At 43.1% G+C, this 72089-nt stretch overlaps 1 protein-coding gene across 2 annotated transcripts; it reads left to right on the forward strand.

Annotated features, from left to right (window-relative positions):
* Positions 1-1378: 1378 nt before the first annotated feature.
* LOC144668313 (AP-3 complex subunit sigma-2) lies at positions 1379-55812 on the forward strand. 2 transcript variants are annotated; one of them, XM_078530195.1, is made up of 6 exons: positions 1379-1576; positions 8957-9048; positions 13652-13763; positions 24313-24384; positions 52210-52317; positions 54793-55812. In XM_078530195.1, the coding sequence occupies exons 1-6, from the start codon at positions 1508-1510 to the stop codon at positions 54898-54900; spliced, it is 561 nt and encodes a 186-aa protein (XP_078386321.1). In that variant the 5' UTR covers positions 1379-1507; the 3' UTR covers positions 54901-55812. The 2 variants fall into 2 exon arrangements, with proteins under 2 accessions (XP_078386321.1, XP_078386322.1); XM_078530196.1 differs by lacking the exon at positions 52210-52317 and having other exon boundaries at positions 1472-1576; positions 54793-55581.
* Positions 55813-72089: the final 16277 nt, after the last annotated feature.

Below are 72089 nucleotides of genomic sequence, written 5' to 3' on the forward strand. Positions count from 1 at the left end.
ACAGATAGCCCTAGTGGGGGTGGAGTGGGGTGAAGGGATCAAAATAGGCTAAAAGGCAGAGATAAAACAATGGATGGAAATACATTTAAAAATAATGGAAATAGGTGGGAAAAGAAAAATCTATATAAATTATTGGAAAAAAGGGGGATCGGAAAGGGGGTGGGGATGGAGGAGAGAGTTCATGATCTAAAATTGTTGAACTCAATATTCAGTCCGGAAGGCTGTAAAGTGCCTAGTTGGAAGATGAGGTGCTGTTCCTCCAGTTTGCGTTGAGCTTCACTGGAACAATGCAGCAGGCCAAGGACGGACATGTGGGCATGAGAGCAGGGTGGAGTGTTGAAATGGCAAGCGACAGGGAGGTCTGGGTCATGCTTGCAGACAGACCGAAGGTGTTCCGCAAAGCGGTCACCCAGTCTGCGTTTTGTCTCTCCAATGTAGAGGAGACCACATTGGGAGCAGCGAATGCAGTAGACTAAATTGAGGGAAGTGCAAGTGAAATGCTGCTTCATTTGAAAGGAGTGTTTGGGCCCTTGGACGATGAGGAGAGGGGAAGTAAAGGGGCAGGTGTTGCACCTTCTGTGGTTGCATGGGAAGGTGCTGTGGGAGGGGGTTGAGGTGTAGGGGGTGATGGAGGAGTGGACCAGGGTGTCCCAGAGGGAACGATCCCTGCGGAATGCCGCCGGGGTGGGGGGGTGAAGGGAAGATGTGTTTGGTGGTGGCATCATGCTCGAGTTGGCTGGAGTGGCGGAGGATGATCCTTTGAATGCGGAGGCTGGTGGGGTGATAAGTGAGGACAAGGGGGACCCTATCATGGTTCTGGGAGGGAGAGGAAGGTGTGAGGGTGGATGCGCGGGAGATGGGCCAGACACGGTTGAGGGCCCTGTCAACGATCGTGGGTGGAAAACCTCGGTTAAGGAAGAAGGAGGACATATCAGAGGAACTGTTTTTGAAGGTGGCATCATCAGAACAGATGCGACGGAGGCGAAGGAACTGAGAGAATGGGATGGAGTCCTTACAGGAAGCGGGGTGTGAGGAGCTGTAGTCGAGGTGGCTGAGGGAGTCAGTAGCTTGTAATGGATATTGGTGGACAGTCTATCACCAGAAATTGAGGCAGAGAGGTCAAGGAAGGGAAGTGTCAGAGATGGACCACGTGAAAATGATGGAGGGGTGGAGATTGGAAGCAAAATTAATAATTTTTTCTGGGTCCAGACGAGTCATTCGGACTGGAATCAACTCAACTGTGTCCCTCTCCGCAGATGCTGTCAGACCTGCTGATTTTTTCTAGCTTTTTCTGTTTTTATTTCTGAATCAGTGTTGTTGTTCCACCGGAAGCAAAGCTGCACCGGGCGGGCGGGGGACCAGAAGCGGCGGTGCACCGGGCGGGGGACCGGAAGCGGAGGTGCACCGGGCGGGGGACCGGAAGCGGAGGTGCACCGGGCGGGGGACCGGAAGCGGAGGTGCACCGGGCGGGGGACCGGAAGCGGAGGTGCACAGGGCGGGCGGCAGGATGATTAAGGCGATCCTGGTCTTTAACAATCATGGGAAGCCGCGGCTTAGCCGCTTCTACCAGCATTTCGTGAGTACCCGAGCCCGGGGCCTGATTCCCGTCGACTCCTGGGAGAGAAATGTCAACAAAAACGGGTTTTTCCCAAAATGTCTTTACTTATAATTTGTTGAAAATCTCCAAATTCTTGCACCTGAAACATTGAATCAAACAGGAGGAGGCCATTCGGCCCCTCGTGCCTGTGCCAGCTCTTTCCCCATCGCCCTGCCAAATATATTCCCTTCAAGTATTTATCCAATTACCTTTGAAAGTTATTATTGAATCAATAAGGGTCACCGTGTAAAAAAACATTCTCCTCACCTCCCCCTCTGCTGCTTTTACCGATTCTCTTCAATCTGTCTCCCTCTGGTCACCGACTCTCCTGTCACCAGAAACAGAGTAAATCAGGAGAAACTATCAAAACCCCTCAGGACTTGAACATACTGATCAAAATTTCCTTTAATCTTTTCTGCTCTAAAGAAAACAAAACCAACTTTACCAGCCTCTCCACAGAATAAAATTCCCTCATCCCAGGTACCATTCTAGTAACAAAACAAAAACAAAAATACCTGGAGAAACTCAGCAGGTCTGACAGCATCTGTGGAGAGGAACACAGTTAACGTTTCGAGTCCGTATGACCCTTCAACAGAACTAAGGAAAAATAGAAAAGAGGTGAAATATAAGCTGGTTTAAGGGGCGGGGGGTGGGACAGGTAGAGCTGGATAGAGGGCCAGTGATAGGTGGAGATAACCAAAAGATGTCACAGACAAAAGGACAAAGAGGTGTTGAAGGTGGTGATATTATCTAAGGAATGTGATAATAAAGGTACAGATAGCCCTAGTGGGGGTGGGGTGGGGGGAAGGGATCAAAATAGGCTAAAAGGTAGAGATAAAACAATGGATGGAAATACATTCAAAAATAATGGAAATAGGTGGGAAAAGAAAAATCTATATAAATTATTGGAAAAAAGGGGGATTGGAAAGGGGGTGGGGATGGAGGAGAGAGTTCATGATCTAAAATTGTTGAACTCAATATTCAGTCCGGAAGGCTGTAAAGTGCCTAACGGGAAGATGAGGTGCTGTTCCTCCAGTTTGCGTTGAGCTTCACTGGAACAATGCAGCAGGCCAAGGACGGACATGTGGGCATGAGAGCAGGGTGGAGTGTTGAAATGGCAAGCGACAGGGGGATCTGGGTCATGCTTGCGTCATTCTAGTAAATCTTGGCACCCTCTTGATATTCTCCTGAAAGTGCGATGCCCAGAATCTAGCTAAGGTCCAACTACTGTTTTATAAATGTGCAACATAACTTCCTTTTATACTCTATTCCTCTATTAACAAAGCCGAGGATCACGTTTTATAGCAACCTTTTCAACTTGCCACCTTCAAAGATTGTGGACATGTATCCCCACCATGTAGCTTATGTTGCTTTTGTTTATTCTTCTTTCCAAAATGTAACCCTTCACACTTCTATGCATTAAATTTCATCTGCCAAGTGTCTGCCCATTTCACAAATCTGTCTGTGTCTTCCTGAAGTCTTTTACTATCATAGAATTATAGAAAGTTTACGGCACAGAAAGAGGCCACTCGGCCCATTGTGTTTGCACCGGTTGAAAAACGAGCCTCCCAGCCTAATCCCCTTTCCAGCATTTGGTCCATAGCCCTGCAGGTTATAGCATTTGAGGTACATGTCCAGACACCCTTTAAATGATTTGAGGGTTTCTGCCTCTATTACCCTTTCAGGCAGAGAGTTTCAGACTCTCTCAACCCTCTGGGTGAAAAATGTTTTCCTCACCTCCCCTCTTACCTTTCTACCAATCACTTTAAATCTATGACCCCTAATCACTGACCTCTCTGCTAAAGTAAATAGGCCCTTCCCATCCATTCTATCTAGGACCCTCACAATTTTGCACATCTCAATCAAATCTCCCCTCAGCCTCCTCTGTTCCAAGGAGAACAACCTCAGTCTATCCAATCTTTCCTCATAGCTGCAATTTTCCAGCCCTGGCAGCATCCTCGTAAATCTCCTCCAAACCCTCTCTAGTGCGATTCCATCCTTTCTGTAATGAGGTTACCAAAACTGCACACAGTACTCAAGTTATGGCCTAACTAATGTTTTATATAGTTCCAGCATAACCTCCCTGCTCTTATATCCTATACCTCAGCTAATAAAAGAAAGGATTCCATAGGTTTTCTTAACCACCTTATCACTTCAGGGATCTGTGGACATTTGCTCTGAGGTCCCTCACTTCCTCTACACCTCTCCGTATTCCCCCATTTATTGTGTAATCATTGCCTTGTTTGACCTCCCCAAATGTACCATTTCACATTTCTCTGGGTTGAATTCCATTTGTCATTTTTCTGCGCACCTGACCAGTCCATTGATATCTTCCTGCAGCCTACAGCAATCCTCCTCGTTTTCAACCACAGAGCCAAGTTTTGTCATCTGCAAACTTCTTGATCATCCCCCCCTACATTTACATCAAAATCATTAATATATACCAGAAAAAGCAGAGCACCCAGTGCTGAACCCTGCAGAATCCCACTGGAAACAGCCTTCCTGTCAGAAAAACCCCCGTCAAAAATTACCCTTTGTTTCTTGCCAGTGAGGTAATTTTGTATCCAACTTGCTACATTCCCTTGGATCCCATGGGCTTTTATTTTTTTATCAGTCTGCCATGTGGGACCTTGTTAAAAGCCTTGCTAAAATCCATGTAGACCACATCAACTGCACTACCCTCATCAATCCTCCTTGTTCTCAAAGAATTCAACCAAGTTAGTCAAACACAATCTTCCCTTAACAAATCCATGCTGACTGTACTTGATTAATCTGTGCCTTTCTAAGCAACAGTTTATTCTGTGTCTCAGAATTGATTCCAATAATTTGCCCACCACTGAGGTTAGACTGACTGGCCTGTAATTATTCGGTTTATCTCTTGCTCCCTTTTTAAACAAAAGTACAACGTTAGCAGACCTCCAATCCTCTGGCACCTCACCTGTATCCAGTGAGGATTGGAAAATGATGGCCAGACCCTCCGCAATTTCCTCCCTGGCTTAGTTTAACAGCCTGGGGCACATTTCTTCCAGCCCTGGTGATTTATCCACTTTCAAGGTTGCTAATACTTTCTCTCTCCCTATGTTTATCACATCCAATACTTCACACTCCTCCTTAACTACAATATCTGCATCGTCCCCCTCTTTTATGAAGACAGATACAAAGTATTCATTAAGAATCCACATCCCCCTCCTCCACACACAGGTTACCTTTTTGGTCTTTTATGGGCTTTGCTCTTAATTATTCTCTTACTCTTAATGTATTGATCAAACATCTTTGGGTTGTTCTTGATTTTGCTTTTTTTCATTCATTCACGGGATGTGGGCTTTGCTGGCTGGGCCAGCATTTATTGCCCATCCCTAATTTCCCTTGAGAAGATGCTGATGAGCTGCCTTCTTGAACCGCTGCAGTCCATGTGGTGTAGGTACACCCACAGTGCTGTTAGGAAGGAAGTTCCAGGATTTTGACCCAGCGACAGTGAAGGAACGGTGATATATTTCCAATCAGGATGGTGTGTAGCTTGGAGAGGAACTTCCAGGTCGCGCTGTTCCCATGTGTATGCTGCCCTTGTCCTTCTAGATGGTTGTGGGTTTGGAAGGTGCTGTCTAAGGAGCCTTGGTGAATTCCTGCAGTGCATCTTGTAGATGGTAACACTGCTGCTACTGTGCGTCGGTGGTGGAGGGAGTGAATGTTTGTGGATGGGGTGCCAGTCAAGTGGACTGCTTTGTCCTGGATGATGTCAAGCTTTTTGAGTTGCTGGAGCTGTACTCATCCAGGCAAGTGTGGAGTATTCCATGATACTCCTGACTTGTGCCTTGTAGATGGTGGACAGGCTTTGGGGGGTCAGGAGGTGAGTTACTCATCACAGGATTCCTAGCCTTTGACCTGCCCTTGTAGCCACAGCATCTATGTGGCTAGTCCAGTTCAGTTTCTGGTCAATGGTAACCCCCAGGGTGATGATAGTGGGGGATTCAGCGATGGTAATGCCATTGATATCAAGGGGCGATGGTTAGATTCTCTCTTGTTGGATATGGTCATTGCCTGGCACTTGTGTGGTGTGAACGTTACTTGCTACTTGTCAGCCCAAGCCAAGATATTGTCCAGGTCTTGCTGCATTTGGACATGGACTGCTTCACTACCTGAGGAGGCTCGAATGGTGCTGAACAATGTGTAATCATCAGTGAAACATCCTCACTTCTGACCTTATGATGGAAGTAAGGTCATTGATGAAACAGTTGAAGATGGTTGGGCCGAGGACACTACCCTGAGGAACTCCTGCAGTGATGTCCTGGAGCTCAGATGACTGATCTCCAACAAACAGAACCATCTTCCTTAGTGCTAGGTATGACTCCAACCAGTGGAGAGTTTTCCCCCTGATTCTCATTGACTCCAGTTTTGCTAGGGCTCCTTAATGCCACACTCAGTCAAATGCTGCCTTGATGTCAAGGGCAGTCACTCTCACCCCACCTCGGGAGTTCAGCTGTTTTGTCCATGGTTGAACCAAGGCTGTAATGAGGTCAGGAGCTGAGTGACCTTGGCGGAGCCCAAATTGAGCATCAGTGAGCAGGTTATTGCTAAGCAATTGCCGCTAGAAAGCACTGTTGATGACCCCTTCCATTACTTTACTGATGACCGAGAGTAGGCTGATGAGGCAGTAAATGGCCGGGTTGGATTTATCCTGCTTTTTGTGTAGAGGACATACCTGGGCAATTTCCCACATTGCGGAGTAGATGCCAGTGTTCTAGCTGTATTGGAACAGCTTGGCTAGGGGCACGGCAAGTTCTGGAGCACAAGTCTTCAGTACTATTGCTGGAATATTGTCAGGGCCCATAGCCTTTGCAATATCCAGTGCCTCCAGCCTTTTCTTGATATTACGAGGAGTGAATTGAATTGGCTGAAGACTGGCAACTGTAATGCTGGGGAGCTCTGGAGGAGGCTGAGATGGAACATCCACTTGGCACTTCTGGCTGAAGATTGTAGCAAATGCTTCAACCTTATCTTTTGCTGTAATGTGCTGGGCTCCTCCATCATTGAGGATGGGGATATTTGTGAAGACTCCTCCTCCAGTTAGTTGTTTAATTGTCCACTGCCATTCACGACTGGATGTGGCAGGACTGCAGAGCTCAGATCTGATCCGTTGGTTGTGGAATCGCTTAGCTCTATCTATCACTTGCTGCTTATGCTGTTTGGCATCCAAGTAGTCCTGTGTTATAGCTTCACTAGGTTGACACCCCATTTTTAGGTATGCCTGGTGCTGCTCCTGGCATGCCCTCCTGCACTCTTCATTGAGCCAGAGTTGATCCCCTGGCTTGATGGTGATGGTAGAGTGGGGGGATATGCTGGGCGATGAGGTTACAGAATGTGTTTGAGTACAATTCTGCTGCTGCTGGTGGCCCACAGCGCCTCATGGATGCCCAGTCTTGAGTTGCTAGATGTGTTCGAAACCTATCCCAGGACTCAGCCAGTTCGGCCTGTAGTGATGCTACCGAGCCACTCTTGGTGATGGACATTGAAGTCCCCCACCCAGAGTACATTCTATGCCCTTTCCACCCTCAGGGCTTCTTCCAAGTGATGTTCAACATGGAGGAGCTGATTCATCAATGGGATGGTGGGGATGGTGGGAGGACTGGTATGGCATGTGGCAGGAGGTTTCCTCGCCCATGTTTGACTTGATACCATGAGAGTTTGAGGGTTCTGGAGTTGATGTTGAGCATTCCCAAGGCAACTCCCTCCTGACTGTTTATCACTGCTTGGTCTGATGGTGATAATGGTATCTGGGACATTGTCACGGAATCATACCTTACAGACAATGACTTTGTTAGGCTGTTGCTTGACTAGTCTGTGAGATAGCTCTCCCAATTTTGACACAAGCCCCCAGACCAGATATTAGTAAGGAGGACTTTGCAGGATCGACAGGGCTGAGTTTGCCGTTGTCGTTTCTGGATTCATTTCCGGTTCCATTCCTTTTTGATACTTGCTAGGCCATTTAAGAGTCAACCACATTGCTGAGAGTCTGGAACCACATGTAGGTCAGACAGTAAGGACGGCAGATTTCCTAAAGGACATTAGTGAACCAGATGAGTTTTTATGACGACCGACAATGGTTTCATGATCATTGTTAGGCTTTTAATTTTGGATTTTTTATTGAATTCAAATTCCACTATCTGGCGTGGCTGGATTCGAACCCGGGGATCCCCGGGGCATTTCCCATGGTCTCTGGATTACTAGTCCAGTGACAATACCACTACGCCAACGCCTCCCCTCCAGTATTCTTTCATGCCCTCTCTTTGCTTTGCTAATTTGCTTTTTGATTTCACCTCTCCTCTTTCTGTACTCAGCTTCCTGTAGCATTGAGTTGTCGGTATCTGACATAAGCTTTCCTTTTCTGCCTTATCTTACCCTTGTAAGCTCCTTGACTTCCAGGGGACTCTGGATTTGGCCACCCCACCCTGACTATCCTCCTGACTTTTTTTCATTTCTGAGTTGCATGTCACCTGAAAGCTTTGGAACTGTGCCCGATATATCCAGGTTTCAGTCAGTAATATACATCAAAAAGAGCAGTGGTCCCAATACCGAGCCCTGGGGAACACCACGGTATACTCACCTCCAGTGTGTAAAATAACATTACCACTGCACACTGACCCTTGTCCAATTTTGTGTCTACATTGCTCTTTCCTCTCATTTTAATGCTGCTGAAGTTGATGCTGCATTACCTTATCAAAGCCCTAGTTCACATCAAACACACACCTCACCAACCGTCTCCATAATTCATCAAAAGTTTCAATCAAGTTAGTCAAACCTGATTTTGTGATTCACAAATCCTTAAAGAGTTTCAGTTATGAACTCATTTTTTTCTAACTGTCAGTAATCTTTGTTCCAAATTAATACTCTAATAAATTGAAAGAAAGGTTGAAATCGGGGATCCTGCAGCCTTTCATTCCAAGCTGGGTTCCCTGGAAACTTTCAGCTATGGAATCTGTCTTTATATTCCCTCTCTGATATTTATAACGTGTTTAAAGATCTCCCTGTATTTAGTAATTTATAATATCCCCCACCTCTAGGATGTACAAGAGACTGGTTGTTGGAGTCCCTCTCTGGGACTCTTAATAAAGTAACTTCAAAGCCAGTTCAGTCATCAATGTAATTGTATCCCTGACAATGTGAATTATTGTTTTGAGAAGCTGCATGGAGCATCTTCTGTTTATTTCTGGTCTTTTCACTTCTTGATTTTAAGACTTTACATGCTAGCTGCTGAATTGTAAGGATTGATGCTTTGTGTGTTGCATTGGGCACCTGTCGCAGCAGCTGCCACACCTCCAGCGTCACTCTGAAAACTGTTCTGTGTTTGTTTTGAAACTTCAGTCAGAGGACATGCAACAGCAGATCATCCGAGAGACTTTCCATCTGGTGTCCAGGCGAGATGAAAATGTCTGCAATTTTTTGGAAGGTGGCAGGTGAGTGGGCAGATTGTGGTGAGATTCCCAGATGGTGACAGTCTGGATATTATGTTGTAGCCCAGCTCCTGTGGATGAGGCTCAGCTTTAACAGTCTATTCGAAATGTTTGAGGATGTGGCTAGCAGGGTGGGTATCAGTGGATATAGTTCACTTGGATTTTCATAAAGTGCTCAGTAAGGTTCCACAAAGGTTGTTAAAACAAGATTAGAGCTCATGAGATTGGGACTAATATATTAGCTTGGATTGAGGATTGGTTAACAAACTGAGAACAGTAGGAATACATGGATCACATTTAGGTTGGCAGACTAATGTATCTTGACATTTATACCACTGATTGTCATGAAGCTGAATTAGTATCAGCTAAGTGTAGTCATTAATCTAGTTAACAATCATATAATTTGAACAGTAAGTGTTAATTCAACATCCAGATGTTGTTGTGGAAGTAAGCCTATGTAAGATGGTATTGAATTTACTAATTATTTTATTCAATAAAATCATCAAATCAAATCATGTGATTTGCCAGGAAATAATTGTATGATATTGCTGTTTGCAACATTTCCATATACAGTTATTGCCCCAAACCCCAAACCAGCCCACGTATAATTCATTCAATGAAATTAGGAAGGTTTATATAGACACAGTAGTAAAATCGAAAGAAGAAATTTAAGGCAGAGAAGTGTGAAGTGATGCATTTGGAAGGAGGAATTAAGAGAGGCAATATGAACTAATTGGTCCAGTTTTAAAGTGGATGCAGGAACAGAGACACCTGGAGGTGTACGATTAGAGACACCTTTGTTATGTGTATATTCATGGGCTGTGGGTGTCGCTGGCTAGGCCAGCATTTATTGCCCATCCTTAATTGCTCTTGAGAAGGTGATGGTGAGCTGCCTTCTGGAACTGCTCAATACATGTGCTGTAGGTGAACCCACAGTGCTGTTAGGGAGAGAGTTCTAGGATTTTGACCCAGCGACAGTGAGGAAACAGTGATATATTTCCAAGTCAGGATGGTGAGTGCCTTGGAGGGGAACTTGCAGGTGGTGGTGTTCCCATGTGTCAGCTGCCCTTGTCCTTCTAGATGGTAGTATTCATGGGTTTGGAAGGTGCTGCCTAAGGAGCCTTGGTGAGTTCCTGCAGTGCATCTTGTTGATGGTACACACTGCTGCTACTGTGCGTCGGTGGTGGAGGGAATGAATGTTTGTGGATGTGGTGTTAATCAACTGGGCTGCTTTGTCCTGGATGGTGTCAAGCTTCTTGAGTGTTGTTGGAGCTGTACTCATCTAGGCAAGTGGAGAGTATTCCATCACACTCCTGACTTGTGCCTTGTAGATAGTGGACAGGCTTTGGGGAGTCAGGAGGTGAATTACTCGCTGTAGGATTCCCAGCCTCTGACCTGCCCTTGTAGCCACAGTATTTATATGGCTAGTCCAGTGCAGTTCCTGATCAATGGTAACCCCTAGGATGTTGATAGTGGGGGATTCAATGATGGTAATGCCATTGAATATAAAGAGGCGATGGTTAGATTCTCTCATGTTGGAGATGGTCATTGCCTGGCATTTGTGTGGCCTGCATGTTACTTGCTACTTGTCAGCCCAAGCCTGGATATTGTCCAGGTCTTGCTGCATTTGGACATGGACTGCTTCAGTATCTGAGGAGCCACAAATGGTGCTGAACATTGTGCAATCATCAGCAAACATCCCCACTTCTGACCTTATGATGGAAGGAAGGTCATTGATGAAGCAGCTGAAGGTATTTGGGCCTAGGACACTAACCTGAGGAACTCCTGCAGTGATGTCCCGAAACTGAGATGATTGACCTCCGACAACCACAGTCATCTTCCTCTATGCTGGGGATGACTTCAACCAGCGGAGAGTTTTCCCCCTGATACCCATTGACACCAGTTTTGCTAGGGCTCCTTGATGCCATACTCGGTCAAACCATGCCTTGATGTCAAAGGAAGTCACTCTCACTTCACCTCACTTCTGGAGTTCAGCTCTTTTGTCCATGTTTGAACCAAGGCTGTAATGACCTATCTTTGTGTCGTCAGCAAATTTAGCAACCATTCTTTCAGTCCTTTCATCCAAGTCATTTATATAAATGGTAAAAAAGTTGAGGCCCCGGCACTGATCCCTGTGGTACACCACAGGTCACATCCTGTCAACCAGAAAAAGACCTATTTGTGATGTTATGTTAGCTAGCCAATCTTCTATTGATGCCAATATTTTATCCCTTATGCCATGAGCATTTATTTTCTGTAATAACCTTTGATGTGGCACTTTATCAAATGCCTTGTGGAAATCTAAGTTCAGCACATCCACCGAGTCCCCTTTATCCACAGTTTCCGGCCTGTGAGAAAAAACGTTTTCACGATGAGTGGCTTGGGTCTGGAATGCACTGCCTGGAAATGTGGTGGAGGCAGGTTCGATTGAGGCATTCAAGAGGGCATTAGATGATTATTTGAATAGAATCAATGTGCAAGGGTACGAGGAAAAGGCAGGGCAATGGCACTAGGTCATCATGCTCATTTGTAGAGCTGGTACAGACATGATGGGCGGAATGGCCTCCTGTGCTGTTAAGATTCTGTGATCCTAAGATTGTTGCTTCTTAGCTGCACCCAGAGCGATTCTACATCTAGATTTTCTGAGTCAATATCCTCTCTCATTATCGCACTGATTTCATCCTTAGCTAACAATGCCACCCCACCTCCTTTTTGCCTGTCCATCCTAAACATCGAGTACCCTTGGATATTCAGTTCCCAGCCTTGGTCATCCTGCAGCCATGTCTCCATAATTGCAATCATATCGTACCGATTTACATCTATTTGCGCTGTTAATTTGTCTACCTTTTGCAAATGCTCTGTGCATTCAGATACAGTGTCTTTCAATTTGTCTTTTTAACATTTTTACACTTTTTTTGTACTATGGCTCTATTTTCTGCTAGCCCTTGTTTCCTCTGCCTTCCACTTTTGCTTTCTACATTTCTGCCTTTCATTCCTATCTTTGTTTCCCTCTCTTGTGTTTCCCTGCTCAAGTTCCTGTTGCTCTGCCAATCTAGTTTAAATCCTCCCCACAGTACCAGCAAATACCCCTGTGAGGATATTGGTCCTGGTCCTGCTGGGGGGTGCAACCCATCCAGCTTGTACAGGTCCCGTCTTCCCCAGAATCAATCCCAATGCCTCAAGCAGAAATCCCTCCCTCCCACACCATCTGTCTAGCCAAACATTCATCTGGCCTAATCTCCTGTTCCTAATCTCACTAGCACGTGGCACTGGGACTGGGACTAATCCTGAGATTACTGCCTTTGAGGTCCTGCATTTTAATTTATTTCCTAGCTCCCTATATTCTGCTTTCAGGACCTCATTTCTCTTTTTAGCTATGTCGTTGGTATTGATATGCACCACAACCTCTGGATTATCACCCTCCCCCTTCAGAATATCCTGCAGCCAATCAGTGACATCCCTGATACCAGGGAGGCAACATACCATCCTGGTGTCATGTCTGTGGCTGCAGAAACGTCTATCTGTTCCACTTATGATAGAATCCCCTATCACTGTTGCTCTCCCACTCCATGCAGTTGAGCCACTCGTGATGCCATGGACTTGACTCTTGCTGCATTCCTATGAGAAACCATCTCCCCCAGTAGTATTCCACTTGGCCAAGCTGCCCTGCCATGACCCACCCTTAAATTACTCCCTTTACTTTTACTTCCTATAGTTTAGAGAATATTAAGGACAGAAGAAATACTTACCTGGCCCTACTTACCAAGGCCTCCACTCTTCTTACTGAGGAAAGGTAGAAAATGAAAGGATCACCTCCTTCCCTCTTCACTGAACTCCCTCACTCACCCAACTCCAACTGAAGCACTCAAGTGCAGACAAAAGCAGCACTGTGGATAGCTTGCTTTTATGCTGCCTGAATCTAGTTTCTGAAAACCTGTTTAAGCCAGTTAACTAATTTACAGCTGCAAGCAGAGCCTGTATAACCCCTATTTTAAAGCTGGACTAAGACTCACCTTCACCCAACCCAAAGAACAACTTTTAGTTAGTTGTTAAGTTAAAGAAAGATTAGACTTTAGATAGGAATGAACCCTTAAAAGCCCCTCTCTCACCAAACTCCAACCGAAGCACTAATGCAACCAAAAGTAGCACTCCAGTGCAGACAAAAGAAGGAATCTTGGGCTTCATCAGTGAACAAAAGCGAGAAAGTTATCCTAAACCTTTATAAAACACTGGTTAAGCTCAGCCGGAGAATCATATTGTGTACCTTTTCATTGGACTTCATTTTTAAGATATAACGGAGGACAGGAATAGATTGATTGGTCCATTGAGTTTGTCCTGTCAGGCGATGGTGTAAATCCTGCAGTAATCAGCCTCAAACACAAATCTCCCGCAGTTTCCAGAAGGCACAAAAACACACAGAATACCAAAGACCAATTTAGCAATGAACTTGGAGACATTCCTGTCTGATTCCCAAAGATAGTGAAACAAGTTTCAAGAGACCCTGTGACTGGGAAATATAGCCCTCTGCACACACAATTGTCATTCACGCTAAGGAATCTGTCCTGCTCCCTTTTGAATGTCTATAACTACTTATTATTTGTTCCAGTTTGATTGGCGGGTCAGACTACAAGCTGATATATCGACATTACGCTACCCTCTACTTCCTGTTCTGTGTTGACTCATCCGAGAGTGAATTGGGAATTCTGGATCTGATACAGGTTTGTGGGAAGATTCCATTCTCCCAGTATAAGTCGATTAGTCTTGTAGGATTGTTGGAGAATCTCAGCAGTAAGATCTAAATAAATGCTTGAAGGAGGCAGACTCACCTCTGTTTGGTTTTATGCCCTCTGCAGAGTAACTGCACCTAGGGCAAAGTGAAGTTTGAAAAGATAACTTGTGCTTTCTTAATGTTATTGGAAAGGCTTTGGATTAACTTATCTTAAAATGGAACCAATATTCTTAAAGAAATGGAGCTCTGAACTCCTTGGCCAGAGAATGAGATAGGGTCAACAGTATAACCTGGGCCTTCGAATCTGTGCTGTCAGTAGAGACTGGTCACAAACTGGTACCAAAAGCAAAATCATTTCACACATCTGCAGAAAGACAAGTTGCTTTTATATAACTGCTTTAACACAGAAACATGCCCCAAGCTGCTTCACTGAGGGCTGTGAGCATAGAGGGAGACATTAGGAGTGAGTGGTATCTGAAGTTTTGATCAAAGAGGTGGGATTTAAGGATGGTTTTAGAGTAGGAGAGAGAGGCAAAGGGCTTTAGGGAAGGAATTCTAGAGTGCAGGGTTTAGGCAGCTGAAGTCCTGGCTGCCAATAGTGGGATGAAGGGACGACGCCAGAGTCCGAGTGACAGAAAGAGCTCAGAAATGTGGATCAGGAGCTGTGTCAATGCCCTCTCGGTGATCTCCGAAAGGTGAACTTCACCTTATTGCAATTTGGCTTTCATTGATTATGCAAATGGCATTAAATAGAAGAGCAAGTTACAGAAAATAGTCTTGTGTGCTTAATTGCTTAGAAACTGGACCTTAAATATTAGCCTTTCTATGTAGCCAGGTATGTATTATATATCAGCTGTCCTTAGCTATATGTTGGAAGATGTATGCTGTTTTACATCTAATATTTGCAAGGAAACTACTGAATGCTGTTAAAAGATTCAACTTGTGATATATTCATGCCCTATATCACTTATGGTCAATAAAGATTTGCATATGAATCAGTCCCTTTTACTGTTTAAAGGATTCAACGGTCATTCTTTTAATTGTTCATTTTATGACTTTAATGATTAGTTTTGCCTGATCCAAGGGAACAGCTAGTCCTGATAGCAGTACTATTGGGTTAGTGTTTAATGCACTTTCAAACCTAGATTGATATAGCATTAATGAAGATAATAAGAATTGTTCTACAAAGGCCTTTATATGCAGTCAGCCCATTCGATTTTGGTAAATCTCACCTTCATCTTGTCCCCATATTCCTCAGCCTCACCTACCCTCCGTAGCTAACCTATCACAAGCATTCTCAAAGATGATGCTATTGTGAAGAATAACAGGCAGTTATTTCTTCAATATCCATTTCCGTATCCTTCTGTTGTCTCCATGGTCTTGTCAGTAGTTATTTTGTTATTTTACAGTTATATATTGAAATAGAGTTACACCATTGTAACTTTCCTGAGTTTCCTATCTAAGAGATTTTACACTGGCTCAAGTGATTATGCAAAATTGGGAAGCTGCTAAACCGTAGAGAACTGGGAGGGCCAAAATTCAAGAGTTTAGTCCATGCCGCTGCAGCTGATCTCAGTCAGTGACAGCGATTAGTCTGTGTTCTTGGATCAAGCAGGAGAACAAAATCACCCAGATTTCTTTCCCGCTCATGCCCTCCCTACCCTTCCCTTCATTCATGCCCTAATTCCATAAATTCTCCCACCATGTGGTAATCTTGATATCATCAGCCTTTTTATCAATGGACTCATTATGTTGCTGCAAGCAGAAATACACTTACTGGGATTTAGCAATGCTCTCTCTTAATTCTTTCAGTTGTTTGGACAGCTGTGGGAACTTACAACCAAATCTTTCCATATACTCCCATAATTGTCCTTTCATTCTATCTCTTACACTAATTTCTGTGATATTGCGATGATAATATTCATCATTCCTTGGTCACCCATCCTGACAGGTGTTTTTGGGGTAAAACAAAAGGTTGTTTCAGGAACAGGACATGGATTTTCGCATCCATGATTATCTTCCATTTTTGTTGGTGGAACCACAGTATTCCTCTTCTCTACATATGAAGTTTGTGTTGGCTTTAGGTCAGCTCTAACAGCTCCATGGTGCAATTTACTTGTGTCTAAACAAGCCTGCATGTTACTTTGGGCTGGCCCCTTATTTCATACAGGCACACAGTCACTTCTCTCTACATGTTACACCCTTCCAGCCGAGTTCCCAATGCATCATTTATACGTGTCGTAATATTGTATATGACTGCTGTCCCAAATCAATCCTATGTTTACCACCTGATATATTGGCATTGGTTTAATCTCACCTGTCAGCAGTGATAGATACAGAATTAAACCGATTATAGTCCATTTAATAGTTTCACATTTAGCCTGGACAGGATAAGACTGAACCGATCCCCTGAGTTGACAGGCTGTGATGCTATTGTTATACTTGACGACAAAGAAGTTAAATGACCATTAGTGATCCATGAGGGGACTTCGCCCCATGTATTTGTCTCATATTCTCTCGGGTTTGTTCCACGAGCCAGGGCCCATAACATAACACCCACATCATTTTGAGCTGCTTCTACCAAGACAGTATGGTCTTCCCTGATTAAATTCATTGATTATTTTTTCATGATTCTCTAATTCATTCACTATATCCTTCAGGTAAATTGTCATTATCTGATCTCCCTGTAACTGAAGATTGATGTTTCCTTCCTGGAGAGTTGCTTTTTAAAAGATTTTTAATTGCACCATTCAGTGTGGCCGGATCTATACTATTTACCACTGAATTTTTGGTATTAAACTTGTCATCAAATCGTTTATCAGCTCTCTTTCTTCTGAGTGCAATCTTTGGAACATAAATTTGCTCCCAGTGATCTGGCCTTCTGTCTAATTTTATGCCCAACTCAGTGACTTGGTGTAGCAAAATAAATAGGGGGAGGTGATGACATAGTGGTATTGTCGCTGGCCTAGTGATCCAGAGACCCAGGGTAATGCTCCCGCCATGGCAGATGGTGGAATTTGAATTCAGTAAAAATCTGGAATTAAAAGCGTAATGATGGCCGTGAAACCGTTGTCGATTGTTGTAAAAACCCATCCGGTTCACTAATGTCCTTTAGGGAAGGAAATCTGTCGTCCTTACCTTACCTACACGTGACTCCAGATCCACAGCAATGTGGTTGACTCTTAAATGCCCTCTGAAATGGCCTAGCAAGCCACTCAGTTGTATCAAAATCGCTACAAAGTCACAAAAAAAGAATGAAACCGGGTGGACCACCTGGACTTAGGCACCAGAAACTGCACCGGCTAGCTCAGCACTGTCGACCCCGCCAAGTCCTCTTTACTAACATCTGGGGGCTAGTGCCAAAATTGGGAGAGCTGTCTCACAGACGAGTCAAGCAACAGTCTGACATAGTCATCCTCACGGAATCATACCTTACAGATAATGTCCCAGACACCGCCATCACCACCCCTACTGGCAGGACAGACCCAGCAGAGGTGGGGGCACAGTGGTATACAGTCGGGAGGGAGTTGCCCTGGGAGTCCTCAACATCGACTCCAGACCCCATGAAGTCTCATGGCATCGGGTCAAACATGGGCAAGGAAATCTCCTGCTGATTACCACCCCCACCTCAGCTGGGGAATCAGTGCTCCTCCATGTTGAACACCACTGGGAGGAAGCACTGAGGGTGGCAAGGGGTCAGAATGTACTCTGGGTGGGTGACTTCAATTTCATAGAGGCGTACAAGATAATCACAGAATTGGATAAGGTAGACAAGGAAAAACTGCTCCCATTAGCTTATGACACAAAGACAGTGGGACACAGGTTTAAGGTTTTGGGCAAGAGATGCTAAGGGGATGTGAGGAAGAACTTTTTTACACAGAGAGTGGCAATGACCTGGATCTTGTTGCTTACAAGAGAGGTGGAACTGGAAACAATCAGTGATTTCAAAAGGAAATTTGATGAGCACTTGAAGGAAATGAACCTGCAGGTCTATGGGGATTGAGAGGGGGCTGATTGAATTGCTTCGTGGAGAACTGGCATGGACTCGATGGACTGAATGGCCTCTGTGCTGTCAATGACCCTATGACTGTGAACTCTGGGCATCTGGTTTCCTTTTTTTGCCTTATCCTATGCTGTATGCTCGTTGGAATCCAGGATGGGCTTAGATTTTGGCGTCCTACGCTTTTTTTATGGGAACATGTTTGTTCTGAATGTTCTCTATTGCTTCCTTAAATCTTCCCATTGCTCTGACACTGATTTACCTTCAAGTAGATGTTTCCAATCCACTTTTGCCAAATCACAACCCAGCTTAATAAAATTGTCTTTCCCAATTTAAAACCTTTACTGCTTAAGTAAAATTATAGAGAAGTGAGAATAGTTCAGCAAATGAACATAAACAAAAACAATACATAACTTTGTCTTCTATTCCAAAGTGTCTAACACTTAACAGTTTATCTCATTAGCTTTTGGCTTAAAAATAAACCTCAGAGTCTGGAACACTCCTTAATAAAGTTACATGAGCACAGCATAAAGGAACTTCAGGAACACCAGGCACAGCCAGCTAGTTTGTACCTCTGATTTCAAGTCTGTTAATTCGAAAGAAGATTAAAACTGTGTCCTTCTTCAGTAGCTAATCCCCTTTGAAGGATCCCCTGCAATAGCAGACCACCAAAACAAAGGACAGAACAAGTGTAAATAACTTAGTAAGCACCGGTCAAACAGGATTTGTTTCAGTTGATTCGGACCTGCTGGTGATACAGTGATCACTAAGGGGCAGGCCATTTAGGACTGAGATGAGGAGAATTTTCTTCACACAGAAAGTGGTGAATCATTGAAATTCTCTGCCCTAAAAGGCTGTGGAAGCTTAGTTGTTGAGTGTGATCAAGACTGAGATTGATAGATTCCTACTTAAGAGAAACAACGAATACGGGGATAGTGCAGGAAAATTGTGTTGAAGTAGAAGATCAGCATTATCTCACTGAATGTCAAAGCGGGCTCAAAGGGCTGAATGGCCTACTTCTATTTTTTATGTTCTTGCATCGTCTAAGGGAGCAACCCATTTCATCTTGACAGGACTATTGATTTAATCAATATGAACTAAGGGAGGTTGTCCTTTTTGAATCCAAGAGTCCACTCCAAGCAGGCAGGTAGGACTGTGCTCACTCCCAGTACAGATACCAACAACGGAAAAACGTTTTTGGGAAAAATTTTGAGGACATAATTAATGAACTTTAAATCCTACTTGCAATCCAGATGAACTGTTTAATCTTAAAAAAATGCTTTTAAGTGAGTTGAAAATGGACCAGGTCCAGATGCATTGGAATTGAAGATTGGCAGATAAAGCAGTAATTGAGCAATGGGAGATATTCAAAGAGGAAATCATTTGGGTACAGACTCAACACATACCCACAAGGGGGAAAGGAAGGGCATCCAAACCTGGAGTCCCCTTGATGATCAAACATATAGAGAATAAAATGAAACAGGATAAGGAGGCTTTTGGTAAATTTGGGGTTCATAATTCATTTGAGACCAAAGCTGAACATAGAAAGTAGACAGGAGAGGAGAGCTGAGAAAGGGAATAAGGGAAGCAAAGAGAAACTATAAGAAGAGATTAGCAGCAAACATTAAAGAGAAGCCAGAAGTAGTTTATAAACATATAAATAGTAAAATGCTAGTGAAAGGGACAGTGGGACCAAAAAGATCTTATGGAGACAGATGGTATGGTTGAGGTAATAGATAAGAACTTTGCATTTATCTTCTAGAGAAGAGGTTGCTGCCATTAGAGCAGCAAAGAAGGAGGCAGGAGTGATATTGAATGGGATAAAATTAGGTAAAGAGGAGTGACAGTACTCAAAAGTAGAAAAGTCTGGATGGGATGCATTCTAGGTTCTGAGGGAAGTAAGGATGAAAATTGCAGAGACTCCATCCACAATCTTCCAATCCTCCTCAGTTGTGGTTGTGTCAAAGGAATAAGAGGACTGTATTTGTTATACCCTTGTTCAAAAAAAGGAGAAAGGAATAAAACTGGCAGCTTACAGGTCAGTCAGCCTAACGGAAGTGGGGAAACTTTTAAAGACAACAATCTGAGACAAAATTAATTGTTACTTAGAAAAACATGAGCTAAGAAATGATACGCAGCAAAGATTTGTTATTGGCAATAAAAACAGAAAATATTGGAAATATTCAGGTCAGGCAGCATCTGTGGAGAGAGAAACAGAGTTAACATTTCCGACTGACCATCATTTGCGAAAGGCATATTGTATTTGACTAAGTTGATTGAATTCTTGATGGAGTAGCAAAGAGGGTTGGTGAGGGTAGTGCAGTTGATTCTGTGTATATGGACTTTTACCATATAGTAGACTTTTTAGTAAAATCAAAGCCCGCGGGAAGAAAGGGGCAATGGCAGCATGGATGCAAAATTGGCAAAGGGACAGAAAACAGAGTATTGTGGTGAACAGTTGTTTTCTCGCCTGGAGGGGAGTTTACAGTTGTGTCCCCTAGGGGTCAGTGTTAGGGTCAATGCTGTTTTTGATATATGTTAATGACCTGCATTTTTCAGGGCATAATTTCAAAATTTGTAGATGACTCTGAAAAATGATAAACACTGATAAGAAGAGCAATAGGTTTCAAAATGTCATGGGAAGACTGATGAAATGGTCAGTTTCCTGACAGATGTAACCTAACAGAGAATTGTGAAGTGATACGTTTCAGTAGGAGGAATGAGGAGACGTAATAGAAACTAAATGAAAACAGAAATTTCTGGAAAATCTCAGCAGGCCTGGCAGCATCTGTGGAGAGAGAAACAGAGTTAACGTTTCAAGTCCAATATGACTCTTCAGAACTGAAGAGAGGCAGAAATGTGATGGGTTTTATGCTGTTAGTAAAGAGGGAAGGGTCAAATGAAATGATAGGGAAGGACAGGGATGGGTTAGAGGGCAGGGGAGATTAAATACCAAGGATGTCATGGAGAAAAAGGACAAGAAGTGGTAATGGTTGCAGTAAAGAAGCAAAGCATTGTTCTAGAGTAGGGGTGTTAATAGAATAAAGGTCAGCTCAGCCTGGAAGCAAAAACAAGATACAGACTGGCACTTTGCAAAAATAAAATTCGACATGGAGAACAGGGTTCACAGTCTGAAGTTGTTGAACTCAATGTTAAGTCCAGAAGGCTGCAATGTGATTAATCGGAAGATGAGGTGCTGTGCCTCCAGCATGCGCTGGGCTTCACTGGAACATTGTAGCAGCTGAGGACAGAAATGTGTGTGTGAGAGCAAGGTGATAAATTGAAATGGCAAGGAAGATTGGAGCCTTGCTTGTGGACTGAGCAGAAGTGTTCTGCAAAGTGGGCACCCAGTCTGCGTTTGGTGTCCCCAGTGCGCAGGAGACCACATTGTGAGCAGTGAATACAGGAAACTAAATTGAAAGAAGTACAAGCAAATTGCTGCTTCACCTGGAGGGAGTGTTTGGGGCCTTGGATGGTGAAGAGGGAGGAGGTAAAGGGACAGGTATTGCATCTCCTGCGATTACATGGGAATGTGCTGTGGGAAGGGGACAAGGTGTTGGGGGTGATAGAAGAGTGGACCAGGGTGTCACGGAGGGAACAGTCCCTTCGAAATGCTGACAAGAGAGGGGAGAGGAAGATGTGTTTGGTGGTGACATCATGTTGAAGGCAGCGGAAATGGCAAAGGATGATCCTTTGAACACGGGGGGCTGGTGGGGTGGAAAGTAAGGACAAGGGGAATCCTATCATGGTTCTCGGAGGGAGAGGAAGGGATGAGGGCACAAGTGCAGAAAATGGGTCAGGCACACTTGAGGGCCCTGTCAACCTCAGTGGGGCGAACTTCAGTTGATGAAAAAGGAAGACATGTTGGAAGTGCTGTTGTGAGAGGTAGCAACAGATATAGCGAAGATGGAGAAACTGAGAGAATGGAAAGGAGTCCTTACGAGAAGCAGAGTGTGAGAAAATGTAATTGAGGTAACTGTGGGAGTTGGTGGGCTTGTAATGAATGTTAGTAGACAGTCTATCCCCAGAAATGGTGACAGAGAAGTCAAGGAAGGGAAGTGTCAGAATGGACCACATGAAGGTGAGAGAAGTGTGGAAATTAGAAGCAAAATTGATGTTTTTTTTCCAGGTCCAGATGAGAGTTTGAAGCGACACCGATACAGTCATGGATATACCGGAAAAAGGATTATGGGAGGGGGCCTGAGTAGGACTGGAACAGGGAATGTTATATATACCCCACAACAAGATAGGCATAATGGGCCCATGCGGGTACCTATAGCTACCTTGTATTTGGAACCGGGTGAAATGATGGGACTAACAGGACAGTGCTGTTTGTGGATTTTGAGAAGGAGGTCAAAGTGGGTTGTTCGGGGAACTGTAAGGCCTGAAGCTTTGGAGGGAAAACCTCCAAAGGAGATGGGGTCACTGAAAGTCTGCGAAACAATGGCTTGATGTTCGGTGGTGGGGTCATGGTCCAGGGGGAGGTAGGAAGAAGTGGCTGAGAGTTGGCGCTCAGCCTGTGCAAGGTAGAGGTCAGTACGCCAGACAACAGCAGCACCACCCTTGTCGTTGGTTTGATAACAAAGTCAGGGTAGGACCTGAGAGAATGGAGCACAGCAAGTTCAGATGGAGACAAGTTAGAGACTTAATGTGACATAAATATGAAATAGGCAAACTGTGGCTGAACATTCTACACTGCACAATAAATGGCAGGTGTTACTTAGACCGATCCCACAGATTTCTCAGCAATCTTTCCAGATGTCAATGTTCACTGTTACACAATCTCGTTAAAATTTTGTCTCTCTTATGGATGATTACAAGTCTTCACACTTCCCTTTCAAAGATCTAGCCTTGGAATTCCATCCAAAAGTCGATCCGACTTGGACTTTCTCAACAACTGCTTACGGCCCAAGGTTTCAACCTTGTCTCCTGAGACTCTGTTCCCCTGGATTCCTGAGTCTGCGCTCCAGCACCAACTCACAGGCATAATTACAGCTCTTCAGCCAGACTGAGCAGAACACCCCTGTTCCAAAGAGTTACCTTTGCCTCAACAGCCCACCTCACAGAGGCACCGACCTTCCACTCTCCAGGGCTTCTCCCGAGACCTCACTACCTTGAACCTGTCAACAGCAGCACTTTTATTGCTTGGAGCCTCTTTCTTTGCTCCTCTCTCCACTGCTCCTGTTGGCTCCTTCTCCAGGTGATCCCCACCCCACTTTCTCTCTCTCTCTCTCTCTTTCTCTCTCTCTATCTCTGTCTCTGTCTCTCTGGGATGTCTCCCTGTCCCCTGCCCTGGGACTCCCTCTGTTATGGGGCCCCACTCCTGGATCCCATATAGGGAATTTGCGTCATTTTCCCACGCAAGTGCGCTGCTGTCAGGATGGCTGAACCCTTTTACTACAGGAGGAGAAATCCAGAACACAGCATGCACAGCCAGACACACTGCCGCACACTGCGCATGCTCCAAAACTTGCGGCCTGTTGGGGATTGTAGCCTTCAACCTCCACCCGAACCATCCCTCCCCGAGAGAAAGAGAACTGGACTGTTTCATAACAGTACAAAAATCTTAGAAGGGACAGGCCAAGTTGAGAAATCTGTTCTAAAAAGCACATGGGATCCTTGGCTTTATAAACAGAGGAACAAGAGGACAGAAACAAGGAAGTTATGCTAACCTTTAGAAATCATTGGTTTGACGGAAACCGGAATATTATATTATAATTCTGGACACCACATTTAGGCAGGATGTCATGGCCTTAGACTGGTTGCTTTACTAGAATGGTACCAGGGATGAGGGACTTCACTTGCATTGAAAGATTAGAGAAGCTGGGATTGTTCTACTTCGAGCAGAGAAGATTAAGAGGAGATTTAATAGAGATGTTCAAAATTATGGAGAGTTTTTATAGAGTAAATAAAGAGAAATTGTTTCCTCTAATAGAACATTTGGTAACCAGAGGACACAGATTTAAGATGATTGGCAAAAGAAATGGGCATGATGAGACAAGGCAAATTTGTGAAATTTGGAAGCTAAAATAGAAATTCTGACTAAAACAACAATCCACGTAGCCATTGTGAAAAACGGCAGAAAGCAAGTGTAAATTGTCAGGTTATGATTACCAGTTTTAATATATTCTTGCAGGTTATTCCGTTTTATTCCTTCTTGCCCCCATCTTCCAAACCTGGCCATGCCTGAAAGGCCATTTTAAAACAATTAATTTTGGAAATGTAAGCAGCCCAGACCAACATCCAGACCAACTGCTCACCTGGGTTACCCTGAGGTCGAGCCTTCACCTCACTGCACACCTGTCCTTTGATAATGTTTCAGGAATGGTGAGGTGGCAGGGAATGGGTGTTTGTCAATCGGTATGATGGGAGTTTATTCTTTGTGAAACCTGGGCATCCTGTGTAACTTTTTATTATTGACAGCGGTATTGTGTTTCAGAGCAGGCATTTACCAGCTTGTGTATTGGTGTATTCACCAGTATTTTGGTGAACTGCCAGACTGAGCAATAGCTGACGTTTGTTTTATTTGTTTCTTCAGGTATTTGTGGAAACATTGGACAAGTGTTTTGAGAATGTCTGTGAGCTGGACCTTATATTCCACATGGATAAGGTATTTTTGTATATATTGTTGTTAAGCTTGTGTTGTATCAAATTGTTTTTAACTGCCTTGAAATCAAATTTTATTTTAGAATCCAAATTTCTGCATATTTTAACAAAGGCTTATATTTAATTAGTGTTAACATAATGATGTAATTTAATAGCAGTAAATGTTAGAATTTTAAATGATTAATAAAATGAAGCTGCGTTAAGCATTGATTGATACTACGGCAGGAGTTTGCTGTTGATACTTTTGTGGCCCCAAATATTGCCATTCCCACCGGATTCATGGCTCCTGTGATTGTGAAATGTGTTTTCCATTTAATAATTACTGGCAGATTCGTTAACACCCCAACACACATCCACAGAACACATAATTCATGGAGTAAAAATGTCTGATGAAACTAACTAAAGGATTATGTAACTTTATCTGATTTTGCAAAATAGGAAACTGAAAAATGCCCCTCGTGTAATTGTATTGCGGTGACTGCAGCACCTGAAATTGGATAAATCTTAAATGTTAAGATTAGAATCTGCTTTGTGTAAAGCAGTGGATTGGCTAGGTCAGTTTCAGTCTCTGGGCCACTGAGTTTTGTTCTCTTGTGCTCTCGAGCTCCAGTGCGACAGTAGGCTTCCCAGGCTAGTCTTTTCAGTGTTTACTTTGATTAGAATGGCCATGAATCCAGCAGGACATCAGGCCGGAAACGATTGCCCTCGTCCATGGCACAACTTATTTCTTGCCTAAACTCAATACGGAGCCATATGAACTGTTGGACTGGACAGGAGTCGCCAAGTGTGTGATATACAACATTGCAGAGATGTGGCTGGACTGTCACTCACCATTATGGAGCAGTCATAGGGCAGACCCCTCTGCCAGGGATATGTCTTCAGCGTTTTGTATCCGTTCAGAAGTGTTTATAACGATTGAGAAATGCTCTGAGTCTTCAGATCCTGCAGTGCATGTGAACATTTTCTGTTTTTAGTTCACCTGCCAACTCTGAGAAGCTCTTTCCATTGTGTTGTTGTTCATCGACGCTGCAGTCGTTTCTATGGCACCCTCATGCTGTATGTCACAGGGCAAGAGCGTGAGAATGGAAGTCACTTTTTAGAAAATAAACCTTCCTATTAAGACATTTTTAAAAGTAACTTATGTGAAAACATGTGAGGTTTCCAGTACATTGGTACTTCATGCACAAATGGTGCAGAAGGTGTTTTATTTTCTTTCCCTCATCATTGGTAAATGAAGGCATATTTGTGGTAGGCTATCTCAAGGATTTATTTTTTATTATCAGATTATTACACAAGTTGGACGTAATGTATTCTCCCAATCTGTTCACACAAGTGTTAGTTGGATGTCCTGGCGAGTTAAAGGTTAATAATCAACTTTCTTTGCATCTTGAAGCAACAGATTTTCAAAGATAAGCTGCATGACTTTGAAATCCCCTGAGAGGAAAGCATACTTATCTTCTCATTTTGGTGGCAGAATGTGGTAAACAAGAAATGTTTGTGCAAAGGAACAAGGCAGGGGTTCTGAACCGGAGGTCTATGGCCCACCAGGGATTTATTATTCGTTTCTGGCAAGGACAGTATTTGTTGCCCACCCCTAATTGCCCTTGAACTGAGTGGCTTGCTAGGCCATTTCAGAGGGCAGTTAAGAGTCAACCATATTGCTGTGGGTCTGCAGTCACATGTAGGCCTGACCGGGTAAGGATGACAGATTTCCTTCCCTAAAGGGCATTGGTGAACTAGATGGATTTTTGTGACAATCGATGATAATGGAACCATTACTGAAACTAACTTTTAACTCTAGATTTATTAATTGAATTTAATTTCCACCAGCTGCCATAGTGGGATTTGAACCCGTGCCCCCAGGGGTTTAAACTGGGCCTCTGGATCATTAGTTCAGTGACATTCCCCCAATACCATCACCTCCCCATATGGTGGCATCCTTTTTCAAGTTGGCACAGCCCCACAGTATGCATGCGATATGGTGAGGTTACTGGAAAGTGGGCAGTGGTTGGAAGCTGCAGCAGTAGCCCAATGTCATTATAAAGCAGTGTGTGGAGGTGAAAGATGCATCTGGAAACAGTGCATGGGGATAGTCCTAGTGACTTAACTGGAAAACAGGTAAGGCTGTGGCTTCTAGAGAAGTCCCAGCAGCCCCAGGGGTGGAGGGAGGGTGATGTTGAGAGTTAACTTAGTGAGTTGCAACCCAGCCCTCCCCACGGATACGGTCCCTGCCATGAGACCTGCATTCCCCTATCAAGACTCCAGCTTTGCTGGGATTGCTGTTCAGTTATCTGCAAAGCGCTGCTTCAGTAACCTTGAACACAAGGTCAGGGCCAGCAACTCATTGTGCAGGGTCTTCCTAGAACTGGGAATTAATGTGGCGCAGGTTCACAATATGATTTATCAAAACACTCCCTTTAAAGGGAGATAAAAAGTAAATTACTGTAAGAGTACACATACTGGAAAACAGGTCAGTACATAGCTACAGGAAGAGCAGGCAACATTTCTTTAGAAGGGGTTGAGATTATGCAATGATTTGCTCATCAGTGATGGTATCGGGTGATGTGTTCACCCTGTTTGAAGTTGTGATATTATGCTTTACTCACCATTTTAGTGAGGGCTACAATATTTTTAATGTACTTTGATTCTTGAGATGTGGGCAAGGATGGAATTTATGCCCATCCCAATTTGGTGCATATTTATTACACATTGAAAGCTCAGAGGTGTACCTACGATGAGGTTACTCAATATGTTTTCTCTTTGCGTAAGACATAATAGAGCTATTTCAGCAGGAGCAAGATAAATTACAAAGAACTGGAGAAAGTGTTGTAATGTACACAAATATCGGATATGGATAAATTGTTAACCCCCTAAAGTTTAGAAGAATGAGAGGTGATCTCATTGAAACATGTAAAAGTTTTAAGGGGCTTGGTAGGGTAGATGCGGGAGGCTGTTGCTTTAAACATTTTAAAAAATTCGTTCATGGGATGTGGGCTTTGCTGGCTAGGCCAGCATTTATTGCCCATCTCTAATTGCCCAAGTGAAGGAGGTGGTGAGCTGCCTTCTAGAACTGCAGCAGTCCATGTGGTGTAGGTACACCCACATTGCTGCTAGGAAGGGAGTTCCAGGATTTTGATGCAGGGATAGTGAAGAAATGGTGATATAATTTCAAGTCAGGATGGTGAGTGGCTTGGAGCGGACCTTCCAGGTAGTGGTGTTCCCATGTGTCTGCTGTCCTTGTCCTTCTAGTAGGTGGTAGAGGCCGTGGGTTTTTAAGGCACTGTTGAAGGAACCTTGGTGAGTTGTTGCAATGCATCTTGTAGATGGTACACACTGCTGATACTGTGCATTGGTGGTGGAAGGAGTGAACGTTTGTGGATGTGGTGCCAGTCAAGTGGATTGCTTTGTCCTGGATGATATCAAGCTTCTTGAGTTGCTGGAGCTGCACTCATCCAGGCAAGTGGGGAGTATTCCATCACACTCCTGACTTGTGCCTTGTAGATGGTGGACAGGCTTTGGGGAGTCAGGAGGTGAGTTACTCAGTTACTCTGGCTGTAGAGTTTAGAACTGGGTGTGGTGGGGGCGTGGTCACAGTCTCATAATAAGAGTCAGCCATTTAAAACCAAAATGATGAGAAATTACTTCATTCAAAGGGTTGTGAATCTTTGGAATTCTCTACCCCAAGAGCTGTAGATGCTCTGTTGTTGGGGCCAATAGATTTTTGGGTTCTAAAGGAATGAATTGATATGGGGATAACAGAGGTGGAGTTGAGGTAGAATATGAACCATGATTTTGAGGAATGGCAAAGCAGGTTGATATACCTCTACAAAATTTTGATTAAACAATTAAGCTCAAAAGTGACTGAACTCAAAGAGTTCATAACCAACAGCTCCATCTCTACGCACCCCAATGTGCTTCTGATATATAAAGGGGCCTGATTTTCACCTGTTCTTTAGAGGCCTCAAATTATATCAGGAACTGATAGACACTCACCTACGATCACCTATGCTGGAAATCAGTAAAGTCTGTTCCATGTACTTGACCATCAGGTGTCTCATGCTTGTTTGAAGCATGTTGTTGTGAACCAGAGAAGGCAGGAGGCTGACTAACTGTTGAATGTTAAGTGTTGTCTTGCAGAAATGGGTTGAAATTCTGTTGTGTAATAATAATAAGCCCTGAATGGGCCAAGTAATAAATGAGGTAACACATTTCTTTTCTGTTAACATCAAACGAATTGCATGCTATTTGTTTTAACATTGTACAGATCAATTTCACCGCACAATATTGTTTTGATTGAGCTAATTTCAAGATATCTGGTTCATATCAAGGTTTTTATTGTTTTTAGGTTTCAGTCCCCTTCATTGGTTGGATATAACAAACAGATGGTCCATTAGTCATGAGGTTTAGGGTTCCCAGTCCCTGTCTGCTTTCACTGTGTACCCCTTGTGTCCAATTTTGATAAATTAATTGCATTGGAACTAATTGTCGAACTTCACCGAATAAGGTGAGATAAAGAATTTGTAATACAGAGTAAGAGTTTTGTTTGATAAACACCTCTGTGGAGTACCTTAGTATGTTAAAGGTGCTAACAATGCAATTTGTTGTTGCTGAGTTCTTTGACGTTTTCTTTATTTTTCTTTTTGCTTCTTTGGGAAGAATTGAGACTTATGAGAACTGTCTGGACATTAGATTCAGTACTTGGAGGCTAATCAGGGCAGAATGAGACAATCTCATTAAGAATATTTCCTTGAGATAGTTTTTTTCCAAAATGTTGTGAAGAAATATTTTTTATCGGCCGTGTCTTCTCTAAATAAACCCTTGCTTTATCCTTTAATTAGTGTTTCTACAAATTTCACTAAAGGATTAAACTCTGAACAGATCAGTAGGTTAGCAGCAGGAATTAAACAATGCACTAGTGTTTCCAACACTTCAATACTCAAATGAAGTCCTGATGGTTCTGGTTTAGTGAAGCACCAAGGGATATTTTACTAGGTTAAAGGCACTATGTTAATGAAAATTAAAACTAAAATTCGCAGCAGCGAAGCAGAAACTGAGGCAGCTGAAGCAGTTGTCATAGTGCCACCGAAGTGCTCCTTTGAGACTCACATTTAGAAGTTCCATCAGGACACTGCAATAAAACACCTGGTGTGTTTCTGTGGATACAAACAGTATTTCATTTTAATTATCCTGATAAATGTTTATTTTGCAAAATGTCATTCTAAAGCGACAAGAAATAGCTGATAAATGCTTTCTTATCGTTTAAATGAGGTAACTGTCCACAACCTTTACTCCCAATTGTGTCCTAGTCAATGTCCTTGATATAAATGAATGACAATAAATCCTGATGGTGCAAATCAGCATAATATTGATTTTGGTAGATTATCTGAAATAAACTCAGAAAATGCTGAAATGGCACAACAGGTTTGGCAATGTCTGTAGAGAAACAGTTAACCTTTCAAGTTGATGATATTTCCTGCTTCAGTTTTTCAGCATCTGCAGTATTTTGCTTTTGTGTTGGAGCAGGTTATCTGGTTATAGTCATTTGGTGGTACAGAACTTGAGTATTACTGAAGAAAAGAGACGTGCCGAAGCTGCAACATGTCTCTCTTTTTCAGCAAGTATCTGGTTATTTATTACAGTGCTGTTTGTGGGATCTTACTGGACACTATTGGTTGCTGTGTTTGCAGACATAACTATGGGTGCACTTCAAAATATTTCATTAACTGTAAAATGCTTTAGGATTTCCATTGCAAGGCACTGCATAAATCACTGTAATGTACTTACAGATGATGAAGGTTATTTGGTCCAAATTAGATGTTCTAGAATGACCCTAAAGTTCCCCAATTGTTGTTTCCACTTGGTTCTTAATGGATTCTAGATTTTCCTCCAGTGCTGTGTCTGAGAGCCAGGCTCATGTGAGAATATATTCCTAATATCAGTTCTGAATTTGCCTTTTACTGCTTTATACCCATGATCCCTTAACCTACTGTTGCAATTTAAATTTATTTTTGAGATTGGTCTTTGCATTCTGTTAATCAATTTCTCAACAATCACCTTTTGGACATCTTTCAAAGTTGTAAAGCCCAAGGTTCTCTGCTCTGTTAATAACTCAAATTCTTAAGATAGGATATTAGAAACCACTGAATGAATAAAGATCAAGGTCCATCCAGTTACCATGTACCATCTTCAACCAGAAGTGCCGAGTGGATGATCCATCTTGGCCTGCTCCATAGGTCCCCAGTGTCACAGATGCCAGTCTTCAGCCAATTCGATTCACTCTATGTGATATCAAGAAACATCTGAAGGCACTGGATATTGCAAAGGCTATGGGGCCTGACAACATTCTGACAATAGTACTGAAGACTTGTGCTCCAATGCTTGCTGCGTCTTAGTCAATCTGTTCCAATACAGCTACAACATTGGCATCTACCCAGCAATGTGGAAAATTGCCCAGGTATGTCCTGTCCACCAAAAGCAGGACAAATCCAACCCAGTCATTTACCGCCCCATCAGTCTACTCTTGATCATCAGAAAAGTGATGGAAAGAATCATTGTCAGTGCAATCAAGTGGCACTTACTCACAATAACCTGCTCACTGATGCTCAGTTTGGGTTCCGCCAGGGTCACTCAGCTCCTGACCTCATTATAGCCTTAGAGCTGAACTCAAGAGGTGATTTGAGAGTGACTGCCCTTGACATCAAGGCAGCCTTTGACCAAGTGTGGCATTAAGGAGCCCTAGCAAAATTGAAGCCACTGGGAATCGGGAAAACTCTCCACTGGTTGGAGTCATACCTAGCACAAAGGATGATGGCTGTGGTTGTTGGAGGTCAATCATCTCAGTCCCAGGACATCACTACAGGAGTTCCTCAGGGTAGTGTCCTTGGCCCAACCATCTTCAGCTGCTTCATCAATGACCTTCCTTCCATCATAATGTCAGAAGTGGGGATGTTCGCTGATTGCACAATGTTTAGCACCATTCATGACTGCTCAAGTACTAAAGCAGTCCATGTCCATATTCTGCAAGACCTGGACAAAATTCAGCTTGGACAGATAAGTGGCAAGTTACATTCACGCCACACAAGTGCCGGACAAGAACTATCTCCAACAGGAGGGAATCCAATCATCTCCCCATGACATTCATTGGCATTACCATCACTGAATACCCCATTATCTGCATCCTGGGGGGTTACCATTGACCAGAAATTGAACTGGACCAGCCATATAAATACTGTGGCTGTAAGAGCAGATTAGAGGCTGGGAATCCTGTGGTGAGTATCTCACCTCCTGACTCCCCAAAAACACTCCACCATCTATGAGGCACAATTTAGGAGTGTGATGGAATACTCTCCACTCGACTGGGTCAGTGCAGCTCCAACAACACACAAGAAGCTCAACACCATCCAGGACAAAGCAGCCCGCTTGCTTGACACCCCATCCATCACCTTAAAAATTCACTCTATCCACCACTTACACACACTGGCAGCAGTATGCACCATCTACAAGATGCCCAAAGTCAGCTTTACCTAAAACTAAAATCAAAATGGAATATTCATGGTCATTTTGATATTGAATCCATCTTAATTCCTTGCCATTTTCCTTTATGGCATTAAATGCTCTTTTTGTCCCTTTTTTGGATTGCATGGTGGTCCCATTAACCAAGCAGCAGTGACTTTAAGCTTGGCAGCTTTGCTTTGTATAGGTACACAGTGGTCCATTCCTTTCAAAATCACTGCTGTGAAGCAACTCCACAGTTCCTCCATTCTCCTGACCATATTCCAATCTTCCCGGCACGCACTATGAAGGCTTCTCAAGTGCAAAAGTCAGTTAAATTTAGCAACTTTGCTTGGAGTTTAGTGGCCTCCCCTATCCTGTAATGTCAAATGTGACCACATTCTGATCACTGGTACTAAAAGGCTCAGCCAACTTTGCTGTTGGAGATTTGATTGTCCCTATTATTTACAGTCAAATCTAGGTCTGCACTGGAGTGCTGCTTTGGGCGCATAGAGTGCAAAGTGGGTGTTTGGCGAGTGAGGGAGTTTTAAGGGTTAATTTCTACCTAAAGCCTAGGTTTTTTTCTTTAATTTAGCAATTAAATTAATTGCACTTTGTGTCCTGGACGAATACATCTGCAGGAAGTGTCACCGGCTGCAGAAGTTTGAGCTCTGGGTTTTGGAACTTGAGCAGCAGCTGGAGTCGCTGTTGTGTATCCACAAAGCTGAGAACTACATGGATAACATGTTTAGGGAAGTGCTCACATTGCAGGTTAGGAGGATACAGGCAGAGAGGAAATGGGCAACTGCCAGGCAATCTAAGAGAACCAGGCAAGTAGTGCAGGGGTCCCTTGAGATGACCTCGCTCGCTAATCGGTTTCCATTTTGGATACTGATGAGGCCGATGGTTCCTCAGGGGAGTACAGCCAGAACCAAATTTGTGGCACCATGGGTGGCTTAGCTGTGCAGGAGAGGAGGAAGAAGAGTTTAAGAGAAATAGCGATGTGGGATTCGATAGTCAGGGAATCAGACAGGTGTTTCTGTGGCAGTAAATGTGATTCCAGGATGGTGTATTGCCTCCCTGGTGCCCAGGGTCAAGAATGTCACGGAGCAGCTGAAGGACATCTTCTGGGGGAGGGTGAACAGCAAGAGACCGTGGTCTGCATTGGTACCAAGGACATAGGTTGGAAGAGGGATGAAGTCCTGAAAACAGATTTTAGGGAGTTAGGAAGGAAATTAGAAAGCAGGACCTCAAGTGCAGTGATCGCAGGATTTCTTCCAGTGCTAGTGAGTTTAGGATTAGGAGGATTGAGTGATTGAACAGGTGGCTGGAGAATTGGTGGAGGAGGGAGGGCATCTGACTCCTCGGTTCTGGAGCAGGTGGGACGTGTACAAGATGGTCGGGTTACATCTTAGCAGGACCGGGACCAATATCCTTTGCTAGTGCTGTTGGGGAGGGTTTAAACTAGCATATCGGGAGGGTGGGAACCCGAGGAGTAGCTCAAATTGAAAGGAAGTAAAACTGGTAACAGGAAGTAGAAAAGTAGCAAGTGAAACAAAGGCCAGCATAACTAAGCTTAGAATGCGGAATAATGGAAAAAGGACAAAGTTAAGGGCACTTTACCTGAATGCACGCAGCATTCGCAACAAAGCAGATGATTTAAAGACACAAATAGAGATAAATGGGTGTGATCTAATTGCCATTACGGAAACGTGGCTGCAGGGTGACCAAGACTGGGAACTGAATATTCAAAAATATTGAACATTTAGGAAGGACAGACAGAAAGGAAAAGCTGGTGGTGTTGTGCTGATAATAAGGGATGGGATCAGTACATTCATAAAGGAGGATCTCAGATCGGAAGAACAAAATATGGAATCTGTTTGGGTGGAGCTAAGAAACAGCAAGGGGCAGCAAACCTTGGTAGGAGTTGTTTATAGGCTATTAAACAATAGTGGTAGTGTGGGGCAGAGTTTTAATCAGGAGATTAGACAAGCATGTAGCATCAGTAATACAGTAATCATGGAGTGTGTTTGAGATGGTTTTTTTAGAGTAGTATGTTGAGGAACAGGCTATTTTAGATCTAGTATTATGTAGTTAAAAAAAGGCTAATTAATAACCTCGTTGTAGAAGGACTTTTGCCATACTATGATAGAATTTTACATTATGTTTGAGTGAGGTAGTTCAATCTGAAGCCAGGGTGTTAAATTTGAACAAAGAAAATTATGAAGGTATGAAGGGCAAATTGGCTGAGGTGGATTGGGAAAATACTTTAAAAGGTATGACTGTACATAAGTAATGGATAGTCTTTAAAGAATTATTACATAGTTTACAGCAACCATACATTAGTTCAATGCACAAAAACCCAAAAAGAAAAGTCAGTCAACCGTGGCTAACAAAGGAAGCTGAGGATTGTTTAAGATTAAAAGAAAAGGCCTATAAAGTTGCCAGAAATAGTACTAAATCTGAGGATTGGGAGTGTTTCAGAATACAGCAAAAGTGGACCAAGAAAAGGAGAATAGAATATGAACGTAAACTAGCAAAAAAACATAAAAACGTAAAAGCCTGTAAAAACTCCTGTAGGTATGTAAAAAGGAAAGGTTTGGCTGAAACAAATATGAGTCCGTAACAGGCAGAATCAGGAGAGTGTATAATGGGAATAGGGAAATGCAGAGAAGCTAAATGATTATTTTGCGCCTGTCTCCACTGAGAAAGATACAAGAAACCTCCCAGAATTAGAGACCCAAGGGACTATGGAGAATGAGGAATTGAAGGAAATTAGTATTAGTAAGAAGGCTGTATTGGGGAAATTAATGGGACTGAAGGTTGATATGTCCCTAGGGCATTTTTATTCACTTAAGGGATGTGGGTTTCTTGGATGGGCCAGCATTTATTGCTCCTCCCTAATTGCCCTTGAGAAGGTGGTGGTGAGCTGCCTCCTTGAACCTTGGTGAGTTCCTGCAGTGCATCTTGTAGATGGTACACACTGCTGCTACTGTATGTTGGTGTTGGAGGGAGTGAATGTTCATGGAAGGGGTGCCAATTAAGTGGGCTGCTTTGTCCTGGATGGTGTCAAGCTTCTTGAGTGTTGTTGGAGCTGCACTCATCCAGGCAAGCGAAGAGTATTCCATCACACTCCTGACTTGTGCTTTGTAGACGGAGGACAGGCTTTGGGGAGCCAGGAAGTGAGTTACTCGCTACAGGATTCCCAGCCACTGACCTGCTCTTATAGCCACAGTATTTATATGGCTATTTATCCCCTGCCTGTCCCTCTGTCCCCATCCCGTCTTCTAATCCCAGCCCCGGCCGTGTATTCACCATAGCCCCTGACCTTCCCCTCTCCAATGCTGAGCGTTCAGTGCTCAGCAAAGGACTTAGTTTCATACCCTTGCGCCCTCATCTCAATGAATTTCGTGCTCGGCATGATGCTGAACTCTTCTTCCGCCGCCTTCGTCTCCGTGCTCACTTCTTTGGGCAGGAGTCCTCTCCCCGTTCAACGGATCCTTTTACCCACATCCAATATTCTCCCTCCACCTGGATTCTTAACTTCTCTTGACCTTTTCATTGAGAACTGTCGGCGTGACATCAGTTGTCTCAATTTCTCTGCTCCTCTCACCCACTCTAACCTGTCTCTCTCTGAACTTGCTGCACTCCGTTCTCTCAGGTCCAACCCTGACATTATCATCAAACCTGCTGACAAGGGTGGTGCTGTTGTTGTCTGGCGCACTGACCTCTACCTCGCAGAGGCTGAGTGTCAACTCACAGACACTTGCTCCTACCTCCCCCTGGACCATGACCCCACCACTGAACATCAAGCCATTGTTACTGACCTCATCTCCTCTGGAGATCTTCCTTCCACAGCTTCCAACCTCATTGTCTCCCAACCTCGGATGGCCCGCTTCTACCTCCTACCCAAAATCCACAAACAGGACTGTCCCGGCAGACCGATCGTGTCAGCCTTTCCTGCCCCACGGAACTCATTTCTTGCTATCTTGACTCAGTTCTCTCTCCCCTTGTCTAGTCCCTTCCCACCTATATCTGTGATTCCTCTGACACCCTACATCATATCAACAATTTCCAGTTCACTGGCCCCAACCACCTCCTCTTCACCATGGACGTCCAATCCCTCTACACCTCCATCCCCCACCGGGATGGTCTGATGGCTCTCCGTTTCTTCCTAGAACAGAGGCCCAAACAATCCCCATCCACCACTACTCTCCTCCGTCTGGCTGAACTTGTTTTCACACTAAACAATTTCTCCTTAAACTCCTCTCACTTCCTCCAAATAAAAGGTGTGGCTTTGGGTACCTGCATGGGCCCCAGTTATGCCTGTCTCTTTCTGTGGTATGTGGAACATTCCTTGTTCCAGTCCTACTCTGGCCCCCTCCCACAACATTTCTCCAGTACATCGATGATTGCTTCGGTGCTGCTTCATGCTCTCGTCTGCACCTGGAAAAATTTATTAATTTTGCTTCCAATTTCCACCCCTCCATCATTTTCACATGGTCCATCTCTGACACTCCCCTTCCCTTTCTTGACCTCTCTGTCTCAATTTCTGGTGATAAACTGTCCACCAATATTCATTACAAGCCTACCGACTCCCACAGCTACCTCGACTACAGCTCTTCACACCCCGCTTCCTGTAAGGACTCCATCCCATTCTCTCAGTTTCTTCGCCTCCGCCGCATCTGTTCTGATGATGCCACTTTCAAAAACAGTTTCTCTGACATGTCTCCCTTCTTCCTTAACCGAGGTTTTCCACCCACGGTGGTTGACAGGGCCCTCAACCGTGTCCGGCCCATCTCCCGCGCATTCGCCCTCACACCTTCCCCTCCCTCCCAGAACTATGATAGGGTCCCCCTTGTCCTCACTTATCACCCCACCAGCCTCCGCATTCAAAGGATCGTCCTCCGCCATTTCCGCCAACTCCAGCATGATGCCACCACCAAACACACCTTCCCTTCACCCCCCCTGGCGGAATTCCGCAGGGATCATTCCCTTCGGGACACTCTGGTCCACTCCTCCATCACCCCCTTACACCTCAACCCCCTCCCATGGCACTTTCCCATGCAACCGCAGAAGGTGCAACACCTGCCCCTTTACTTCCCCTCTCCTCACCGTCCAAGGGCCCAAACACTCCTTTCAAGTGAAGCAGCATTTCACTTGCACTTCCCTCAATTTAGTCTACTGCATTCGCTGCTCCCAATGCGGTTTCCTTAACATTGGAGAGACCAAACGCAGACTGGGTGACCGCTTTGTGGAACACCTTCGGTCTGTCCGCAAGCATGACCCAGACCTCCCTGTCGCTTGCCATTTCAACACTCCACCCTGCTCTCATGCCCACATGTCCGTCCTTGGCCTGCTGCATTGTTCCAGTGACGCTCAATGCAAATTGGAGGAACAGCACCTCATCTTCCGACTAGGCACTTTACAGCCTTCCGGACTGAATATTGAGTTCAACAATTTCAGATCATGAACTCTCTCCTCCATCCCCACCCCCTTTCCGATCCCCCTTTTTTCCAATAATTTATATAGATTTTTCTTTTCCCACCTATTTCCATTATTTTTAAATGTATTTCCATCCATTGTTTTATCTCTACCTTTTAGCCTATTTCAATCCCATCCCCCCACCTCACCCCCACTAGGGCTATCTGTACCTTTATTATCACATTCCTTAGATAATATCACCACCTTCAACACCTCTTTGTCCTTTTTGTCTATGACATCTTTTGGTTATCTCTAGCTATCACTGGCCCTCTATCCAGCTCTACCTGTCCCACCCCCCCTTAAACCAGCTTATATTTCACCTCTTTTCTATTTTTCCTTAGTTCTGTTGAAGAGTCATACGGACTCGAAACATTAACTGTGTTCCTCTCCGCAGATGCTGTCGGACCTGCTGAGTTTTTCTAGGTATTTTTGTTTTTATTTTGTATTTCTATGGCTAGTCCAGTTCAGTTTCGGGCCAATGGTAACCCCCAGGATGTTGACAGTGGGGAATTCAGCGATGATAATGCCATTGAATGTCAAGGGGGTGATGGTTAGATTCTCTCTTCTTGGAGATGGTCATTGCTTGGCATTTGCGTGGCACGAATGCTGCTTGCAGCTTGTCAGCCCAAGTCTGGATATTGTTCAGGCCTTGCTGCATTTGGACATGGAATCCTTCAGTATTTAAGGAATCATAAATGGTGCTGAACATTGTGCAATCATCAGCGAACATCCCCACTTCTGACCTTATGATGGAAGGAAGGTCATTGATGAAGCAGCTGAAGATGGTTGGGTTTACGACTCTACCCTGAGGAACTCCTGCAATTATGTCACGAAACTGAGATGATTGACCTCCAACAAGCACAGCCATCTTCTTCTGTGCTAGATATGACTCTAACCAGCGGAGAGTTTTCCCTTGATTTCCATTGACTCCAGTTCTGCCAGGGCACCTTGATGCCACGCTCAGTCAAATGTGGCCTTGATGTCAAGGGCAGTCACTCTCATCGCACCTCCTGGAGTTCAGCTCTTTTGTCCATGTTTGAGCCAAGGCTGTAATGAGGTAAGGAGCTGAGTGACCCTGGCAGAACCCAAACTGAGCGTCAGTGAGCAGGTTACAGCTAAGCAAGTGCGTTTGATAGCACTGTTGATGACCCCTTCCATCACTTTACTGATGCTCGAGAGTAGACTGATGGGGTGGTAGTTGGCTGGGTTGGATTTGTCCTGCTTTTTTGTGTACAGGACATACCTGGACATTTTTCCACCTAGCCGGTTAGATGCTAGTGTTCTAGCTGTACTGGAGCAGATTGGCTAGGGGTGTGGCAAGTTCTGGAGCACAAGTCTTCAGTACTATTTCCGGAATATTGTCAGGGCCCATAGCCTTTGCAGAATGGCCTTCAGCCATTTCTTGATATCACGTGGAGTGAGTCAAATTGGCTGAAGACTGGCATCTGTGATTCTGGAAACCTCCGGAGGAGGCTGAGATGGATCATACACTCAGCACTTCTGGCTGAAGATTGTTGTGAATGCTTCAGTCTATCTTTTGCACTGATGTGCTGGGCTCCTCCATCATTGAGGATGGGGATATTTGTGGAGCCTCCTCCTCCAGTTAGTTGTTTAATTCTCCACTGCCATTCACGACTGGATGTGGCAGGACTGCAGAGCTTAGATTTGATCTGTTGGATATGGGATTGCTTAGCTCTGTCTATCACTTGCTGCTTATGCTGTTTGGCAAGTAGTCCTGTGTTGTAGCTTCACCGGGTTGACACTTCATTTTTAGGTATGCCTGGTGCTGCTCTTGGCATGCCCTCCTGCACTCTTCATTGAACCAGGGTTGATCCCCTGGCTTGGTGATAATGGTAGAGTGTAGGATATGCTGGGCCATGAGGTTACAGATTGTGGCTGAGTACAATTCTCCTGCTGCTGATGGCCCACAGCGCCTCATGGATTGAGTTGAGTTGCTAGATTTGTTTGAAATCTGTCCCATTTAGTACGGTGGTTGTGCCATACAACACAATGGAGGGTATCTCCAATGTGAAGGTGGGACTTTGTCTCCACAAGGACTGTGTGGTGGTCACTCCTACCGATACCTGATATTCTACATCCCAGAGTGCTGAAAGAGGTAGCTGTGGAGATATTGGATGCATTGGTGATCATCTTCCAAAATTCTATAATTCTGGAATGGTTCCTGCAGGTTGGAAGATAGCAAATGTCACCTCACTATTTAAGAAGGGAATGAGAGAGAAAACAGGGAACTATAGACCTGTTAGCCTTACATCAGTAGTAGGGAAAATGCTAGAATCTATTATCAGGATGTGATAAATGGACACTTGGATATTAATGATCTGATTGGGCATAGTCAACATGGATTTATGAATGGGAAATCAAGTTTGACAAACCTGTTGGAATTTTTTGAGGATGTTACTAACAGAATTGATAAAGGGAAGTTGGTGGTAGTAGTATACTTGGATTTTTAGAAGACTTTTGATAAAGTCATAGAGTTATAGAGCACAGAAACAGGCCCTTCGGCCCATCGTGTCCATGCCGGCCATCAATACCTGTTGATTCTAATCCCGTTTTCCAGTATTTGGCCCGTAGCCCTGTATGCTATGGCATTTCAAGTACTCATCTAAATATTTCTTCAATGTTGTGAGGTTTCCTACCTCCACCACCCCCTCAGACAGTGTGTCCCAGATTCTAACCACCCTCTGGGTGAAAAAGTTTTTCCTCAGAACCCCTCTAAACCTCCTGCCACTTACCTTAAATCTATGCTCCTTGGTTACTAACACCTCCACTAAGGGGAAACGTTTCTTCCTATCTATGCCCCATATAATTTTGTATACCTCTATCAGGTCCCCTCTCAACCTTCTCTGCTCTAAGGAAAACAACCCCAGCCTATCCAGTCTCTCTTCATAGCTGAAAAGCTCCAGCCCAGGCAACATCCTGGTGAATCTCCTCTGCACCCTCTCCAGTGCAATCACATCCTTCCTATAGTATGGCGACCAGAACTGCACACAATACTCCAGCTGTGTCCTAACTAGCGTTTTATACAGCTCCAACACAACCTCCCTAATTTTATATTCTGTGCCTCGGCTAGTAAAGGCAAGTACCCCATATGCCTTCTCAACCTCCATATCTACCTGTGCTGTTGCCCTCAGGGATCTATGGATATGTACACCAAGGTCCCCCTGATTCTCTGTACTTCCTAGGGTCCTACCATCATTGTGCATTCCTTTGCCATGTTAGTCCTCCCAAAATGCATCACCTCACAGGAGGTGTTGTCCCCTAGAGGAGGTTGGTTAGCAAAATTAAAGCACATGGGATAGGAGATAATATACTGGCATGGATTAAGGATTGGCTAGCAGGCAGAAAACAGACAGTAGGAATAAACAGGTCATTCTCATATTGGCAGGCTGTGATTAGTGGGGTACAGCAAGGATCAGTACTTGGGCCCCAGCTGTTCACAATATATAGCAATGATTTGGATGTGAGGATCAAATGTAATATTTCGAAGTTCATGGATGACACAAAGCTAGGTGGGAATGTGTGTTGTGAGGAAGATGCAAAGTGGCTTCAAGAGGATTTGGACAGGCTTAAATTAGTGGACAACATGGCAAATGGAATATAATGTGGAAAAATGTGAGGTTATCCACTTTGGTAGAAGGAACAGATGTGCAGAGTATTTCCTAAATGGTAAGAGATTAGAAAGTGTAGATGTACAAAGGGACCTGGGTGTCCTTGTCAATAAGTCACTGAAAGCTAACATGCAGGTGCAGTGAGCAATTAGAAAGGCTAATGATATGTTAGTCTTTATTGCAAGAGGATTTGAGTACAGGAATGGCAAAATTTTGCTGCAGTTATATAGAGCCTTGATGAGACTGCACCACGAGTACTGTGCAGTCTTGGTCCCCTTACCTTAGGAAGGATATTATTGCCATAGAGGGAGTGCAACGAAGGTTCACCAGACTTGTTCCCACAATGGTGGGACTGTCCTATGAAGAGAGATTAGGGAAACTGGGCCTTTATTCTCTAGAATTTTGAGGAATGAGCTGTGATCTCATTGAAACCTACAAAATATTTAGAGATAGCCAGAGTAGGTGCAGGTAAGATGTTTCCTCTGGTTGGGGAATCTAGAACCAGGGGACACAATTTCAAAGTAAGGGAAAAACCACTTAGGACCGAGATTGGGAGAAATTCTTTTACTCAGAGGGTTGTGAACCTTTGGAATTCTCTACCCCAGAGGGCTGTGGAAGCTCAGCCACTGAGTATGTTTAAGGTAGAGATTGACAGATTTCTAAATGCCAATGACATAAAGGGATATGGGGATATTGTGTGAAAAAGGCAGTGAAGTGGATGATCAGCCATGATCGTATTGAATGGCAGAGCAGACTCGATGGGCTGAATAGCCTCCTATATTTTACAAACATGCCTTAGAGCTTGCCACAATGCACTGGGATGTTGCTTCATCACAGCTAGGAACATAGGCGCAGGAGAAGGCCATTTGGCCCTTCAAGCCTGCTCCACCATTCAATAAGATCATGACTGATCTGGTTGTGGTCCCAGGTCCACTTTCCTGTCTGCCCCCCATGACCCTTGACTCCCTTGTCCAACAAAAATCTGTCTAACTCAGTCTTAAATAAATCCAAAAACCTAGCCTCCACTATTTTCTGGGGAAGAGAATTCCACACACCAATGACCCTTTGGGAGAAAAAGTTTCTCTTCATCTCTAAGGGAGACCTCTTATTTTTAAATTGTGTCCCCTAGCTTTAGTCTTCCCCACAAGAGGAGACATCCTCCGGGCACCCTAACAAGTCCCCTCAGGATCTTTCAGTAAGATTAGCTCTCATTCTTCTAAACTCCAATGGGTAGCCTGACCTGTTCAATATACTTCATAAAACAACCCCTTCATCCCAGGAATGGGTCCAGTGAACCTTTTCTGAACTGCTTCTAAAGCAATTATATATATTTTTAAATAAGGGGAGCAAAACTGCACCCAGTACTCCTGATGTGGTCTCACCAAGACTGTGCACAGCTGTAGTAAAACCTCCCTACTTTTATATTCCATTCCTCTTGCAACAAATGCCAATTGCCACTTGCCTTCCTAATCACTTGCTGTACCTGCATAAACTTTGTGATTCATGCACTGTCACGATTCACTGGGGATAGTGCGCTGTAATATCAGCCCCACTGTCCCCCGAGCTGTGACAAATGTGGAGAGTTTGACCAAACCACCAGATTGCTCCAATTCTACCTAACTGTTTAATTTAGGTTAACAGAATACGAGCACCAAGTTTGTAAACTTAATAAGTAAATAACTGTTTATTGAACAGACTATCGTTAACCAGTGGCAAAAGAAAGAAATATGAACTGCTAATTTCTAACACTATAACGTAAACTATATATATATATATATATATACACACACACAAGACACAAGCCACACCAAAACATGGATCTTAAGGGTTGGATAAAACAATACTAATTCAATCTAACTAAATCAATAGCACTAATTCTGGAATGCAGGATCCAATGGGTTAATTTTGATTGATGTCCTCCAAATTCCTTTTGGTTCTTGTTGATGACATGAGGTGGTCTTCCAGCACTTTCAGTATTTAGTTCACTGGTTGAGCACATGCCTTTTGATATCTCTAACAGTGATTTTCCCCTTTGCCTCTTGACAGGGGTTTTCATAGAGAGAGCAGGTTATAGAGATATGAGAAGAAAAGCCAGTTAGCTATTATTGTGGAATTACTGAAACCTTCCACACATAGGAGAAAGAGGTTTTAGTTCTTGTTCCTTTCAGGCTAGGAGCCATTCAGCTGCACTGCTTTTCACATAAAACCTTGGTCGCCTGGTCAGGAGCCAATTAAAATGCTGTTGTCAGGCAGCTCCCTTGGTCCAGGACTCCTTTCCGGCACCATCCTATCTTTCATGGCACACTCTGTTCCAGGACTGCAACATTGTGTATATCTCTCATCGTGTCCCAGTGGACATGCCTTTCAACCTGCAGCCATTGTAATTCTAATCCACAGTCCAACAGAAAATAAAAAGATATGTCCTTTACAACAGTCCAACAGAAATAAAAAGATATGTTCCTTAAATGCCTCCACCCTTAAAAGAGATGAAACGCCATTTCAAAAATGCATTTCATCACAAGGTATGTGACACATAGACAACAAAACACAAGACCTACTTTCATTCGTCCTTCCTCCCCATTATACAATCTTATGCAATCTTCAGCATTTCTTACCCTTTAACTTATTTTAGTATTTTACACCCAGGACAATGCATCTGCGATCACATTTTCTTTACTGGCAATGTGAACAATCCTTACATTGAATGGTTGAAACAGCAGACTCCACCTATACAGTCTCACATTTCAAGTTTTAAACTTTTCAATGAATGCCTGAGGATTATGGTCAGTGTAGATTAGTGTTTCTTTGTTATTGTGTCAGACATAAACTTCAAAGTGTTGAAGAGACAACAGCAATGCTAGGGTCTTTTTCTACTGTAGGGTACTTCCTCTGATATTGATTTAATTTCTTGGAAAAGTACCCCAGCGGTTTCTCTATCCCTAATTGATTATCTTGTAATAGGACTGCACCTAAGTCACTAGCATCAATTGCCATTTTAAAAGGTTTGGTAAAGTCAGGGGTGGGCAACACTGGTTCATTTATCAAGATTGGCATCAGCTTTTCAAAGACTGCTTGACATTCTGCTGACCATACAACTTTTGCCTGCTTTCTTAACAAATTGGTGAGAGGGACAGCTATTGTGCTGAAGTTAGGCACAAACTTCCTAAGTAACCTTATTAGACTTTCCCTTGGTCCTTCCTCTAAATATGAGGTCATAGTGTCTAACTGTCCCAGTATTGTCGCACTGGCTAGTCGAATTGTAGGAGGCTCGCTTTGGGCACTGCCTACTTCTCCTTCTACCTTGCCTTATTGTCTCTGTCATCCTCCACTACTCCTACCACCTGGCACATTTGCTCTGTCTTATCATCTTCTCTGTGATGATATTGCTTCAACATGTTTATGTGACAAATGGTTTTTTTCCCTGCACTCTGGAGTATCTATCAGATAAGTCACTTTACTAACTCTCCTAACTACCTTATTGGGGGCCATTGAATTTTGTTTTCAGGGGTTTACCCTGCAAAGGGAACAATACCAATACTTCGTCTCCTGCTTGGAATGTTCTAGTTGTAACATGTTTGTCTGCTCATTCTTTCATTTTTGCTTGGGAAGTTTTTAAGTGCTCTCGTGCTACTTTACATGCTCCTGCGAGTCTTTCTAGAAATATGGATATGTACTCCAACATGGAGGACACGCCTTTCTGATTTTGGAACTTTTCCTTAATTGCTTTTAATGGACCTCTTATTTCATGGCCATAGATCAATTCGAATGGACTAAATCCAGTAGATTCATTTGGAGAATCTCTGGAAGCAAATAGTAAGAAATCTAGTCCCATGTCCCAATCCTTTGGGTATTCATGGCAATAGGTCTAAATCATGGTTTTGAGAGTCTGATGGTATCTCTCTGAAGCTCCCTGTGTCTGTGGTTGATAGGTGGTAGACTTTATTTGTTTGATACCCAAACTGCTGATTATGTCCTGGAAAATTTTAGACATGAAGTTAGAACCTTGGTCAGATTGTATTTCAATTGGTAGGCCATAACGAGTGAAAAACTGAGTTAACTTTTCCACTACCACCTTAGCTGTAAAGGAATAGCTTCTGGAAATCGGGTTGTCATATCCATGATTGTAAGGATATACTGATGTCCTGTTTTCATTTTGGGTAATGACCCTACTAAACTGGTATGAGTATTAATGGTGCTGGTTTGATTACCTGTTGGGGTTTACGTACTACCTGACATGTATGACACGTTTTACAAAATTGCAGTACATCCTTATGAAGTTTTGGCCAGGTAAAATGCCTGTTTATTGACGCTTGGGTTTTCCGTATTCCTACATGCTCTGCCATAGGGATTTCATGTGTTACTCGTAATACCTCCATACAATATTTGGATGGTACCGCTATCTGATGAATAACCGTCCGTTTCTCATCCGCAGGTTTATGAGGGTCTCCACTTCCTCATCAGAACTCAGTTTTTAATGTAATAGCATTCTGGAACTCCTTCAGCCTCAGCTTCAGTGTGAGATGACTGTGCTAACTTGTTTAACTCTTGATCTGCTTTCTGAGCCTCAAATAATGAAGACATGCCAAACACTTCCTTTGAGTTATCCTCATCCTTAAAGAAAGTTTCGGCTACTCTAACATCTGCTTGTAGTGTTATTTTGATCTCTGGTGATGGACTTTGTTTAGCCATTGCTCTGGTCACCACACACGATGGAAAAATAACAGGAACTTGTTCTTGTAACTGCTCCGACTCTTTAGCCTCTCTCGGACTTTCTGTATTAATGGGCAAAGCTGTAACCTTCGCTCCTGCCAAATCATTCCCCAGGAGTAAGTCAACTCCATCCACAGGTAATTTCTTAAGCACTCCTACAACCACCGATCCAGACAACAAATCATGCTCCAATTGCACTTTGTACAATGGAACCGGGTATACTCTCCACTTATCCCGTTTACCAATACTTTAGCTTTCATTGAACTTTCTGGAGGGAAAACTAGGTCCTTCTCTAGCAAAAGAGTTTGAGTAGCTCCTGTGTCCCTTAATGTAGTTATGGGTTTAGCTGCATCATTTGCTGAAAAAGGGGTTATCTTTCCTTTAGACAAAAACTCTTTATATCTCTCATCTACCTTATTCACTCCACCTGCATTCACAGCAGTGTTTACCTCCAGACCCTTATTTGTAGTTAAAGCTACAATTTTATCTGTGGCATTTTCTTTTTGAGTTCCCTTTTCAGACTCACTCTTATGAACTCCAATAAGTCCCATGGGCTTCCTTTGCAACTTCCAGCATTCTGAATGAATGTGTCCCACTTTATTACAATGGAAATACTTAGGCCTTTGAGATTCACCTTCACCCTCAGTACCTTTCTTCCTGATCTGGGGAGGAGATCTCAAGGTATTCCCAGCTACCCATGCTTTACCCTGGCTACTTGCCTTCCTTTTGCTCTCCCACTTTCTATCCTTTTCAAGTTTATGGGGATGATGGAAAAAGGGTTTAGTTTTATGGATCAGCTCATAATCGTCAGCCATTACTGCTGCCTGTCTAGCAGTTGCAACCCTTTGGTCTTCAACATGGGTTCTTATTACAGAAGGTAGGGAGTATTTAAATTCTTCCAAGAGAATGGCCTTTTTGAGAACTTCATAGGTACTTTCAACTCCTACTGCTCGTATCCACCTGTCAAAACTACTTTGCTTAATCCTTTCAAGTTCAATGTAAGTTTGCCCAGGCTGTTTCCTTAAATTTTGAAACTCTTGCCTGTATGCTTCAGGGACCGACTCATATGCACTCAAAATGGCCTTTTTCAAAACATAATCACTAGAAACCTCCTCTGATAATGAAGCATAAATTTCCTGTGCTCTACCTGTCAATTTGCTCTGCATGGGCAATATCCAATTTTCCTGTCTAGTTCATTTGTTTAGTTATCTTCTCAAATGAAATAAAGAATGCTTCAACATCCTTTCCTCAAATTTTGGAAGAGCTTGTACAAATTTAAACATCTCCCTGCTGGGTTCTGATCTGGAAATAAGTCCTGCCTCACTTACTGGGGTCTCTTTTTTAGCTACCAGCATTCTAAGCTGGAATTCTCTCTCTTTTTCTCTTTCCTTCTTTTCTAACTCCCTCTGGAGATCAAACTTTTGCATTTCCATTTCTCTTTCCTTTTCCGCTGCCTCTAGTTCCAATTTTTTTTATTTGCAAATGAATTTGAGCCCTTTCTAATGAAACACCCCTTGGAGAATTTGGTCTCTCGGGTATTCCTTCCAATTTCAAATGCTATGCCATCTCTTCGATTAACCTTGCCTTCCTAGCTTTGGCAGACAATCCTCTTAATTTACTTGCCATTCGATTAACCTGGCTTTTGGGATCCCTTGTAAAATCGTCAGGGATATCTTTTCCACTTGCAGGAAAGTTTTAGCAGTTTTCAGTGCCATCTTATTTTTGACAGTACAAACCTGATGTTTCCTTTTAGCACTTACTAAATCTATACCCAAACTGTCATTGTCTTTTGTTCCAAAATATCCCGGACCTGAGCGCCCAAACTTTGCCATGACTCACTGGGGATATTGCACTGTAATATCAATCCACACTGTCCCCCGAGCCACGACAAATGTGTAAAAGTTTGATCAAACTACCAAATTACTCCAATTCTACCTAACTGTTTAATTTAGATTAACTAGAATTATTAGAATATGAGCACCAGGTTTGTAAACTTAATAAGTAAATAACTGTTTATTGAACAAACTGTTGTTAACCAGTGGCAAAAGAAAGAAATATGAATTGCTAATTTCTAACACTATAACTTAAACTCTACCCGCTTCTTAAATCACTATACACATACACGCGACACTTAAAACATGGATTTTAAGGGTGGGATAAAACAGTTCAATAGCACCAATTCCGGAATGTAGGATCCAATGGGTTAATTTTGATTGATGTCCTCCAAATTCCTTTTGGTTCTTGTTAATGACACAAGGTGGTTTCCCAGCACTTTCAGTATTTAGTTCACTGGTTGAGCACTTGCCTTTCAATGTCTCTAACAGTGATTTTCCCCGTTTCCTCTTGACAGGGGTTTTCAGAGAGCGAGCAGGTTATGGAGATATGAGAAAAAAAGCCAGTTACCTATTATTGTGGAATTACTGAAATCTTCTACACACAGGAGAAAAAGGTTTTAGTTCTTGTTCCTTTCAGGCTAGGAGCTATTCAGCTGCACTGCTTTTCACATAAAACCTTGGTCACCTGGTCAGGAGCCAATTAAAATGCTATTGTCAGGTAGCTCCCTTGGTCCAGGACTCTTTTCCGGCACCATCCTATCTTTCATGGCACACTCTGTTCCAGGACTGCAACATTGTGTATATCTCTCATTGTGTCCCAGTGGACATGTCTTTCAACCTGCAGCCATTGTAATTCTAATCCACAGTCCAACAGAAAATAAAAAGATATGTCCTTTACAACAGTCCAACAGAAATAGAAAGATATGTTCCTTACAGTACCAGGGCACCTGGAATCCTCTGTACTACTGAGTTCTGCAATCTCTCTCCATTTAAATAGTATATTGCTTTTCTATTCTTCCTGCCAAAGTGAACAAACTCACATTTACCCACATTATACTATACTTGCCAAATTTTTGCCCACTCACTTAACCTGTGTATATCTCTCTGCAGCTGAATTAACAGACTGGTCACTCAGGAATCCACGCTGACCACTAGGTTATACTGTACTGATAATGTTTACGTACATTATTCATTCTATTATTTTACATAGGATTGGAGTAAGCACAATGGGCCTATTGTTGCCTGTGTCTGATTTGTCACCATTGATGTTGACTTATATGAATATAAGAAATAGGACCATACAACCCCTGGAGCCTGCTCCACCATTCAGTACGATCATGGCTGATCTTCTGCCTCAAGATTATGAGGGGCATGGACAGGATGGATAGGGAGCAGCTGTTCCCCTTAGTTGAAGGGTCAGTCACAAGGGGACATAATTTCAAGGTGAGGGACAGGAGGTTTAGGGAGGATGTGAGGAAAAACTTTTTTACCCAGACGGTGGTGATGGTCTGGAATGCGCTGCCTGTGAGGGTGGTGGAGGCGGGTTGCCTCACATCCTTTAAAAAGTACCTGGATGAGCACTTGGCACGTCATGACATTCAAGGCTATGGGCCAAGTTTTGGTAAATGGGATTAGGTAGGTAGGTCAGGTGTTTCTCACGTGTTGGTGCAGACTCGATGGGCTGAAGGGCCTCTTTACTGTGTGATTCTGTGAACTCCATTTTCCTGTCCATTAACCTTGTTTCCCTGAGACACCAAGATCTATCTCAGCCTTAAATATATTCAACAATAGAGCATCCATGACCCTCTGTGGTGGAGAATTCCAAAGATTTACAACCTTCTCAGTGAAGAAATTTTTCCTCATCTCAGCCCTAAATGATTGATCCCTGACCCTGAGACTGAGTCCCCATGTTCTAAATTCCCAGCTAAGAGAAATAATCTCTTAGTGCCTACCTGGTCAAGCCCCTTCAGACTCTTTATGTTTCAATGACATTGCCCCTCATTCTTCTAAACTCCAGAGAATATAGACCCAGTTTTTTCAGGCTGTCATCATGGGGAAACCCTCTCATCCCAGGGATCAATCTAGTGAGCCTTCGCTGTACCACCTCCAGTACAAGCATGTCCTTCCTTAAATATAGAGACCAAAACCACGCACAGTATTCCAGATGCAGCCTCACCAAATTCATGTACAATTATACATAAGAACATAAGAATAGGAGCAGGAGTAGACCATTCGGCCCCTCAAGCCTGCCCTGCCATTCAGTAAGATCATGGCTGATCTGCCCCAGGGCTCAACTCCTCTTTCGTGCCAGCTCCTCATAGCCCTCAACTCATGGTATTTCAAAAATCTATCTACCTCCTCTTTAAACACTTTCAGTGATTTAGCCTCCACAACTCTCTGGGGTAGAGAATTCCAAACATTCACTATCTTCAGAGAAGAAATTCCTTTGCATCTCAGTTTTAAATGAATGTCCCCTTTTTCTGTAACTATGTCTGCTAGTTCAAGATTTCCCCACTAGTGGAAACATCTTCTCAACATCTACCCTGTCAAGTCCCCTCAGAATTTTGTACGTTTCAATAAGATCACCCCTCATTCCTCTAAACTCTAATGAATAAAAGCCTAACCTGTTTAGACTTTCTCTTTGTTACAAGCTCCAATTATTTCTTGCTTAATGCTCCGTCTAATGGTATAAGTACTATTAGGGGCCTGTAAACTACTTCCACCAGTGTTTTCTGATTCTTGTTATTCCTAATCTGGACCCAGACTGATTCTACTTCCTGATCTTCTGAATCAAGATTCTCTCTCACTATGGCCCTTATGTCATCCCTTACACCCTCTTTTTTAATCTGTCTGTCTTTTCAAAATGTTGTGTACCCTGGAATATTTATTTCCCAACCTTGGTCACCTTGTAACCATGTCTCTGTAGTGGCGATTAGATCTAAACTATTTATCTCAGTTTGTGCCGCTAGTGCATCTGTTTTATTACAAATATTTCGTGCATTCAGATAAAGAGCCTTTAAATTATTTTTTTAAAACTAGTCTTTGCATGGACCTTATTTGCTGATGCACCATTATCATTAAACTCTGTCCCTCCCTGTGCCTCTCTGCCTGTCTTTACCAAAGATTCTACACTCTGTTCTACGCTCTGTTGCCTTTTCCAAATCCCTCTTCACCTGACCCCTCACACGCCTTTTTAGTTTAAAGCCCTATCCACAGCCCCAATTATACGATTTGCCAGGGTACTGAACCCAGCCCAGTTTAAGTGAAGCCCACCCTAACGGAACAGTTTCTCTTTCCCCACTCCTGGTTCCAGTGCCTCATGAATCAAAACCCTTTCTTCCCACACCACTCTTTGATCCATGTTTTGAATTCTCTAATCCGCTTGATCCTATGCCGCAGTTGGCGCATGGCTCAAGTAACAATCTGGAGATTATAACTTTTGAGGCTTTGGACGCTAATGCCTCAAATTCTATTCAGCAGAACATCATTCCTAGTTCTATGTATGTCCTTGGTTCCTGCATGGACCACGATAACTGAATCCTCCCCTTCCCACATCTCCAGCTGCGCAAAGATGTCTTGAACCCGACACTGGGCAGGCAACACAACCTTCAGAACTCCTGGGATTGTGGCTGGGGAGAACAATATCTATCACCCTGATTATATGGTTTCCTATCACTACCACATTCCTGCACCATGCTGTTATGGCCACTTTGCTCATCCATCCTGCAATTCCTTGTTCTCATCCACACAGGTAGTAAGTATCTTGTAAGTGTAGGTCAAAGTCAAGGGCTGAGTCTCCTCCATCACTCCTTGCTGGTTCCCCATACCTGCCTGACTCACAGTCACACCTTCCTGTCCCTGACCATTGACCAATCTTAAAGTTAGCCTAAGTGTCCAGATATCTCATATACTCATGTCATTTGATACTGATATTTTAGAGATATTTGGAACTTTCTGGAAGCGAAGGGCAGTTAAAATTTTTTATATTGGGAAAGGTTTAAATTTATTGCCTTTTATTTGTCTCCCTCCCTGTTGTGTTAGCAAATCTTCTACATAAATGCACAAACAGCACTCACTGAAAGCTGAAGAATGGGTTTTTTTTTATTCATTCATGGGATATGAGCATCACTGGCTAGGCCAGCATTTATTGCCCATCCCTAATTGCCCTTGTTCAGAGGGCATTTAAGAGTCAGCCACATTGATGTGGGTCTGGAGTCACATGTGGATTTCCTTCCCTAAAGGACATTAGTGAGCCAGATGGGTTTTTAAAACAATCAACATAGTCATCATTAGACTTTTAATTACAGATTATTTTTTCATTGAATTCAAATTCCACCATCTGCTGTGGCAAGATTTGAACCCTGGTCCCCAGAGCATTACCCTGGATCTCTGGATTACTTGTCCAGCGACAATACCACTACGCCATCGCCTTCCCTGTTTGGAGGGGAGAGAACAGACCAGAAAAGAGTGACACAAAAGTTAAAAGTACAACAGTTTTAATCTATTTTAAAATATTTTGTGAACCTGGCCATCAAATGTTAAATTGTATTTTGAATAGTTAGAATTTGTTTGTATTGATCAACAAGCCACCAAACAGCTGGTTGTTTGTAGCCTGTCAGATCACAGTGAGTCAGGAGAATTGGAATGATTTAAGACTGCTTCTGTCTCTTGTTTGCACAGGTTCATTGCATTCTGCAGGAGGTGGTAATGGGGGGAATGGTGCTGGAGACTAACATGACTGAGATTGTATCGCAGGTTGAGGCACAGACTAAACTGGAAAAGTCTGAGGTGAGAAGCACTGAATGTACATCTGAAGGAAAGTTTTTTATTTCTGTGGGAATTCCATTTCCTGACAATCTAATGGAAACCCTGTGTGTCTCCTATTGTTGCTGGTTGCAGAGGAGGGAGTTCTGTGCTCAGTGAGTGGACCTGATGGTTTAGTCCTGTGTAACTCTCGGTTTTGAGCCTCAGGTATCCATGTGCTGTGCCTGCATGGGCCCTCCCTTTCACCGCACCACATCCCAGTATAGTTGCAGCCTTTGTCACTTGCTTTCTCCTTGACTGTTTTATGTTGCAATCTGTCTGTGTTGATGATCTCACTTGTTTTCTTGAAGCAAATTGTAAGTCTTGTCTCTGTTTGTTTCTTTCCCAGCTCTTGCCTTGCAGTGTTTCTCCCCCAGTTGATTTTTTCTCTCTAAAGAAGTTATTTCTTTGTAAATATTTACCTGCTCAACATCTAGCCCCAGATACTCCAGCACAAGATATAGGAGCAGGACTTGGTCATTCAAACCTTTGAGCTTGCTGCACTGTTCAATCCAATTATGGCTGATTGACCTCAACTCCACCTCCCACACCCCATAATCCCTTAATTCCAAAAACCTTTCAATCTCTGACTTTAAATATACTTAACGACTGAATATCCACAACTCTCTGGGTTAGAGAAATCCACAGATTCACAATCCTTTCAGTGAAGGAAGTTCCCCTCATTTCAGTCCTAAATGTCCAACCACTAATTCTGAGACTGTTTCCCTGTGTTCTAGATTCCCTAACCAGAGGAAACATTTTCCCACCATCAACTTTGTCAAACTCCTTAAGAATTTTGTATTTCACTGAGATCTCCTTTCATTTTTCTAAACCCCAGGGAACATAGGACTAGTCTACTCAATTTCTCCTCATAAGACAATTCCTCAACTCTGGAATCAGTCTAGTGAATCTCTAAACCAAGAATTAGGTAAGGAGATTAAAACTGCACACAGTGCAGGTACAGTGTCTCAGAACCAGCATTCTCAGGACTGAGGCTGTACTGGATTTTGGATCTTGCTGGATTTCAGGTTGGGTGGTCTGGGTCAAACCGGGTTGGGTGGGGTCAAGAGTCTCTCAGAATGCGGGAACACTTGGTGTGCAAGTGATGAAGCTGATCACTAGTCCGATGCCACTTTGCACATAGGTAAATTGTCCAAGTAAGTTTTTTAAAATTTTATTCAACCAAAATTGGCACATTCTAAAAATATCTGGTTTTCAGATAGCCAGATTTGAGACGCTACCTGAACTCCAGTTATGGCCTCACCAAAACCCCAGTAAGACTTCCTTACTCTTATACACAATCCCTTTATAATAAAGGCTATTATTCCCGCACTCTGGATCCAATTCTATTATGTAACTAAGGGCATAAGTTTTTTAAAAGTCAGTGAGTGACATCAATCCCTGGTTCACTGTTGTTGAGTTCTTGAACTGATTTGTGGCCTGTGTTAACATGGAATGTTTCACTTCTTCATATGTTTGTGATGTTACATACTTGTCAAAGCATGCATTTTATACTTTGGATCTTAAAGCCATTTAATAGTTTAGATTACTTTGCTGAGCAGAATGGCAGAATCAGCAGTTAGAGAGCCCTTGAGTGATGATAAAGGTAGTTTTCAGGCTGGCTCAAATGCATCATGAGTCAAGGACAACCTCTTCCAAAAACTGCTTGATCCAAAATAAATCCTGGAATAAAACCTTAATCTCACAAAAATAACCTTTAAATAATTACAAGGGAGTAATCTAATCTAGTTCAGATTGTGGTTATAAATCCAGCCTCATGACCATTTTGAAGCCAGGTTAGTTATTTATTAACCTGTGAATGGGTAAGACTTCCAACCAACACACTTTCCATCACAGTGCCACTTTCTTTCTAATAGTTCAAGAAACATGCAATTGAGGAGATGATTGACTGTGTTGAATGAAATACAGACGGTTGCACTAGCAGTATGAGGTGCAACTTGAGATGGACCAGAAGTGGTACTGCTTGCTGAGTGTCGGTTTAATCCAGTGAAAACTTTGTTTATCACTTGGTATATAAAGTAGTCAGCCCAATGATGCAGCATTATTGTCCGTCGTTGGATACGAGGATGTGAATTCTTTTGTGACTTTTGCTACTAAATGTGTGAACTCGTAATTTTCTGGTAAAGCTGCCAAAACTGAGAGAGATAGTGGATTAACAAGGTTTGCCAAACTACTGGCCTTGAAGAGAAGGACGTTATTGTAAATTGAAGATATACCTTTTCTTTACCATCCTTCTCTCCTTCTTCTGCTTTTCCTACTTTGTTTCCTTTCTTTGTTCTCCAGTCTTTTCTGGAAGGTCTTCAGTTTTGCTTTTAGCATTGCATTTTTGAACAAATTTACAAACCAATGCGACTTTTTGTTGCATTAATTACCTAGACACAGTTTGGATTTCTTTGTTGTGAGACATTAAAGTGTTTAACATTTCTTTTGTAATCCTAGGCTGGATTCTCTGCAGCGCCTGCCCGTGCAGTCTCTGCTGTCAAGAACATCAACCTGCCAGAGATCCCACGCAACATGAAAGTTTCAAATCTATCTCCATTTGTGTAAAAGGACATTTCATATTAATGATACCTGCTCATCTACTGCATTCACCTGTAAATACTGAGAGCTTTCATCACATCATCTTTGATGGGAAGGTTATTGTTATTAAAGTATGATAACTTGTGGTGGTTTCTCACTGGAGCCCTTTAACTGTATCAAATCCTAAATTGTTACAATACTTGAGAGACAAATCCTGACACTGTTTGTATTGAGCACCTACCCACATTGGTTGCACGACAGACAGGAACACCCTAAGCATTTAGCCAGGGCCAATCCTTAATCTAGTGCTTTGAACCAGATAGGCTGTATCTCTAGAGCAGGCACACTCCAAACCACATTCACCCCAAATGAAGGAAATTACCCAGAAACTGCCAATACCAACCCCTTACATGGTCCTCTAGAAGATAGAGGAACATAATGAGGGACAATTTAACAGCTCTTTCTGTGATCTGACTATAATGATGCAAATGGACATTCTATGAATTCCTAAGAAATGCTTACTGACTAAAGTGGGATTTTACCCTCCCCTGTCCCCCAAGCTGGAAGACAAAGGATGTGTTTTCTTCCATTTGTGAACATAAAGTGGATATTCCCACAACCATTATTCAGGAGAGAAGTGGAGCGCATGCTTTAATAGAAATTTGTCTGAAATTTGAAATATTGACAATTAAAGTGCATTTCCATTTACCAAGTTGTTTGCAGTTGTATATTCTCTTTCACTTTTAAGTGGGGTGTTTCTTAGCTGAGAATGGAAGTGGTGTTAAAGGAAGGGGCTGAATTTCCTGCTACTCACTGCCCCATCTAATTGGACAAACCATGTAATTTCATGATGAGCCTATTTTCATTCAAACCAAGGGTGTGTGCCAGGAGAAATCAGTTTATTTAGTGAATTGTCATAAAGCAAAACCAGTGATCACCGATTTTGAGTTATTTCTTGGCTTTCTTTCCCAGTCTTAAACTTTAGCTTGGTTGGTGTCTTGCACATAATTCAGAAGCTCTTCTTACAGCTGGGATCCTGATCCAACTGTGTTTGCAGAGAATTGCAGTTTCTGTAAGTGGATGGTTCTCTCCCTTGTGGTCTGTAACTTACCTTTAATGTGTGTTGTTAATTGGAGTAACATGCCACAGGAGAATGCAGGAAGCTGGACATGCTCCTCAGACACTACCAGGAGAGTTAGAGATACTGTAGTTCATCTAGAATGGATCAATATTTCCAAGATTTAATATTACACAAAGTAAAATATACAGCAAGATGCAGCACTTATAAAATCAGTAGCCACTCTTTGAGGGGCAAAGGGAAGGTATGATGAATTTTCAACAGATGCTATTTATTAGTGAGTAAAATTCCATCCACCATGAGTGATGTGCACAGCAATGCAGCCACTGAGGAAATTAATTCAGAACTTCAATATGCTGCACATGGAAATCTATAACTTAATATTCTCAAGTTTAGTTTCATTTTCCAACAGCAAGAGCCTGATGATCCATTGCTTATTGAGATTGTTTGTTTACATCTCTCCTTACAACAAAACGAAAATATTGCTGAAAGAAGAGACACGTCAAAGCTTTTCAGTGATACTCAAGTGCTGTACCATCAAAAAACGAAGGGGAAATACTGATGATGCAGAAAACTGAACTAAAAATGGAAAATTCTATAATGCAGCTTCTGTAGAGAGAAGAAACAGTTAATGTTTCAGGTGATGACCTTTCATCAGACCTGTAAAAAGTTAGAGATGTGATAGGTTTTAAGCAGGGAAAGGTGGGAGGAGCGAAAAAAACAAAAGGAAAGGTGTGAGACGTGGTGGAAGGCGAAGAAATTAAATGAAAAATGGGATGATGGTGCAAGACAAAAGGGGGAGATGGTGATGGGACATGGAAAAAAACAAAATATTGCTCTAAAGGGGCTGTAAATAACAACAGCAGAGCCATTCCCATAGAATTAGACCAAACATACAGCATAGAAACAGAATATTTGGCCCAACTATCCCCACAATATCATCTACCTCGCGAGAGACCAAACGCAGACTGGGTGACCGCTTTGCAGAACACCTTCGGTCTGTCCGCAAGCATGACCCAGACCTCCCTGTCGCTTGCCATTTCAACACTCCACCCTGCTCTCATGCCCACATGTCCGTCCTTGGCTTGCTGCATTGTTCCAGTGAAGCTCAACACAAACTGGAGGAACAACACCTCATCTTCCGACTAGGGACTTTACAGCCTTCCGGACTGAATATTGAGTTCAACAACTTTAGATCATGAACTCTCTCCTCCATCCCTACCCCCTTTCTGATTTTCCCCCTCTTTGTTTTTTTCCAATAATTTATATAGATTTTTCTTTTCCCATCTATTTCCATTATTTTTAAATGTATTTTCATCCATTGTTTTATCTCTACCTTTTAGCCTATTTCGATCCCTTCCCTCTACCCCACCCCCACTAGGGCTATCTGTACCTTGCTCGTCCTGCTTTCTACCCTTAATTAGCACATTCCTTAGATAATATCACCACCTTCAACACCTCTTTGTCCTTTTGTCTGTGACATCTTTTGGTTATCTCCACCTATCACTGTCCCTCTATCCAGCTCTTCTTGTCTCCACCCCCCTTAAACTAGCTTATATTTCACCTCTTTATTTTTCCTTAGTTCTGTTGAAGAGTCATATGGACTTGAAACGTTAACTGTGTTCCTCTCTGCAGATGCTGCCAGACCTGCTGAGTTTTTCCAGGTATTTTTGTTTTTGACCCTTTTAAGGGGATTGGCTGCAGAGATAGTGGAGGCATTAATCAAAATATTCCAGAACTCTCTGGATTCCAGGAGGGTCCCAGCAGATTGGAAGGCGCTAATGTGATGCCCCTGTTCAAAAAGGGAGGGAGACAAAAAGCAGGAAACTATAGGCCAGTCAGCCTAACATCTGTCATTGGGAAAATGCTAGAGTCCATTATTAAGGAAGAAATAGCAGGACACTTAGAAAAGTTTAACGTAATCAAACAGAGTCAACATGGTTTTGTGAAAGGAAAATCACGTTTGACAAATTTGCTAGAGTTCTTTGAGGATATAACAAGCAGAGTTGATAAAGGAACCGGTAGATGTAGTGTATTTGGATTTTCAGAAGGCATTCGATAAAGTGCCACATAAAAAGTTATTGCACAAGATAGGAGCTCAGGGTATTAGGGATAATGTATTGGCATGGATTATGGATTGGTTAACACAAAATACACAGAGTTTGGATTAATGGGTCTTTTTCAGGTTGGAAAGACGTAACTAGTGGAGTACCACAAGGATCAGTCCTAGGGCCTCAATTATTTACTATTAATGACTTAGAGGAGAGGGCAGAGTGTAATATTTCCAAATTTGCTGATGATACATAAGGAGGTGGGAGGGCATGTGATGAGGACATAAGGAATCTGCAAGGGAATTTAGATAGGTTGAGTGAGTGGGCAAAAACTTGGCAGATAGAGTTTAATGTAGGAAAGTGTGAGGTCATGCACTTTGGTAGGAAGAGTCAAAAGGCAGACTATTATTTAAATGGAGAGAGACTCCAAAATGCTGCAGCACAGAGGGATCTGGATTTTCTTGTGCATGAAACATTAAAAGCTAGCATGCAAGTGCAGCAAGTAATTAAGAAGGCAAATGGACTTTTGGCCTGTATTGTTAGGGGGTTGGAGTTTAAAAATAGGGAAGTCTTGTTAAAAGTGTACAGGGTGTTGTTGAGGCGGCACCTGGAGTACTGTGTACAGTTTTAGTCCCTGTATTTCAGAAAGGATATACTGGCATTGGAGGAAGTTCAAAAGAGATTCACTAGGCTGATTCGTGGGATGAAAGGGCTGACTTATCAAGAACGGCTAAACAGGTTAGGCTTTTATTCATTAGAGTTTAGAAGAATGAGGGGTGATCTTATTGAAACATACAAGATTCTGAGAGGGCTTGACAGGGTAGGTGTTGAGAAGATGTTTCCACTAGTAGGGGAATCTCTAGGGGACATAGTTACAGAATAAGGGGATACTCATTTAAAGCTGAGATATGAAGGAATTTCTTCTCTCAGAGGGTAGTGAATGTCTGGAATCCTGTACCACAGAGAGTTGTGGAGGCTAGATCACAAAGTATTTAAAGAGGTAGATAGATTTTTGAAATATCGGGGAGTTGAGGGCTATGAGGAGCTGGCACGAAAGAGGAGTTGAGGCCTGGGGCAGATCAGCCATGATCACATTGAATGGCAGGGCAGGCTTGAGGGGCCGAATGGCCTACTCCTATTTTTTATGATCTTCCATGCCATATATCTCAGCTCAGCCTTTCAGCTAGCTTTCTATTCCTATTTCCCTCGCACTCTGGAAAACTAAGCTATTTGTCTCAAGTTCCACTTTCTAACCAGTCTGAGTGAAGAAATGTCTCCTCGTTTGTCCTTTGGATTTATTAGTGACTATCTTGTATTTATGGTTCTTTTTGAATTCTTTCACAAGTTGAAATATTCTGTCCATATCTACCCTGTCCAATTCATTCACCAATTAAGGACCTCTATCAGGTCACTTCTCAATCTTTTCTAAAGAGAAAAGCCCTGACCTGTTTAGTCTAGGATCTCTCAGTTGTGGAAGCATACATGTAAATTGTTTTTGCACTTTCTCCAGCACTTATGTCCTTTTTTTTTATAGTATAGAGACCAGAACTATTCACAGTACTTGCTAAGGTTTTTAAACTTTATTGTTTCATGGACGTGTGTGTCGCTGGCAAGGCCCATCCCATCCCCAATTGTCCTTGAAATGAGTGGCTTGCTAGGCCATTGCGGAGGGCAGTTAAGAGTCAACCATATTACTGGAGTCACATATAAGCTAGACCAGGTAAGGATGGCAGATTTCCTTCCCTGAAGGTAATTAGTGAGCCAGATGGGTTTTTACAACAATCGATAATTTCACCATTACTGGGACAAGCTTTCAATTCCAGATTTTCTTATTGAATTTAAATTCCACCAGTTGCTGTGGTGGGATTTGAACCTGTGTTCCTAGAGCATTAGCCTGGACTATGCATTACTAGTCCAGAGACATTACAACACCATGTTGCCCTGACCAGGGTTTGACACAAGTTTAAGATAGCTTCATTATTTTTGGATTGTATACACCTATAATAAACCCCAGAGCTTTGTTAGTTTAGTTACTTTGCTGACCGTTATGCTGCTTTTAATGGTTTCTTCATCTGTATCCCTAGATCCCTTTGTTCTTCTATCCCACTCCATTTCTTATTTTCTAAGGTGGTGTTGATGTTTCTGTTTCCTACGAAAGTGCAACACGTTTATCTATGTTAGCTAATTTGCCACTTAACTGCTCAGTTTGTAAGTTTTCTAATGTATTTTTATATTATGCTGCATTCATCTTTAGTGTTAGCTGCACTTGCCAATTTGGTATCACCTGCAAATTTTGAGTTACTTGTTCGTAAGTTTAAATTGTTAATGTAAATGATGTACAATAGTGGACTCAGCACTGATCCTTGTGAAACACCACTTTCTACCCTCCTCCAGTCTGAATAACAATTCTTTATCCCTGATCTCTGCTTCCTCTTTTTAACCAATGTTCTATTGATTTAACTTTTTCTCCCCTGGCTCCACAAACCCTAACCTTTGTTATGAGCCTACTGTGTTGGCTTAACAAAAACTTTTTGAAAATCCAAGCATATGACATCTACAACATTGCCCTTGTCTACTCTTTCCATTACCTCTTCAAAGAACTCTATCAGGTTATTTTACCCTTTTGCAATCCATGCTGATGATTTTTTTTTCACTATATTTTTTCCTTCTCTTTATGCTCTTCTATTTTAATATAGATTCCAGTATCTTTCCTAGCACTGATATTAAGCTGATTGGTCTATTGTTCCCAGGTTTATTCTTTCTGAATATAGTATAAGGAATATATCTTTTTGTTTTTGTTGGACTGTTGTAAAGAACACATGTTTTTATTTTCTGTTGGACTGTGGATTAAACGTACAATGGCTGCAGTTTGAAAGACACGTCCACTGGAACAGGATGAGAGATGTATACGATGTTGCAGTCCTGGAACAGAGTATGCCATGAAAGACAGGATGGTGCCAGAAAGGAGTCCTAGACCAAAGGCCTTGTAACAATGTTTTAATTGGCTCCTGACCAGATGACCAGGTTTTTGTGTGAGGGCAGTGCAGCTAAATGGCTCCTAGCCTGAAAGGAACAAGATCTAAAACCTCTTTCTCCAGTGTGTGGAAGATTCCAGTAATTCCGCAATAATAGCTAGCTGGCTTTTCTTCTCATATCTCTATAACCTGCTCTCTCTGTGAAAACCCCTGTCAAGAGGCAAAGGGGAAAATCACTGTTAGAGACATTGAAAGGCAAGCTCTCAACCAGTGAGCTAAATACTGAAAGTGCTGGAAGGCCACCTCATATCATCAACAAGAACTGAAAAGAATTTGTGAGACATCGAACAAAATCAACCCATTGAATCCTGTACTCCGGAATTGGTGGTACTGAACCATTTTATCCCACCCTTAAAATCCATGTTTTTGTGTGCCTTGTTTGTGTGTGTGTGTATAGGGATTTAAGAAGGGGTAGAGTTTAAGTTATAGTGTTAGAAATTAACAGTTAATATTTCTTTTTTTTGCCACTGGTTAACGACAGTTTGCTCAATAAACAGTTATTTACTTATTAAGTTTACAAACCTGGTGCTTGTATTCTATTAACCTAAATTAAACAGGTAGAATTGGAGCAATCTGGTGGTTTGATCAAACTTTTACACATTTGTCGTGGCTCGGGGGACAGTGGGGCTTGATATTACAGCGCACTATCCCCAGTGAGTCGTGGCAATAGGAACGACAATAACTGTCCACTAGTCCTCTGGAACTAACCCCTCTTCTGTGGAACTTATTATATAAATTAGTCCCTCTGCCCCTGCGCCGCCCTTTGCCCTCTCTCAGGCTTTGCTGCTGCTTTAGGAACAAGATAGCTTCTTGTATTAAAGACACGGCTTGTCTGAATTTCCACTGTCTGATTTAACACACTCAATCCTTCAGCTGGCCTATTCTGATGTCTCTTGCCCCATGCCACCAACACAATATTCAGTGATGTCCCTGTGCTGTTCAAAGGCTAAAACTCCCATAGGGGAGATGATGACATAGTGGTATTGTCACTGGACCCGGGTTCGAATCCCACCGCGGCTGATGATGAAATTTGAATTCAGTAAAAATCTGGAATTAAAATTATAATGATGACCATTGTCGATTGTCATAAAAACCCATCTGGTTTTAGCGAAGGAAATCTCCCGCCCTTACTTGGTCTGACCCACAACAACGTGGTTGACTTTTAAATGCCCTCTGAACAAGGGCAATTAGGGATGGGCAATAAATGCTGGCCTAGCCAGTGACACCCATATCCCAAGAATGAATAATTAAAAAAACAATATCCCAACCTTCTGAAGATTCAATTACTCTAAATCCGATGTAGGTAAATAATACTGTTTTTCTACTGCCAAAGCATTGGAGGACTGTGCAGATTGAATGAAAAAATGCTTGAATACCATAAGAAGGATCATGAGGATGAGCTGCTGAATCATGCCAGGGTGAGTGATTTAATACAATGGGCAGCCTATGTTTCATGTAAGAAGATTGTCATTTGGGTTGGGTTGGGTTGGTTTTGCTTTTGGCAAAAATGAATTATTTGTTTAATTAGATTTATCAGACATGTTTAAACATTCACTGACAGTCATAGAAACTTACATATGAACATACAAATTAGGAGCAGGATTAGGCCTTTTTGTCTGTAACTTTAAATCCTCATCCTCAAGTATCTGTCTGACTCCCTTTTAAAATTATTTATGCAATCATTTTCCACCAAACTTTTCTTATTGAATGTTCCAGATCCTGACAACTGAGTGTAAATATTTCTACTCCTCTTTCCTTTAGATCTTTTGCCAATGATTTTGAATCAGTGATCTTTGGTTATTGACCCACTCACCAGAGAGAAGTTTTTTCTTTGTCTACACTATCAAAACCTCTCATCATCTTGAAAAGTTCTGGTGGGTGACCTCTTAACCTCTGCTCCATGGAGAAAATCGGAACTTTTCTAACCTCTTCTCATTACTGAAGTCCCCCATCCCTGGTAACGTCCTTGTAAACCTCCTCTAAGGCTTTTAGATCTTTCTTTCCTGAAGTGTGTGGTACCCAGAATTATCCATAATAATCCAACTGAGATAGAAACAGTGATTTATAACATTCAAAATGATCTCTTTGTTTTTATAATCTATTCCTCTATTTATAAACACAAGGAGCCCAAGTGCTTTTTAAACTACCTTAACTTAGGGGGAAATGGTGGAGCAGTGGGAATGTCACTAGGCTAGTAATCCAGAGGCGAAAACAGAAAATGCTGGAAAAACTCAGCAGATCTAACAGCATCTGTGGAGAAAAAAAACAGAGTTAACGTCCATATGATTCTTCAGAGCTAAAGAGAAGTAAAAATGTGATGAAATTTATACTGTTTAAGGGGGGCGGAGCAGGTGAAGCTGGATAGAAGGCCAGCGATAGGTGGAGGCAAAGGAGAGATTGCCAGAGATATCATGAACAAAAGGACAAAAGGGTGTTAATGATACTGATACTGGCTAAAGGAGGTGCTGATGGTGGCATTAAGGTCAGAAAGCAGAATGTGATAATAGCCAGACAAGGGTAAACACTCTGGAAAGAACAACATGAACAAATGACAGATGTGGGGATGGGATGGGGGGAGGGGACTGTGGTGGGAAAAATATTGAAAATAGGATAAAACAGTGAATGAAAATGAAAATAAATAAAAATAAGTGGGTAAAAAATAAAAATTAAAAAATGGAAATGAATATTGAAAAAAGGGGATAAGAAAGGAGTGAGGATGTAGGAGAGAGTTCATGGTCTGAAGTTGTTGAACTCAATGTTAAGCCTGGAAGGCTGTAAAGTTCCGAATTGGAAGATGAGGTGCTGTTCCTCCAGTTTGCGTTGGGCTTCACTGGAACATTGCAGCAGGCCAAGTATGGACATGTGGGTATGAGAGCAGGGTGGAGTGTTGAAATGGCAAGCGACAGGAAGGTCTGGGTCATGCTTGCGGACAAACTGAAGGTGTTCCACAAAGCAGTCACCCAGTCTGTGTTTGGTCTCTCCAATGTAGAGTAGACCGCATTGGGAGCAGTGAATGCAGTAGACCAAATTGAAGGAGGTACAAGTGAAGCACTGCTTCACCTGAAAGGAGTGCTTAGGCCCTTGGATGATGAGGAGGGAGGAGGTAAAGGGGCAGGTGTTGCACCTTCTGCAATTGCATGAGAAGGTGCTGCGGGAGGGGGAATGAGGTGTTGGGGGTGATGGAGGAGTGGACCAGGGTGTCCCAGAGGGAATGGTCCCTACGGAATGTAGACGGGAAGGGGAGGGTGAAGGGAAAATGTGTTTGGTGGTGGCATCATGCTGGAGTTGGCGGAAATGGCAGAGGATGGTCCTTTGAATGCAGAGGCTGGTGGGGTGAAAAGTGAGGACAAGGGGCACCTTATCATGGTTCTGGAGGGAGAGGAAGGTGTGAGGGCAGAGGTGCGGGAGATGGGTCGGACATGGTTGAGGGCCCTGTCAACCACAGTGGGTGGGAAACCTTGGTTAAGGAAGAAGGAACACATGTCAGAAGTGCCGTTTTGGAAAGTGGCATCATCAGAACTCCTACAGCTACCTCGACTACAGCTCCTCACACCCCGCTTCCTGTAAGGACTCCATCCCATTCCCTCAGTTCCTTCGCCTCCGTCGCATCTGTTCCGGTGATGCCACTTTCAAAAACAGCGCTCCTGACATGTCTTCCTTCTCCCTTAACTGAGGTTTCCCACCCACGGTGGTTGACAGGGCCCTCAACTGTGTCCGACCCATCTCCCGCACCTCTGCCCTCACACCTTCCTCTCCCTCCCAGAACCATGATAGGGTCATCCCCCTTGTCCTCACTTATCACCCCACCAGCCTCTGCATTCAAAGGATCATCCTCCACCATTTCCGCCAACTCCAGCATGATGCCACCACCAAACACATCTTCCCTTCACTCCCGCCGTTGGCATCCCGTAGGGACCATTCCCTCTGGGACACCCTGGTCCACTCCTCCATCACCCCCTACACCTCAACCTCCTCCCACGGCACCTTCCCATGCAGCCGCAGAAGGTGAAACACCTGCCCCTTTACCTTCTCCCTCCTCACCGTCCAAGGGCCCAAACACTCCTTTCAGATGGAGCAGCATTTCACTCGCACCTCCTTAAATTTGGTCTACTGCATTCGTTGCTCCCAATGCGGTTTCCTCTACATTGGAGAGACCAAACGCAGACTGGGTGACCCCTTTGCGGAACACCTTCGGTCTGTCCGCAAGCATGGCCCAGACCTCCCTGTCGCTTGCCATTTCAACACACCACCCTGCTCTCATGCCCACATGTCTGTTCTTGGCCTGCTGCAATGTTCCAGTGAAGCCCAACGCAAACTGGAGGAACAGCACCTCATCTTCCGATTAGGAACTTTACAGCCTCCCAGGCTTAACATTGAGCTCAACAACTTCAGACCATGAACTCTCTCTTTTTTCAATATTCATTTTCATTTTTAATTTTAATTTTTTATCCACTTATTTTTATTTTTATCTATTTTCATTTTTATTCATTGCTTTATCCCCATCTTTTATCCTATTTTCAATATTTTTTCCCACCACTGTACCCAACCCCCATACTGCCCCCACATCTGTCATTTGTTCATGTTGTTCTTTCCAGAGTGCTTACTCTTGTTCTGCTATTATCACATTCTGCTTTCTGACCTTAATGCCACCATCAGCCCCTCCTTTAGGCAGTATCAGTATCATTAACACCCTTTGTCCTTTTGTTCATGACATCTCTGGCAATCTCTCCTTTGCCTCCACCTATCGCTGGCCTTCTATCCAGCTTCACCTGCTCCGCTCCCCTTAAACAGTATAAATTTCACCACATTTTTACTTCTCTTTAGCTCTGAAGAAGAATCATATGGACGCGAAATGTTAACTCTCTTTATTCTCCACAGATGTTGTTAGGCCTGCTGAGTTTTTCCAGCATTTTCTGTTTTTGTTTCAGATTTCCAGCATCTGCAATTTTTTTTGATCTTAGTAATCCAGAGGCCCAGGCTAATGCTCTGGGGATAAACTGGTTCAAATCCCACCCTTGCAACTGGTGGTATTTAAATTTAACTAATAAATCTGGAATTGAAAGCAAGCCTCAGTAATGGTGACCATGAAGCTATCATCGATTGTCAGAAAAAGCCATCTGGCTCACTGATGCCCTTTAGGGAAGGAATCTGCCAAACTTATCTGGTCTAGCACACATGTGACTCCAGACCCACCTCAATGTGGTTGACTCTTAGCTGCCCTCTGAAATGGTCCAGCAAGCTACTCAGTTTAAGGGCAATTAGCGATAGGCAACAAATGTTGACCTTGCCAGTGATGCCCACATCCCATGAAAGAATAAATTTTAAAAAACCTTGTGTTTATAAATATAGATACTAAGGGCTCTCTGTTCATCTTCAATTTTCAAAATTGTACCATTTATGACATACTATCTTTTCAAAGTGCTTCTCCCAAAGTGCATCACTGCACATGTACTGCCATGCTTCTGTCCATTTCACCATCCTTTCTATGTCATCCTGAGAGTTATAATAACCTCACCACGATCGACTGCATCGCAAGTGCAACTTTAAGAATTATTTTCCCTACATCCGAGTGTGGGTCATTTATAGAAGTTAAAAAGCACAATGGACCCAAAAACTGATCCTTGGGGAACATCTGGCAAACCACATCCCATCCTGAAGCCTCCTCACCAACTCTCATTTTCATTGTGTTAGTCAAAGACCTGCTGCTAAAGTCAGGCAGTCAGGTGCACCTTGTTAAAACAGATTGACGACCCCAGTTTTGAATAACTTTCACAAAAGCAAAATACTGCAGATGCTGAGGCAAGAAGAAAAAATGCTGGAAATACTCAGCAGGTCATGCAGCATCTGTGGAGAGAGAAACAGAGTTAATGATTTACAGAATGTTGCCAGGACTTGAAAATTGCAGCTATGAAGAAAGGTTGGATAGGCTAGGGTTGTTTTCCTTAGAACAGAGGAGGCTAAGGGGGTGACCTAATTGAGCTGTACAAAATTATGGGGGGCCTAGATAGGGTAGACAGGGAAGACCTGTTTCCCCTAGCTGAGGGGTCAATTACCAGGGGACATAGATTTAAGGTGATTGGTAGAAGGATTAGAGGGGACATGAGGAAAAGCTTTTCACCCAGAGGGTGGTTGGTGTCTGGAATTCCGTGTCTGGAATTCAATGTCTAAATCAGTGGTTAAGGCTGAAACACTTAACTCATTTAAAAAAGTACCTGGATCTGCATCTGAAGTGCTGTAACCTGCAAGGCTACAGACCAGGTGCTGGAAAGTGGGATTTAAGTAAGTGGCTAGTTTCTGTTTTCTCTTTTTGGCCAACGCAGACACGATGGGCTGAATGGCCTCTTTCTGTACCATAACTTTTCTATGGGTCTATGGTTTCAAGTTGACGATCTTTCATCAGAACTGAAGATAGATGGAAATGTAAGAGTTTTTAAGCCAGTGGAAGGGGAAGGGGGCAGAAGGACAAAGGAGAAGCTGTGATAGAGTGGTGGGCGGGGCAGATTAAATAACAAAAGATTCCTTGATGCAACGGCCAAAAGGAGTGGTATTAGGTAACAGGAGAGTGGTAAAGAAACAAAGATTGTTCCCAAATTGTGTTCCGATGAAAGGTCATCAACCTGAAATGTTAATTCTGTTTCTCTCCGCAGATGCTGCCAGACTTACTGAGTTTTTCCAGAATCTTTCATGGAATAACTTTTGAGTTCAGTGAACATTTTTTTACATTTCTCACTAAATGTTTTAAATCACCTTTCTGTCTAAATCATGTCACGTTGCCAAAATGCACCCTTGATTAGGACATTTGTCATCTTATCAGTTTGGATGACAAGTGCTTGCACTGACACAATGATTGTTGATATCTTTTTCACTCCTAGAAGCTGATTATGAAAGGTGTCATCAAAACGAAGCCCATCCTTATTCAGGTTTTCACGGCCTCCTCTGGAAGTCCCCAGCATCACAGATGCCAGTCGTCAGCCAATTCGATTCACGCCATGTGATATCAAGAAACGGCTGAAGGCACTGGATACTGCAAAGGCTATGGGCCCTGACATCATTCCGGCAATAGTACTGAAGAGTTGTGCTCCAGAACTTGCTGCGCCCCTAGCCAAGCTGTTCCAGTACAGCTACAACACTGGCATCTACCTGGCTATATGGAAAATTGCCCAGGTATGTCCTGTACAAAAAAACCAGGACAAATCCAACCCGGCCAATTACCGCCCCATCAGTCTACTCTCCAACATCGGTAAAGTAATGGAAGGGGTGATCAACAGTGCTACCAAGCAGCACTTGCTTAGCAATAAGCTACTCACTGATGCCCAGTTTGGGTTCTGCCAGGGCCACTCAGCACCTGACCTTGTTACAGCCTTGTTTCAAACATGGACAAAAGAGCTGAGCTCCCGAGGTGAGGTGAGAGTGACTGCCCTTGACATCAAGGCAGCATTTGACCGAGTGTGGCATCAAGGAGCCCTAGCAAAACTGGATTCAATGGGAGTTAGGGGGAGAACTCTCCGCTGATTGGAGTCATACCTAGAACAAAGGAAGATGGTTGTGGTTGTTGGAGGTCAGTCATCTTAGCTCCAGGCCATCACTGCAGGGGTTCCTCAGGGTAGTGTCCTAGACCCAACCATCTTCAGCTGCATTATCAATGACCTTCCTTCCATCATAAGGTCAGAAGTGGGGATGTTCGCTGATGATTGCACAATGTTCAGCATCATTCACGACTCCTCAGATACTGAAGCAGTCCATGTCCAATGCAGCAAGATCTGGACAATATCTAGGCTTGGGCTGACAAGTGGCAAGTAACATTCGTGCTACACAAGTGTCAGGCAATGACCATCTCCAACAAGAGAGAATCCAACCATCGCCCCTTGATGTTCAATGGCATTACCATCACTGAATCCCCACTATCAACATCTTGGGAGTTACCATTGACCAGAAACTGAACTGGACTGGCCATATAAATACTATGACTATGAAAGCAGTTCAGAGACTAGGAATCCTGTGGCGAGTAACTCACTCCTGACTCCCCAAAGCCTGTCCACCATCTACATGTCAGGAGTCTGATGGAATGCTCCTCACTTGCCTGGATGAGTACAGCTCCCACAGCACTCAAGAAGCTTGATACCATCCTGGACAAAGCAAACCGCTTGATTGGCACCACATCCACAAAAATTCACTCCCTCCACCAGCGATGCACAGTGGCAGCAGTGTGTACCATCTACAAAATGCACTGCAGGAATTCACTAAGGTTCCTTAGACAGCACCTTTCAAACCTATGACCACTATCATCTAGAAGGACAAGGACAGCAGATAGATGGGAACGCCACCACCTGGAAGTTCCTCTCCAATCCACTCACCATCCAGACTTGGAAATATATCTCCGTTCCTTCACTGTCGCTGAGTCAAAACCCTGGAACTCCCTCCCTAACATCACTGTGGGTGTACCTACACCACATAGACTGCAGTGGTCCAAGGAGGCAGCTCACCATCACCTTCTCAAGGTCAGCTAGGGATGGGCAATAAATGCTGGCCAAGCCAGCGAATCCCATATCCTGTGAATGAATAAAAACAAAAGGCAACGCAGCTGAACATAGCCCCACATCTTAAACTAATGCACATGAAATGAGGCCTTCAATTGACCTCCAAAGTCAGCAGGCTCAGAATGTAGTGCAACAATTTAATTAATTTCTCCTGAGACACTATCTCCGTGGTTTGTCTGTAACAGCAGTCGCTGCAGTTATTGTATGGGAATTGCTTTGAGGTACTTCTGATTTAAAAGCATAAAACATTACCATTCTCCATGATTCCCCTCATTTTTGAGTGTTATGTGTTGATTTAATTCCTGTTCATGGTAAATGAGCTTCTAACAAAAGCACAGAGACTGTGTAATGACAGTGTCTTCCAAAGTGAATAACAAGCCATAAAAAACAATCATTATAAGACAAGCCATTGAATAATAAATCACAGATAGAAGCCATTCAGCCTGTACCTACTCTTTGAAAGAGCTTTCTAATAATCAAACTTCTCTGCTCTTTCCCCAAAGCCTTGCAGATTTTTCCCCTTCAAATACTTATTCAATTCCCATTTGAAAGTTATTATTGAATCTGCTTGCATTGTCCTTTTAGGCAACACCCTTCCACATCACTGTGTAAAAAAATCTTCATCTCATCACTGGTTCTTTAGCTAATCACTATCAATCTGTCCTCTGGAAACCATTTCCCCTTATTTATTCTATAAGAACCTTTCATGTTTTTGAACACCTCCACTAAATCTTCCTTTCACTTCTCTGCTTTTAAGAGAACCCCAGCTTCTCCAGTCGCTCATCCCAGTTATTATTCTAGTAAACCCCTGCACCCCCTCTGAAGCGCTTGACATCCTTCCTAAAATGTGGTGCCCAGAACTGACACAATACTTGAGCTGAGGCTTTGTTTTGTTCACCATGCACCTGTTTATCAAGCCAAAGGATCCACATGCTTTTTAACAGCTTTCTCAACTTGGCCTGCCACCTTTATGTATGTTCACCTCTAGGTCTCTTTCTTCCTCCATCCCTTTTTATAGTACCATTTAGTTTATGTTGTTATTCCTAATGTGAGTGATATCATTGGGTTGCAGAATTGCGACTGGGTGAAGCACTGAAGCAGAATTTGAGTTGGGTTATAATGTCTCGTGATGAAGAATCTCGCAAATGATTTTGGCTTATAAAGTTATTCATATTCCTCCACACTGAGTGCATTAAATATAACTGCTATCAGTGAAATAGTACTGCTCAAAGTTAAAAATTACAATATACAATCTAAAGGTCATGGAATGTGAGAAAGATTATAATTTTTACTGCATTGGTTCGCTGGTGTTGACTACTTGTCACATTTGTATTTACACACAATGGGGAACTGATCTCGCATTGAGAGTTGGGGATGTTTCGGACTTGATATTGCCCTAATGTGGCACTGGCATTTACAGCTCAGGAAGAGGCTGGTTAAGATCCTTGATTTGAGTTAATTCTTCTATCATTTACAATTGGATTCAGTGTGTCTGGGCGGGTATATGGGGTTGATCCTCCTGATGCAGTGAGATGACAAGAGTGCGAGTAGACCCTGGCTGAGAATGTGATTCAGATTGGTTGTAATGGCCCCTTTCACACACCATCTAATGGCGTGACAGAAAAACTTGTTTTCCAAGAAGAAAGGTAATTTGGAAAGTTGTCAATTCTCTTGAAACTAACAAAGCATAAACAACTATTTGAATAGAGGATTACACAAAGATGACCTAACAGATAGTTAACTAACTGCCGTCTCTCACCTCTCACCTACAACTTTTTATTCATTCATGGGATGTGGGTGTTTATTGCTTCTCCTTACTTGCCCTTGAGAAGGTGGTGGTGGTGAACTGTTGCCTTGAATCACTGCAGTCAGTGTGCATGCCAATATGTATGCTTATTTTTAAAATGCACAATTATTTCTTAATTTCAAACTTAAGCACCTTTAAAATTGAATTCTTCATTAACAGCAGCAGTCACATGGGAACGCCACCATCTGGAAGTTCCCCTCCAAGCCACTCACCATTTTGACTTGGAAATATATCGCCGTTCCTTCACTGTCGCTGGGTCAAAATCCTGGAACTCCCTCCTTAACAGCACTGTGGGTGTACCTACACCACATGGACTGCAGCGGTTCAAGAAGGCAGCTCACCACCACTTTCTCAAGGGCAATTAGAGATGGGCAATTAGGGATGGGCAATTAGGGATGGGCAATAAATGCTGGCCTAGCCAGTGAAGCCCACATCCTATAAATGAATAAACAAAAACAACCTTTCCCAGAATCATAATGTACCACGGCTCAGTGGGTACCACTCAGCTCTGAGTCAGAGGTTTCTGAGTTGAAGACCCAATCCAGAGTCTTGAGCACAAAGTCTTGGCTAACACTCCAGTGCAGTACTGAGGGAGTGCCGCACTGTTGGAGGGTCAGTACAGAGGGAGTGCCATGCTGTCAGAAGCACAGCATTAAGGGAGTGCCGTAATTTTGGAGGGGCAGAACTGTGAGAATGCCACACCATTGG

Source organism: Cetorhinus maximus, chromosome 26 (genome assembly GCF_964194155.1).
Source record: "Cetorhinus maximus chromosome 26, sCetMax3.hap1.1, whole genome shotgun sequence".
Taxonomy (NCBI): Eukaryota; Metazoa; Chordata; class Chondrichthyes; order Lamniformes; family Cetorhinidae; genus Cetorhinus; species Cetorhinus maximus.

Excerpts from the sequence above, each read along its gene's own strand:
- LOC144668313 (XM_078530195.1), top strand. The coding sequence starts at position 1,508 with ATGATTAAGGCGATCCTGGTCTTTAACAATCATGGGAAGCCGCGGCTT. Across the intron at positions 9,049-13,651 it reads AATTTTTTGGAAGGTGGCAG|TTTGATTGGCGGGTCAGACT; the intron begins GTGAGTGGGCAG and ends TATTTGTTCCAG. Across the intron at positions 52,318-54,792 it reads CTAAACTGGAAAAGTCTGAG|GCTGGATTCTCTGCAGCGCC; the intron begins GTGAGAAGCACT and ends TTGTAATCCTAG.